The 72,089-nt window shown below is 40.0% G+C and overlaps 1 protein-coding gene across 4 annotated transcripts; it reads left to right on the top strand.

Moving 5' to 3' along the window:
- Window positions 1–30,632: 30,632 nt before the first annotated feature.
- Window positions 30,633–68,916, top strand: LEW3 (UDP-Glycosyltransferase superfamily protein). 4 transcript variants are annotated; one of them, XM_010276818.3, is made up of 10 exons: window positions 30,633–30,804; window positions 30,948–30,992; window positions 41,090–41,200; window positions 41,346–41,649; window positions 51,101–51,387; window positions 53,870–54,056; window positions 63,573–63,641; window positions 63,753–63,946; window positions 68,235–68,344; window positions 68,440–68,916. In XM_010276818.3, the coding sequence occupies exons 4-10, from the start codon at window positions 41,350–41,352 to the stop codon at window positions 68,679–68,681; spliced, it is 1,389 nt and encodes a 462-aa protein (XP_010275120.1). In that variant the 5' UTR covers window positions 30,633–30,804; window positions 30,948–30,992; window positions 41,090–41,200; window positions 41,346–41,349; the 3' UTR covers window positions 68,682–68,916. The 4 variants fall into 4 exon arrangements, with proteins under 4 accessions (XP_010275120.1, XP_010275121.1, XP_010275119.1 ...); XM_010276817.3 differs by having other exon boundaries at window positions 30,720–30,847; XM_010276819.3 differs by lacking the exon at window positions 41,090–41,200 and having other exon boundaries at window positions 30,719–30,847.
- The last annotated feature ends 3,173 nt before the right edge of the window (window positions 68,917–72,089 follow it).

The following is a 72,089-nucleotide window of genomic DNA, read 5'->3' as shown; positions in this document are numbered from 1 at the left end:
TCCCTGAATATTCATATCTAGCAGATTATGATCTATTGTGAAGTTCCTGTACTGTCGAGAAGAAAGTTTAGAATTATCAGAGAATGTGGACGGTTCAAGAGAGTCAACTGAAGCAACTTCATTAAAATCACCAATTAAAGCCAAAGGCAGAGTAATTTGCTGAAAGTAACAGTTTAGATTCTGTCAAAATTTGTTTCTAAGATGCTTTATTGGGGTTCCATAAATAAATCCAAAGATCTAGGAATAATGAGAATCTTGAACATTAAGAATTACGTAGCTGGCAAATGAGGACAAAATGGTAACTTGATAACCCTCCTTCCAAAGGACAGCTAAACCCCCTACTCTTCCTTCAGGATTGACAGTCAGGGTTGATGCAACTGACAAAGTCCTTAAGTCCCTGAACTGCCTTGGGATGCCCAACCCCGCGGCAGTTTCAACTGAGAACAATCATTGATAGGGGTGGGGCTGCTTAGGGCCAGCCTCCTCCGCCCACAAAATCAAGATGAGAAAAGATACAAGAAAAGAAAAACTTACAGAATTTTGATCCCCTGACTCCTGATTCAGATCTTTGTGTTCCACCAGGTCAATAGTAAGGATACGATCTGTGTGATTAATAGTGGTGAGGGAGTCAGGCCTATCATATGTTGGAAGATCTAGGGATTCTTGGTCAAGTTGTAGATTTGAAATTAAGTCTAGTCAAGGTTTTTTATCTCGGGACCTGAAAAAAGGACCATGAGTATCTTCAAAGAGGCAGTTTACAAACTCCTGAGTTGTCTTCGCCAAATGAAAAGTTTTTGTAGAAACTCATACAGTTGGAAGTGCCAAAGTAGAAGGAGCCAACAGGTTTGGAGAAAATTAGAAAACCAACTCATACAGTTGGTTGGTTGAGGGAGCGTTTTCTGGAGCTGGGGGAGTGTTTGGAGGAATGTCAACAAAATCAGAAAATCTTAGCCTTCTCCAGGTTCTTCTCAGAGCCAGTTCCGCCCTCAACCAGGGGCCTGTTAAGTTCATAACTCGACAACTAAAAAATTGTTCATATGATTGACTTTGAGGATTCGGAAGAGGTTGAGAGCATCTACGAAATTGGTGTTCTATTTTTCCACAAATGTAACAAGTCCAAGGAAGATCTTCATATTTATAGGTGATCCAGTTGTTAACAGTAACAAAGCAATCCGTTTTGAGAGGTCGGTCTACATAAATAGTAACCTTTGCCCTAATATAGTTTTGAACCACAGAAATGGAACGAGTGGGACCCATACGTTCAAACAAAGGATGGCCTACATCAATAGAGAGAGTCCCAAACGGAAGGTCATGAATTTGAACCCATATTTCTATTTCTTGGAGATTCCAGACATATTGAGGAAGTCCTGGTATCCAAGGCTACAAGAGGACCCACTATCCATTCAAGGTCCAAGGACCGTTTAGTCTAACCCTATCAAAATCCTCCGCATAGTGGAACTTAAGACGAAAGTGGCCTCGATGAAACAGAGCCATCAGCAGACTACTTGAATCCATGTTCCATAGTTCATAGAGACCTTGAACAACATCATCGAACTGGTCAATGAGATGAGGGAATAGATGACAGATGATAGAGAGTTGCCAGTTATTAGTTACATCGGGGGGTATCAAGGGGTGAATATTTACCACCCCAACTCCATTGTTGCCACTGCCTTGAAGCATTTGTTGAGTGTTCAAGTTTTCCATGAGGGAACGGAAGGAAATCTAAGGATACAGGAGAGGGGGAAGAAGAAACTAAAGCAAGTCCAACAAATGATAAGTAGAAGGAGAAGAGCAATCAGGAGGAAAATAGCTAAGATAAGACTATACAAGCCTAATTAACTTCAATAGGAGTTAATATGAAGTGACAGCAAAACCCTTATTTTCCAAAGTTAACGTAAAAACTCAATCCACTTAAAGAAACTAGTCGAAGTCTAACAGGATATTAGACTAAGAGTTAACAAAAAGTCAAAGTCTAACAAGATATCAGAGTAAAGATTTAACAAAATAGTAATAGTAACTATGATGATACTAGAGAAAGTATACTTTCAACTACTAGAAACAAGTGTCCTAAGTGCGCAGTAAATGTGTGACAAATCAATAGTAGATGGTAGAGGGTAAGAATACTTCCTATTTGTCTGGTATTAACCAGTTATATCAAGCGGTGAAACGTGCTAACTGTAAGTGTTGTTTTGATGGGAGGTTTTCAAACCTCCTACATTTACTTACAGAATCACATCATCCTCTTCAACATTCATAGAATCCTTTCGGTGGTTGAAGAGACCTTGAATGGCCACTCCTTTTCCTCCCTATCTTGTTGATTGTTAAAAGCGACTCTAATGACATAAATTGTTAAAACCAGCCTTATAAGTTATAACCTAATTGATGACACACATATGCACGACCCAAGCCTGTTCCACCATATATCCAAAATGAACTAGAGAGCTTCCTATGACTTAAACCAGCCCAATTGCCTATCTGATCCAAAACTCATCGCCTTACAAGACTAGAACTCTACAACAGTCAACAATACAACATCTCTCTTGTACGACCTCCATGGATAAAAGGTAGACCATACACAACATTTTCTATCTCCTTACTTCCTTGCTTTCCTCACCAACCAATCTCCTTAATTCAGCCTAGTGACCTCTTGCTCATTGATTTAACCGTCAGATAGCTCACCCCAAGGACATACCTCGGGACTATCCCCTTTTGCAGGTCTATGAAAGTAGATCAATTCGACCACTCAACTCGGTTCATCATCTTTCCTCTTTATTTATTGTCAAAATCTTGACTATAACAAATTGGCATCATTTTTGGGAGCCGAGTAGAGAAGCCATATCACCATGCTTTTGAAAACACACACCAACACCATTGAGGACTCTTGGAACCAATTCATCTCCCAATAGGTCTCCATACACACATGGAGCTGACTTGAAAATTAACCTCCTCCATCGGATCCTAAGCAACCAGCTCGAGAGGTTCGACCTAGCACAAAAAAACAAATCAAGAACCTTCAGCATCAATTCGATGACCTTATTGCCCTATTGTCCGGTAACCAAGGAACACCTTCGTATCAAAACAAGATTCCAAGCATCTGACTAGCTAGTGTTATTGCATCAGCAACTAAACCAAGCAGACACATGGCCTGGGCTGTCAAAACAAGTAGGATCGGTACCCTAACTGCCCAACCACTTAGTATAACTACAACAGCAAATGAACAGAATGACCATCCAAGAATAACCATAATACTTCAAATAGACCTCAAAGGCTCCAAGTTATAGTTGTTACACTTACACCCCCTCCAAATGCCTCTCGAACTTTGATCCTACTCAAAGTCTAAGACAAACCCTTCCTCGAGTGGCTTCACGAGCTCGAATCCAATTGAGAAGATCAGGATGGATATTACAGATCCCACCACGGTCTTGAACATGACATTGAGGACTATTAAGAACTAAATAATGAATCAAGTACCTCATTTGACGATGATACTTCAATCATCATGTTTCCTATAAATGACAAAAGAAAGATAAGACCCTAATAAGAACATGACATTGAGAACTAAATAATGAATCAAGTACTCGAGCTTGACAACAAGCCAATTGAAAACATTAGAATTGGCATCTTGGAAACAAAAAGGCCTCGACTTGGATAATGACAAACTCACTAATATTGTTTGTAAGTTTCAATTTAAGTCTTAATGAAATTTGGATTTTGTTCCAAATATCTTCTTCTATAGGCAAGACGATTAGACCCTAAGCCCCTAAGGACCTAGACTTAACCAAGCTAGACTTAATAGGGAACATTGATCGAGCACTAGAGCTACCAAATTAGACTCTATAGATTACTAGAGCCGCTCAACTAGCAGTATAAACCCACAAAGGTCATTCGATAGAGCAATGGAATGGTCACCCTTGGTCATACCAACTAAGTTGTTGCAATAACCAAACCACCACCAGGTGTGGCTCACCTAAGGACCTAACCAATTTAGGCTCAACGGAGAATGCCAGTTGAGCAGTTAAGCAAACAAACTGGACTTTGCCAACACACTAGTCACATTGATAAGCCAATACCAAATTGTAGTATAGGCTTAGCTTACCCAAAGGACTGGAATCGGTTGAGGAATTGAAAGACTCAAATAGAAAGGACCTCACATAGGTCAACTCAGTGGATCAATACAACCGCACCGATGAGTTGGGCCATCTTGGCCATCAACCTAACTTACAAAAGCCCTAGACGGGCCACTTCAACAAGTCTTCTCAGTCAGGCCAACTCGACCTTCGACCATGTAATAGTTGTAATGGCCTTAGACAAGCCACCTCAATTAAGAAATCAAGGAAACAACTAGGCATACAGTATTCAATAATCACAAGTTTAATTCAAAAGAAAAACTTGTATTAGTATTCAAAAAATGGCATTAGACTCCCAAGACCTATAGAGTAACAAAAAGAAGAAAAAATATTACATGACACGAATCACAATAAGAGAAAAATCACATCAAATTGGGGGACATATCCTCAGTGTGGTTGCCTCCATAGTAGAGAGAGATTCCACCAAGGCATCATCGACATCTAGATAATTGAGGTTGAGGTTGGGGTTATGCTTGACAACGTTTACCTTTTAAATTGAGAACTCACCCATGAAGGTGATCACCCCATTCTCATTCAGTGTGTCTGATGGTCATTCAAAGCCTTATATGCAACTATGACATGTGCCCCTTTCTCATCCAATTAGGCTTCAAGCTCAACAACCTTTCGCTCGGCCTCCCTAGATTTCTCCTCTACTGTTGAGCCCTATCTGTGGCCACCTCTACCTCAACCTTCAACCTTTTGTTCTCTACCTTCGCCTTGGACAAAATCTAGGTGAGGCAACCATAGATTGTGTCTATAGCAAAGGCACCCTACAAGAAAAGATCACTTAGGGCAACAATGGAAAAACAAACTAAACAACATGAGTAGAAGGAAAGAATACCAACCTTAACTGCCTTTATATAGGAATGGCATTGAAGAACCTCAATAGAGTAAGACATAGCCTCCTCCTGATCTATGGGAAGGCAGATCCTTTGGGCTAACGCCTTGGCCACTTGACTATTCCTCATGGAGTCAACGTGACAAGGGCAAGCCACTCTAGCACAAATAACCTCCTTTTTAGCACCCAAGAAGCCACCTTAGACGTCACTGTCTTGACCTGGTTGTTGCTTGGGATCTTAACATGTTTTTGGATGATCGCCTTAGTGACCACTAGGGAGACCACCATTAGCCATAGCCTTGCCTAGATGTGCTTCTTCTTCCTTACTTGCTCGAGCAGTCCATGATGATCAACTATATCTTTATCCAGTAAAACAAACATCAATACAAGCACGAGTTTAATTGGCTTGGGGTACATTGCTACCTAAGTTTGACCAATTCAATCCAACCTCAACCAGCTTGGCATCAGACAAGAACTCCTTAGCGTTGACCTCAACACTAACCAGTTTCTTAAAAACCTTAAGCTCTTCCCTAACTAGGTTGGGGTGCTTCAAACTGGTTGTAGGGGCCAACCATCTTATCAGCAACATCCACGCCTTCAACCTATTCTCATAGAAAAACTTCTTCTTCCAAGCATAGTTGGAAGAAGGAGCCCTTGAAAGTTGAGTGCCCTTGTTTCGTGTTGCGAAGTAATACCACCTCTTCTACTGATTATGCTTCTTCATTACAAAAAGTTCCCTGAAGATCCCTACTAGACAAACCACCCTAATAGATCTAAGCCACACATATTGCATATACAAGATACTTTACTATGTTTGGGATTAATTAATAAACAATCACTTTGTGTTCCATCAAGATTAAGCCACCTGCTCATTTATTGAGAACCACAACCTGACCTTAAGGCTATCCTCATATAGGCACAACCAGCCCATGGGAGCCTAGCAAGTCTGCTCCTTCTCAGTCAACACCCTCATCTTGAACTCCTTAGGAGGTATATGATACTCACCATGTTTCATTGCCTTAAGGCACATTTGGTGAGTTGAGCGCACTCCTCGACCTCATCCTTGGACATGCCAAGTATGTCCACCTCAATGTCCTCATCCTCAGACTCCTCAGCCTCGGGTTTGCACCCAACATACTAGCAATTGTCGTAGAATTCTCATCCCCCATCTATTTTTGAAACTTGGCCTCTTTGGCCTCAACATTGAAAGAAAACTCATCCCTAAACTAATGACTATTGACTTCAATCTCTCTACCTTCAACCATGATGTTCTCACACAAAAATAGAAAATCAAAGTTAAATATAAAGTTTATTAAACCTTAAATACCTTGGGCCCACTACACCTATAGAGGTTCCATCTATCTTCATTTGGCTACTTGTGGTTGTTTAGGGCCAGCCATCACTACCCATAAGAACAAACAACAGATACTAAGTGCCCATTTTGAGAGGGCTTTCACTTAGTGGATTCTAGCATTTCAAGATAGGCCTAAAATCAAAAGTTATGAAGCTATGTTTGGTGAAAAATACATAAAGCCAAAAATAGGTTTACATGAGTTGCAAAATCGACTTTCCAATGAAGTTATTTTTTATGGAAAAATATATGATGTTGGAAAGACATGGTATCAAAATAATTTTGACCAATCAAAACCCATCTGTGAATTTTGATAAATTCTACCTGATTGGTTAACATGTTTTTGATATTGTTTTATTGGTTATAAATACTTCGAATATCATGTCTTTCTGGTATCATAGTTGATCCCATTTTTTATATCTTCTCAAAAACAACTTATTCAATGTAGTTCATTAATCAACATTGAAGCCCTTCCAAATGGGCTCTAACTTGATTCATCAAGAACTCCTCATCAACATGGTTGTCTCGATGACTTAGTTTTTCTTCTTTGACAATGAAAAGAAACAACCAAATCAAGAAAACAAATTTGAGATTTTATCAATTTTAAATGAGTTGAGATCTTCCTACAACAAAAGACCATCCTAACATGTTCCAACATGATCTATGCCTGCACATCTCATCATAAGAATATAAAATTGGGACTTTTCTACCAAAAAAATAGAAAAGAGGTTAGATCTGGTCCCAACAGCCATCATAACTATATGTAGTGAACATCTTGCCTTGTAGGACAAGGGAGATGTTCCTGATGCATGGTTACAATGGTTGTTGGGATCCTATGTTGGGACCGGATTCAAACTAAAAAACATAAGCCTAGGACCCATCGTGCATGAGATGTGAGAACACATTTTTTGTTTGAATGTGTTTGGACAATTTTTGTTGGGAGGAGATCTAGACTCTTAAATCACTAAATTGATATGGTCCCAATAGCCTTTGCAGCCATGCATCTGGAACATCTTGCCATGAATTCTGGATGTATGGCTGTAGAGGCTAATGGGACCCTATGTCGGCACTAGATCTAAACTCATTTATTGTAAACCAAATATTGAATGAAAAACTATTATGTCAAAAAGGCATGCTATCGGAAGGGCTTTAACCAATCAAAAACCCTTTACAACCATTTGGAAATGAACCCACTCTCTCTCTTTCTCTCTCAATATTTTTAGATACAATCAAGGATGGCAACAGGGTGGGTTTAGGGAGGTTTTTGAAAATTCTAAACCTAACCCACCCAACCCATACCCTTACCAAAACCAGTAGGGGTTGGATTTTCAAAATCCAAACCTTCCCCACCCAAGAAAATGCAAAACCCTCCCATTATTTGAGGGTGGGCAGGTCAATTTGGCGGGTTGGGTCTAGAACCCTCATCTAATTTCTTATTATTTATTGTTGTATATAAGTATTGAGCAAGTAAAATAACATGGAAACCATAAAATTCACATTATTTGATTAAAACATGTAGAAAAGGCATGAACTATTCACATAGAATTCAAAATATTATTAAATTCAACACCTAATACATAAGTCCACATGCCTTCCAACAATATGTAGGTCGGGGAAGGTTGAGTTTAGCCAAATACCATACTCTACTCATACCCTTACAACCTGTAAAATCCCAAAACCCATACCTATGCCTAAAATATGTTTTTTCAAGCAAAAAATCCCACCCCATTGAGGCAGGTAGAGGTGGATACCCGCCGGACAGGGTAAAAATTGTCATCCCTAGATATGATTATATGGGTATCTGAAACAACTCTAGATCACCTACCCACGTCTACTCACAATACACTACCCCCATGAATTGGGAACATCTCCCCCTATATAATACCATTTAGGAGGATGAGATGTTCTCCATGTGTGGTTGTGATGTAATGTGGGTAGATGTGGGCAGAGTTTGTGTGGGCAGGGGATCCGGACTCATCTGAAACCAAATTAAAAATTCAGGTTTGAATCCACACAGTAAATCTGATCCATTTGCGGCCCTATAATTAGAGGTGTGCATTATTCAATTGAAATCAAAAAAATTGAAGCAAAATTTTTGGTTTTGGTTTTTTTGGTTAGATCAATTTGGTCGTTTCGACTGTTACTTAAATTGAATTTAGTTTGGGTTTTCAAATTTAAAACTTCAAGTTAATCAGAAACTCAAGTATTTGGATTTCACTATAATATTAACATATATTATATTATATTAGTATGAATTCAATAAATAAAAAGGAATTCGGTTTTAGTTAAATTCTATTTGAGTTCAGTTTTGCCAATTGGAAGTTTGGATTTTAAAATTTCAATTTCTTCGGTTTGACAACTGAATAAACCGATTGCTCACCCCATTACAACCCTTTTGTGCTTCAGACCAATGTTTTCAACTCGCCATTGGCTTGGATGGTTGAACCCTTTGAACTATCATTTGATCATCTTTTTGTGTCCAATTTCATAAAAAAAAAATGCCATTTCATGAGAAACTGTTGACTTGATCAATGACTTGTCAACTTGAGTAGTTGAACTGTCGATCCGAAGACCTGATTACCAAGCAATGATTTATATTTTGAGTTCTTATTTATTTACAATATTAGGTTTAAAATTTTTGGAAATTCTAATTGTATCCCAACCCTCTTCTTGACCCTCTTTTCTTCATCACTTATGTTTTATTTTTCATTTAGGGTTTCAATCCTTTAGAATTCAAAGGAAACGATGGATAAAGAGGAGTTTTGATTTGAGGGTTTGAGAATGAGAGATAGCTTGTCACTGTTTAAGAAGTGATTTAATGTCGATGACCTCATGTTGTTTTTTCTTCTTTCTTTTGAATTTTTTCTCTAATTATATCCTAGTTTCTATTTTCTAATAATCAATGACACAACCATACGTTATCTAATCTGACCCACATTGAACTGGACGATCAAATTGTTAGACCTAGGACCGTCGGCCATTTTACTTTTATAAATCTTGAGTTTCTGGTTTTTGAAAAAAACAGTAGAACTAGTCAAAACCTGACAAAACCATTGAAAATTGGCTAGGTTTTGACAATCCAACCAATTTCAATGACCCGCCTGGATAAATAAATCCTTGGAAAGTTAGAATATTAGTAGTGAGATTCAGACTCATGACATATTAGTTAATTAAATTAGCCTATTACTACTAACCCATCTTACTATTTGTGCTTAGATATGCATCTTTAAGGTGCCAATCAGCTGGTTGGTAAGGTCTCTTGCTGGTCGTAGCATCGTAGAGACTTGGGATTGAATCCCACTTGCACTTGGGTTGAGGGATGGGCTATCCCCATTGTATAGCCCTTCAAGAAGAAATCAAAATGTATATATATTTTATTAAACTAGTAAGTGTGCATGTGCTTAGCATGTGGAAATTCTAGATGATGATAATGATAATAATATTATGTCCAAGATTTTATATAAATTTTATGTATTTTTTTTTTTTGTTTTTTATTATTAATGGGATGCAGATTTCAAAATTCAAATTTGATTACATAAACACCTCATCCAGAAAATGTAAGATTTTTTTTGTAGTGTTTTCTCCTTTTGGTCTATCATTTTTTCTTTTGTTCATTTATTAAAAAAAAAATGTAAGATTTAAATAGAGGGAATTGAATGAGGTGAAAAATAGTATTTCAATTTACAATTTAAACCTTATAATTAAATAGGGACTAAATTCAAAAATGAGAATTTTAGTCAAAAGAAAGTTCCACAATCTTATTCATAGTCAAAAGAATTTTAGTGAAAAATAGATGTGTTCAATTTTTCTACCTTTTTTTTGTATTTTTGTGTGTAAAAATAATTCTAATATATGAGACTTACTTTTTATTTAATATGATAAATATATGAAATTATACATGTGCCTGAATTTTTTTTTTGCAAAATTTATGTATTTTTTTATTTTGTATGTTTGTATTTTATTAAATTTTATTATTTATTTATAAAATTAAAGGATAATATATTTAATCCAAAAGTTGAACTATTTATTATTAATTTTTATATTTCATTTTTGGTTAGTTCTAAATTATGTATTTCATTTTCATTAATCATTATCAACAAAAATAATTCTTGTTTATCACACTATTTTTTTATTTTGATTAATAAAAATGTTATCAATGTGTTTAATTTTTTATATATATTTTTATACTTTTCTACATGTATTTCTTTTTTAAAAATTTTATTACCTAACCTTGACTACATTGATTCATTAATTTGATTCGAGTGGTTGAATTACTTAGCCACCACTTGCATAAAAAATGGTTTTGTTTTTTACTTAGTTTTAAAATATATGGGTTTATATTGTTAAGAATAGGGTAAAATACAAAATCTCCCCTGAAGTTTTTGACAATCAAAAAATATCCCCTATAGTTTTATTTTAACAAATACCTCCCCTGAACTTTTGAGAAACTCAACAAAAACCTCCCTTCCGTCATTGTCCCAAAGAGAAAACATTAGATTGATGCACCAGTTTTTTTAAATACCCATTCTACCCTTTTATAAATCATTTTACATACAAAATTATTGAAATAACCCCATTTTAACTCAACAAAAACCCCCTTTAACGATCATCTCAGTAATTTTACAAAAAAAAAATATTAAAATATGTATTTTTGTTGAGTTAAAATGGGATTATTTCAGTTATTTTGTATGTAAAATAATTTATAAAAGAGTAGAATAGATATTTGGAAAAAATTGGTGCAACAGTCTAATGTTTTCCATCTGGGACAGTGGTGAAAGGGAGGCTTTTGTCGAGTTTATGAAAAGTTAAGGGGAGGTATTTGTTAAAATAAAACTATAATTACCCTTAAAAATATTGACATAGATCTAATTAGTAACATTTATTAGTGAAAATAACTTAAAAGTATAGGATATAATAAGAGAAAATAGGATTTAATACATTAAGTATAAGACATAGTGAGAGGGGATTAAATGAGGCAGAAAGTAATAATTGAAGTTACATTTTCAACCCTTACAATTAGAGATTGATTAAATATATAAATATAAGCATTATAGTAGCCGCTAAAGTTGACATTAAAACTATAATAAAATGACTTTTATACCATTTCTTAAACAAAGAAGTAGAAGGTAATTTTAGTTCAAAAAAATTTTTCATATTGCATCCATACTTTTATAGATATATAGATAGCACAAAATGCAATTAATTTACAAAAAATATAAGGTAAATTAAAGATAGGTACCCTTTACATTGGGGGTAGGGATACTTAAGGGCCTAAGCTTTCAAGTGCGACATTTTAGTACCTTGAACTTTTAAAAATATACATTTGCGTCCAACTCTATTAAAACTAACTTACAAAAATGCCCATATTCAGATTTTTTTACCGTTCTTTGTTGTTGAATTCAAGTTAGAGGTGTAAATTGGGTCATGCCCGATCGCGGCGCAGCACGATTTTGATCCGGCTTGGCATGATGGTTCACCAGTCATGCCAGGGCACAATACTATTATATGAGCCGTGCTAGGCTTGGGGTTTCAGGTCCATGGGTTAGGCCGACACGGCTCAGCCCAGCCTGCCCAAAGAACTAGCCGTTGAACGGTTGGTTTTTTTCCAATTTGTATTTTGGTAAGTATTTTTTTTTTCATTTTTTCAATTTGTTCCCAAAGCGGGCAAAGCCTAAAGGAAAATTAGCAAAAAAAAAGTCTAGGCCTTTATGGTCTGGTTCGACCCTCGCCCGACACGGCTCATGCCCATAGCATGACCTACAGCTCGCTCGGCCTAGGCCCATGGCCCGACACGGGCATGCACGGGCTCATGCCATGGGTTGTGCCAAGCCGATCCCCCAACTTATCACAGGGGAGGAAAGTACAACCTGGCTTGGCTTACGTGCCAACACGGCATGGCCCACTCTTTAAGTAGGCCATAGGTAGGTCGTGTTGTGTCGGCCCATCATGACCCAATTTGCACCTCTAATTCAAGTGCTTTTATTCTTTATTGAGAAGAAGTACAGAAATAGTTTGATATGAGTAAAAAGAGTAAAAATAAAAGTTTAATAAGCAAAAGAGAATCTAAAAGTGAACACTTTTGAAATTTTATCTCATTGTAACGTCAGTTTTAAGAGAGTTTGACTTATCTATCTATCTATCTATATATAAATAACCTAAAACTGTAAATTTGCTAAATGGAATATTTTTTTTATATAACCTAAATGAAATCTTATAATCTTATAATCTTTTCCTTTTCATGCTTTTAACCATTACCATTATAAATTTAATTAATTACAATGATGCCATTGAATAAAACAAAAAAAAAAACCATAACTTGTCATTTCTCCTTTTCCTCTTTCATATTTGATACTAAACATGTAATTATTTACAATGGTACTACTAAACTTCTACCTTTTTCATATTTGTTAAAAATTGTCTTTATCACTTATTTTATTCAAAATCAGACCATGTTGGGCCATGCCATGCGGGCCATGCTTCCCGTCCTTGGGATACTTTAAGGGGTCAACCTGGCACAACCCTCAGCCTAAGCCCCCGTAGGCCTATGTCATGCCGTGGATTGCGCTAGTGCGTGGGCCAAGTCTTAAGCCAGGCTCGGCCACAAACTAGTCTATTCCATGTTTTTAAAAAATTGGAAAAAAAATAATGAAAAAGTTAACATAAATTAAAAAATAGATAAAAAATTAAAAAAGATCTTAAAATTTTATTTTATATGAATTTTGATGTATAAAATTGTTTATATATGCTATAATAAAATGAAATAATATAAAATTGAAAAATAAAAATATATTGGGTAAATCTCTTAAACTACCCCTACTATTCACGAAATTGACAAACTGTACCCTTACTGTTTAGATATTGTGTTGGGGTACCCTTAAGTTTTCTAACAATTGACACGGCATTTATCCTTCACTATTCATCAAAATTTTAAAATAAAACCCAACTGACTATGTTGACCGATTCATTGCTCTTCGTGGGAGAGGATGTCGTTTTTTAGCATTACTCTCCGTAACTTGGACTACACCTCCGATGAATGGGGGATGAGGTACCTTTCATCGTTGGTGTAAAGAGGTACCTTTCTTAGTTCAATCTTCTTATTCTAAAGATTGGATGAGGTGTAGGGGCTTCAGATTGGACTCAGGGTCATCCTTTCCTGGGTGAGCTTCCATTAAAGGGAGAGAAGGAAGTTGAAGAAAAGGAAGATGTTGATGAATTTTTTTGCTAAGCTTCAGATTGGACTTGAGGTCATGCTTTGTATTTTTTTGTTGTCGGGGTTGTTCTGGGGCTTGGTGATACAATCGACGGAGCTTATGTGGAAGGTGTTGGACGAAGCCTTCCTGCCCAGATATTGCACTCGACATCTCCTTATTCCCTTACTGGAATCCAGCGGAGTTCCTCCCTTGCTGGAATCCGACAACGCTCCGATGGTGCTTTCTGGCGTTCTCCGACGTCACTACCAAACCTTGTCTCTCAAGCACACTACCAGAACTAGAATACCACCGACAACGCTCCAGTGGTGCTTTCTGGCATTCTCCGGCATCGCTACCAGATCTCGGCACTCAAGCACACTACCAGAACTAGAATACCACCGGTCGTCGCCCTCATGGCATCATTTTGGTCTCACATACACCCTGTAGTAACTTTTAAAGAGGGAAAAGCCAATTCATGCCACGGCAAGTTGTAGCGGTGGTTATGATACAGGGGAAGGGGAAGGGAGAGAGAGAGAGAGAGAGAGAGAGAGAGAGAGAGAGAGAGAGAGAAAATAGTTATGATGAGGGGTAATTTGGCATGACCTAGTAAGTAAAGGTCACGTGGATGTGATCTGCTCGAAGGGTGACAACTCAGCAAAAGGAGCCTAGCTAGCAGTTTTCAGAGCTTGCGTGTTCGGTCACCTCGGCACAAAGCCACCTCGGCATAAAGTCACCGTGACATAGAGTCACCTCAGCATAAAGGCACCTCGACACCTAATCCAGTTCGGGGCCCAAGAACCGAAGTGACACGTAATCGACTCTAGAAGCTTCCCAGCAAAATCTAAACCTCACGGGATCACATCGCGTAACGGTAGGCCTTATCCTCTCCCCGCCCGGATCAGGTGGAAACAATTAATTTCATTGACTAATATGTTACTCCCCGACTAAAGTGGAAGTGGATCTCATCCACTCAAGCCGAAGATCTCGGAACCGTTTCGTGAGAGCCACGACAGCTCAGCGATATAAGGGCAACAACTCCTCTAGGGTCCAAGTACGCGCAATTACTTACATTCAAGCTCTCTAGCACTCAAACTTTAGCTCACAACCACAACAAGAGTATAGACTTAAGCATCAGAGAGACCTCACCAGGTCATCCAACTTGGTCTCTCTAATCCTTGTTTTGCAGTTTCATCCAACTCACCAAGTGAGCACATCCAGGCAACCTTCCAGCTATGAGCTTTTAGCTCGCGCACCATCAATTGGTGTTGTTTATGGGAAACGATCGAAAGGTCATCCCAATTCTAGCTACAGTCTCAATCTTAATTTCAACCTCAATAGCATCATCCAGCCACAACGGAAAGAGCGACATGAACATCACTAGGAGCAAGAGCAACAAACAGTCACTCCCCACGGTTCCTCGGTGACAATCGGCCAATTCACCATTCCCCTGATTGTCTCCAGTGTCCCATCACTGTCTGTGTCGCACATTACCCAACAGGTGAGTGTCCCGCTCCCCCAAGTGAGTGCCACATACTCGGAGCCCCCTGTGATTCCCCCTGGGGTCGGGCACTCCCAATTCAATGACTTCGTCCAAAGCGTCCGAACAGTGCAGATTCAAATGCAGCAGATCCATCAGTTCCAGCAGTTTTAGCAGTACTACTTCTATCAACAATATCAGCAGCAATTTCCACCACTACAATCAAACCAGCCGACGAATCAACACCGAGCTCATCAGAACGTCCGTCAGTCTCCTCCCCGCGGGGAAAGAAACTCGTAGGTACCAGTTTCTCCCTCGGGACGGACCCTACCACGGGGAACAGTAGGCGACCGGCATACTCCCCCTGCTTCTCAAAGAGAAAGCTTGAGGGATAGGCCAGAACCTAGCCAGCCCAAGAGGCGCAGTCAGCGAGTTCCACATCGAGGTAACGCAGATCGCTAGCTCGGGGCCCAAGGTGCGGGCTCGAGAGGAGACCCCTCGGTTCCACGCGACAACCAGCCTCGAACACACAATGAAGAAGAAGCAGTGAGAAGAACCCCTGAACCACCTCGCCCCACCATTTGGAATAAGATCGAGGTACCTAACAATACAGAGGTCGTCAATATAAACATTGTACCACCAAAGAAGCAGCAATGGCAACGCCGCAAGACTCATCGTTCCTCAGCAAAGCCCAGCCATCCAGCAAATCAAGGTCGGGAAAGAGAGGAGGTGAGCTTGGTGGCCACAAGAACAGTGCCTACTCTCTTGCACCGGTCATCCCCCTATCACCCGAGCTCCTAGTGGCCCCAATGTCGAAGGATTTCAAGGTACCACCAATAGACAAGTAAGATGGGTCCTTTGATCCCAACAATCATGTAGATGCATTCTAGTCCCAAATGCATCTTGTTGGGGGCGATGAGACTTGTATGTGCATGGCTTTCTCCACCACATTCAGAGGAGTAGTTTGGACCTGGTATAGAAACCTCATTCCGGGTTCCATCAGAAGTTGGGCACAGTTTGCAGACATGTTTACGGCTCACTTCATCACCAGTTAGAAGTGCCCGAAGTCACAGGAGAGCCTTCTAAACGTGGTGTAGAGGGAAAGAGAGTCAATTTGAATCTACATCAAGCGCTTCATTGAGACATGCATGCAGATACCAGACGTTGACCTAGTAATATGTCTCACCGCAGTGTGAAAAGGAATCACTCACAAAGAATTCAAGTGGCACGTTATGGCCAACAAGCCGGAGAACATCACCGAGTTCCTCAAGCTAGCTGATCGGTTTATCAGTACAAAAGAAGAGATAAACCAAAAAACTGACAACCAAGGAGAGAAAAGGAAGAGAGAGGAAGAAGGAACAAGCAACAAGAAAAGAAAAAAGAGCAAATCCCCTAAGCGAAGAAGCAAGTCCTCGAGCTAGAGGAGTAAGTCCCCCTCGCGAAGTTATAGGTCAGGTCGGCGTTCTAGGACCCCGCTAGTGGAGAGAACTGACTATACTCCCCTTAATGCAAAGCGAGGAGAGATCCTAATGGCCATCAAAGACTCCTCCTTCATCAAATGGCCACCCAGGTTACGGGGAGACCCAACGACCAAGAACCTGAACGTCTATTGTCACTTTAATTGGGACCATGGTCACAACGCAGAAAACTGTAGAAACCTCCGCAATGAGATCGAATAGCTAATCCACCATGGGTATTTGAAGAAGTCTATCTTGCCTAAGAAAAAAGGACAGGGGGACCGACAGGGAGATCGGAAGAAAGATGCCCCAGAAAGCAGTAGACAGAACGAGCAACCACCTCGCCCGCTACCAAAAGAAAGGCCGATCTGTGGAGTGATTAATATGATCACTGGAGGATCTATCGTAGCGGGGTGCACTGCAGCAGCCGGGAAAACATCAGTCCAAGAACTGGAACATGAAGCAGAGAACCCACCAAAGCAACCTCGGATGAAGAACCAATCTACTTTACCGAGGATGATGCCCGTGGAATTCAGTATCCTCATGTTGACGCCCTGGCCATGAAGATGATCATCAATGACTTCGAAGTGAAGCGGATCTTGGTGGACTTAGGCAGTTCGGCCGATATCCTCTTCAAAGGAACTTTTGATAAGTTGCAACTACAGCAGAGCGATCTAAAACCGACAAATAACCCACAAGTAGGGTTCAATGGAGAGGAAGTCAGACCTATAGGTCGCCTCATAATACCAGTGGAGGTGGGCACGTGGTCGAATATTATTCGGTTCAAACACACATTCTTGGTGGTCACAACTCCATCCCCCTACAATGCGATCATAGGCTGGTCTATTATGCATTTTTTATGCGCGATAGTGTCAACTTACTATCTCACGATGAAGTTTCCGACGAACTACGGAGTAGGGGTGATACGAGGCGGTCAGCTCGAGTCCCGAAAGTGTTATGTGGCTGCCCTCAAGGGAAAGGCAAAACTGGTAGAAGGTGTTGAATTGGAGTGACCAACAGACTACATCGAGGAGCAAGTTGTCCCGATGGAAGAGACGGTCCACATACCGGTGTCTAAGACTGAACCGACCAAGACTCTCCAGATCGATGCACTAATAAACGAATCGCTCCGAACATAGCTAGTAAGTTTCTTACTTAACAATTTAGATGTTTTTGCCTGGTCCACGGCAGAAATGTCCGGAATTGACCCTAACTCATAAACTTAATGTGGACCCTTTAGTCAAGCCAGTTAGACAAAGAAAATGCAACCTCACCCTGGAGCGGTGGAGGGTAGTCGGTGAGGAGGTCGGGAAGCTCCTCGCCACAGACTTTGTTAGGGAGGTCCATTACCCAAGCTGGGTTGCCAAACCCGTGCTTGTGAAGAAAAACAATGGTGTGACTCATGTGCGTCGAATACACCGACCTGAATAGAGCTTGTCCAAAGGATTGTTTCCCCCTGCCCAGAATTGACTGCCTGGTAGACATGACCTCAGGGCATGAGTATGGACACCTACTCCGACTATAATCAAATTAGGATGGACACAGTTGACCAAGACAAAATTGCTTTTGTAACCGAACTCGGGCAATATTGTTATAAAGTTGTGCCCTTTGGTTTGAAAAACGTTGGAGCAACTTTTCAATGACTTGTAAACAAGATTTTTGAACCTTTGATTGGTAGTAAAGTAGATTGTTATGTTGATAACATGCTCATGAAGACCCAATTTTCTAGATCTTTAATCGATGATTTAAATGTTGTTTTTCAAATTCTAAGGAAATACAACATGAAGTTAAACCCGAATAAGTGTGTCTTCAGAGTCACATTGGGCAAGTTCCTCGGTTACATAGTGAACCAATGTGGCATCGAAGCAAACCCGGACAAAATCAAAGCCATCTTAGAAATGCGACCACCCCATAAAATCAATGAGGTACAACGACTAACTGGTCAGGTAGCTATCTTAAGTCGATTTATGTCTAAATTGGCAGGTTACCTTCCCTTTTTTAAAGCAATTAAAAAGGATGAGACTTTCGAGTGGACTAAAGAGTGTCAGCTCTCGTTTGATGAGCTAAAAAGGTACTTAAGTACTACCCCGGTTTTAACCCAACCTGAGGAAGGAGATGTGTTGAAGCTGTACCTCTCCACGGGTGACGAGGTGGTCAGCTCGGTACTAATCAGAGAGGTAGATCGGGTTCAATGACCCATCTACTATGTAAGTAAAGTGTTGTAGGATGTAGAAACCAGATACCCCGATATCGAGAAGCTGGCATACACGCTAGTGGTAGCAGCGCAGAAATTACACCCATACTTCCAAGTTCATACATCGTCGTCCTTACTGATAGACCTCTGAGGCACATCCTACTTAAGCCCGAGGTGTCAGGAAGATTGACGAAGTGGTTCATCAAGCTTAGTGAGTATGACATCCGGTTCGAGCCACGACCAGTAATCAAAGCCCAAGTCTTGGCAGATTTTGTAGAAGAATACACGTTCAACACATCGGCCCTTGAACTAACTGAGCCCATTAACACGACGAAGGCATCGACCAGTGTGGCACCGATCTCGATCATATCAGTACCGACCAAGGACGAGGAGACCTGGATCCTCCATGTTAACGGCTCGTCCAACCAACGAGGAAGCGGTGTGGGACTAATACTGTACGGCCCAAGCGAGGTGAAGTTGGAGTATGCTCTCCGGTTTGGATTCAAGGCATCGAACAATGAGGCGGAGTATGAAGCACTAATTATCGGGCTGAACTTGGCGAAGGAAATGGGAACAAAACACCATATTGTCCGCAACGATTCTCAACTGGTGGTTAACCAAGTCAATGGTGATTATGAAGCTCACGACTCGACTATGGCAGCTTACCTGACCAAGGTCAGAGAGATCCTACCAAGCTTCAGCACTTGTTTCATCAAGCCAATTTCGAGGTCCGAGAATGCTAAGGCCAATGCCTTATCACGACTAGCAAGTACAAGCGACAACACTATGCAAACTATATACATAGAGGACCTGCCTCGTCCTAACATTCTCGGTAGAAGAGGTCACGCCCGTGTTGCAAGCGGAACCGAGTTGGATTGATCCGCTTGTTGATTATCTGCTCCACAGGACCCTACCTACAGAACGCAATGCAGCCCGGAGGGTAGAGCGTCAATCAGCCTGGTACGTCCTCATAGACGGACGGTTGTACAGGAGATCCTTCACGCTCCCCTACCTACGTTGCCTACGACCCTCAGAAGCCGAGCTCATACTTTGCAATATCCATGAAGGTTTATATGGAGGACACTTGGGGGGCAAGGCCCTCACCCAAAAGGCATTAAGATAAGGCTACTATTGGCCCAAAATGAAGGCAGATGCACTCGAGCTCGTCAAGAAATGTGACAGATGTCAGAGGCACGCCAACATCCCCCATCAGCCTGTTGCCAATTTGAAGTATCTTACTAGCCCGTAGCCCTTCGCATAGTGGGGAATCGACATCCTTAGTCCTTTTCTGTCGGCAACCGGGCAGAGGAAGTTCTTGATCATGGTAGTGGACTAGTTCACGAAGTGGGTGGAAGCCAAACCGTTGGTAAGCATTACAGCTATGCAAAATTTCTTTTGAAAAAGCATCGTGTGCCATTTCAGACTGCCCAAAGTTTTGATTTCGGATAACGAGAAGCAATTTGAAGACATCAAATTCCAAAACTAGTGCACCGAGATGGGGATTCAGCAAAACTTCACTTCGGTAGCACATCCACAAGCAAACGGACAGGTCGAAGTGACAAATAGGGTTATCCTCTACAGACTGAAAGATTGCCTCGCACGAGCTAAAGGCTTGTGGGTGGACGAACTGCCGAGTGTCCTTTGGACCTATTGGACTACCATCAAGACCGCGATCGGTGAGACACCCTTCAACCTCACATATGAGATGGAAGCTATGATTCCAACCGAGATTGAAGTACCGGCATTGCGGCTCGTAACCTATGACGAAGTGACAAATGACAACGAGCTCAGAACTAATTTGGACCTCGTCGAGGAAGTACGCAAACTGGACCACGTTCGAACTGCAGCTTACCAGCAACGAGTAGCTCGGTATTATAATGCACGAGTCAGGAAGCGACTATTCCGTGTCGGCAACCTGGTCCTTCGCAAGGTAATGGTACCTAATCCCGACGTGGGTAAGCACAGTCTAAAGTGGGAAGGTCCTTATCGGGTGAGACGGGTGTTCGGAGAAGGAACCTACGAGCTCGAGACTATGGAAGAAAAGCATGTACCTCACGCTTGGAATATCAACAACCTAAGGAGATACTACCTGTAAACCTTGACACAAGCAAAAAACAACTGAATCCATAAGACCACCGAGCTGATCCTATGGATGACAAATTGGAGAAAGGACCTTAAGTCACTCCTAGAAGTCTAAGGGCTATAGTGCCAAGCTGACAAAAGTCCTCAACACAATATAAGACACGGTTGCCTATTCGGCATAGGTTGTTTAAGACCCAGTCGCCTCTTCTGAACAAGCTCATTAAAACCCAGTCACTTTGGCATGGGTAAGGCAAAGTAGCCCGGGTGCAGACAAGTTGGGCATGTACACCCTACAGTGTCTGCCCACCCTAGCGTACAATAACGATTGTTCCTATTCGAGTTCGGGAGTAATCTATACTTAGAAAAATTTTGCTCCTATATGGTCTAGTTCACGAGCTCGGGAGTGATCTACACTTAGACAAATTTTGTACACAGAAAGTTTTGCAAAATGTTTGTATTCCATTGATAAAATACTTCGACTACATAGTAAAAAAAGGAAGAAAGAAAGAAGAAAGATTACAACTGTTTAGCCGAGCTCGGAGGCTCAGGACATCAAGTATTTACAAAGGGGGGTCCAAGAAAAGAGGCATCAGTCAGTTTAGGGTTCCTCATCCCCAACAGAGGCTTCAGCAAGCGGATCTATCTGAAGGTATGAGAGATCCATCGTATGGACGCCCAAATCTTGCGGAATAAGGGGGCGAATTTCAAAAATTTTTCTCTCCCTTCAACTGGGAATCGCATTCCCTATTTAGAAAATCATATTTTCAAGGATCAATCTTAAACCATCAACTGAACCAGATCTGAACCAAAAGGAGTAGGAGATGATTATACCTGATACAGAGAAATAATATCTCCCAACAAAGGTGTTCACGCCCAAGGAAGGATCCAAAGACTGCTCCCACTGAAGATGGCGCAGTGTAGGACAGAGCAGAATCAGCAGTGTTCTTCTCCAAAAACTCTATCCTTCGCAAGAAACAGCAGGATGGCATGTGAGCATAGCTCCCTATCAGTTCTTTCTCAAAGAACTGATGTCAAGATCCAATCTTGACTTCTCCCACAACTGGAGATCGAACTGGCAAACAGGGCGGGCAGAATAAGGAGGCGGCAAGGAAGAATTCTACAGGGTTGCTTAATTCTTTCTTCTGTGTTTTTCAGCACTAAAAGGATGTGAATATCTCATATTCATCTAAAGGCTGCCGCCCCCTCCTTTCTTTTGTAAAACTAAGAGATCAGCTCCTAATCCAATTAGGAGCTGCTTATCCAAATCATATTTGGACCTGACCTCTCTTTAGGTGATAAGGATAAACCCTTATCTTATCTGCAGATTAGATTAGCTTTCTCCTAATCTTATTAGGAAGTTTGTAGATCTGAATCACATTCAGATCTGGACTCTCTGAATGGATAGGGTCAAGACCCTATCCTATCTGCTAATCCATCTCAGAATTCGCCCCATAAATAACTAATTATATAACTCAGTTCGAAATGGGCTTTAGGCCCATTAAGCTTATGTGCTCACTTAACCTTCCTAACTGCTGCCTAGTTGGGCTTCCTTGTATGGTGTGGGACCCAAGCATTGATCTACACATCATCCACATGGGTTCGGCCTAGCCTTTGTTACAAGGCCTGGCCGAATACACTATTATGGATAGTGCACCCCCTAAAACCCATCAAATGGGCTCTATGGGCCCAACACTTACCCTAAGTGGTCCCTGGGCCAAGCCACCTTGTAACACCCAAGGACTATGGGCAGATGCAAGATTAGCCCATCAGGTATTACCCTCAATGGTCTTACACATAACCTCTTAGCCCATAATGATCAAACACTGCCCGACAAGAGAGGACCTCTCCCTCGGCTGCAAGGAACAGTGTTGCACTCTCTACTTATATGGATCCTGGGAATTAAAACCTTCTTGCAAAATATATTTTGCAAAACAAATATATTTCTCATATAAAATATATTTCTCATATAAAACAAATATATTTTGCAAAACAAATCTCAACGATTGAAATCGGCTGCCGACAGTCTTGGTTTCCATCAGTGAGAGTGCATCTTCGATCATTACCTTTGTCCGACAAAGGGGCTGATCCTGTCATTATGATCACCCACTCAGATGAATTCTCAGACTATCCCAACATACCCAGGTTTTGACCCCCGCTAAGGATCTCACTGATTGGTACATCAAAGATAGCCCAATCCGACACCCAATGCAGTATCATAATCAAGTCTTGGGGTCGGGTGTAACATTCCAGTTTTGCCCATTAATCTCCAAGGTCCAGGGCAATACTGGAAATCTGGTCCAGTTCAAAGATTCAATTTATCCTACACTGTATGTGCCTAGGTCTCACCCTGGTAGCTGAGATAGGCCACCCCAACCAACTTGGTGGCACAACAGTGTCAGCCTTATCAGGATAGGTCTCCCCAGACCGACCCACTGGCTGTGAACATTCTAAACTAACACGAGTCTCATTAAGTGTCCAATTTAAGGGTATCACACAGAAACATACCAAGGGAACATGAATCAAATATGCACTTTTATTCATTTACAATAAACTCATAAAGTACATCATTCTGATTGAAGCTAAGGGCATATAAAACTAACACTATCTCCATGCGGTCCTCGGCGGCATCAGCCTCCTCTCCCTCTCCCGCCATTTCGTCGTTGAGAAAGTCATCGTCGCTCTCCGTCTTGGAGTTTGGATCCTTGGTGGCTTCAACGACCATCTCCTTGGTGATCTTGGACATGGTGATGGCATTGAGATCGAAGTGGGGAAATTCAGGCTGGGTCAACCACCTATTGAGCTTAAACCCCTTGCGGTAACCCGCTGTCCTAGCCTCATCTAACCTCTCTTGAAGCTCCGTCGAAGACTTGTACTCCTCAACCGCCTTAACCTTGGCCACCTCCATAACCCGAAGCAGGATTTCGGTCTGCTCCTTTACAAGAGCCTCGAGGTTCTCATTCTCCCTCTTCAATGCCATCTCGCGCTCCTCGAGCAGCTTCTTCTCCACCTTGAGCTCCTTCTCCTCTGCCATCAACAGAGTCAATAGCTCCTTCTTGGCTCATGCATCATTTTTCAGGTGACTGATCTCACTGCGAGCTAAGTTGAGCTCGGAGTGGGCAGTTCAGGAGGACTCCTCGGCTTCGAGAGCTTGCTTTAAGTTCACCTCGGACTGATAGGCCAAGGCATGGATCGAGTAGTTCACCTACCAAAAGAAGAAAACAAGTATAAGTATAAAGAAAAAAAATCTAAGTATAAAACAACTGAAGAATAGAATACCTACCACCATGTAGTGTGTGGCCGCTCTAGCCCCAAGCTGAGCAACTGGTAAGTCAATCCAACGAGTTACCTCCTCGACGAATACTGCGTCCTTGCTCTTGAGTAGGCCAAACTTTGGAGTCAGCCCAACAGGCTAGGGCTCTAAAGACGTGGTCTCCTTGGGCACGTGGGGTGGAGTGGCCTTGCCTAGGTCCTCCTTAACCAAGTCAATCACAGGAGGCTGTTCGGCGATGGGTAGGTGTTCGGGAGCAGAGGCGGCAACCTTAGAAGTGGTGATCTTGGTATGGAGGTGAGCCTTCTTGGAGGCCCTCTTCTTCTTCTTTCCCTTCTACATGCTCCCGAAGAGCTCGTTGGCGGGGATATCGTCCATGGCAACTGCAATAAGTGATGAACTAAGCTAGATACAACATTGAAGTAAACAAACAGGAAAAAGGTACAACAGTTAGCAACCTACCTGGAGGGGACTGACTTGCATGAGCTTCTCCTTGATCACGAAGTTTTTGAACTTCAGGCCGAACTTCGCCCAAGATCGGTCCTCCTCCCTTGTCTTCGGGTCTAGTCTGATGCCAGGGTCCTAGATGGCTGCCCTTCAATGAGTCGGGAAAAGCCACCCCTCGGTGTTATGGACCACGAAGTAGCATCTCTTCCAAGCCGGAACCTTGTTAGGGAGCTTGTGCAACAACTTATACCCGAGGTGAGGAGGCATATAGTAACTTCGCCTGTGCTCAAGTAGAACACAAGACAAGTTCTTTTTTATGGAAAGGATTGAAGAGAAGATGTCGAGGTCTGGAGGTCAGTTGTTATCGTGGAAAATGGCAATGGTACCTACGATGTTATGGAAGGAGTTCGGATGCAACTGGTCTATGGCAATGTCAAAGAACTTAATGACTTTGATTATGAAAGGGTGGAGTTGAAGACGCAGCCTGGCTACGACTTGCTCCGCGAAGATCATGATCTCATCATGATTGTGCTACCAAGGAAAGTTGCCTAAGGGAATACTGTATACAAGGTCGTTGGGAAGTCTGTATTGTTCTACCAGAGATAGGAGCCTGTCCGTTGTCATGGTATACAGACCGAAGTTGTCCGAAATGCGACCTCAGTGTGAGGTGGTGGCCGACTTGCCAGAGGCCTCTTGCTCTCACCGAGGTGAGTCCGCCTATGACGGATTGGAGTCCACATCCTGTGTCGAAGTGCCCACCTCGGTAGGACGAGGCTCCGAGGTTTGTGCCGAGGTCCCCACCTTGGCCCTAGAAAACTTGCCACTCCCATCTAAAAGGTTATCTAAGCTAAGACTAGACATACTAACAGAAAGGACAACAGAATCGAAATCAAAGGAAGGCGAACTCACCAAAGGAAGACCAAAGTGAGCAAGACGACCTCAGACCTAGGAATAGCTAACACCGAGTTGAGATACTTGAATGTGACCTCAAGGACTTTGGATTCACGGTTTTGTGGTGAAGAAAATGGGCCCTTTGGCCCCTATTTATAACTAATATATCCAAGAATCAGCAGCCGAGTTCTGCACGATCCAATGACTCCTAGGAAAACCGGTTGCACGCTTCCCAAGGTTGAAATCAGTTTAGCATGCGTTTTGATGTCCGTAGAGACTATAATCGGCTTGACATCCGTGCGTACCTGATACCGATTTGGGTCACTTCCTAGTTGAGTCAAACTGTTGAACAGGTTCGACCAACGGTTCACTCTCCATATCACCTAGACTTCGTGCCAAATCCACTTGGGCTCGTCATGAACTCCCCGCGCCGGGTCAAGACCCCTGGCACGAGGAGTGGGGGGCAATTGATGAGGAGTTATTTTGCATGACCTAGTAAGTAAAAGTCACGTGGACATGATCTGCCCGAAGGGTGACAACTCAGTAAAAGAAGCCTAGTCAGCAGTTTTTAGAGCTCGGGTGTTCGATCACCTCGGCATAAAGTCACCTCGGCATAGAGTCACCTCGGCACCTAATCCAGTTCGGGGCCCAAGAACCAAAGTGACACGTAATCAACTCTAGAAGCTTCCCAGTGGATTCTGAACCTCACGGGATCACATTGCGTAATGGCAGGCCTTATTCTCTCCCTGCCCGGATCGGGCAGAAATGATAGACTTCATTGACTGATACGTTACTCCCCGACTAAAGCAAAAACGGATCTCATCCACTCAAGCCGAAGATCCTAGAACCGTTTCGTGAGACCCACGACAATCAACTATATAAGGGCAATAACCCCTCTGGGGCCTAAGTACGCGCGATTACTTACATTCAAGCTCCCTAGCACTCAAACTTTAGCTTGCAACCACAACAAGAGTATTGACTTAAGCATCGGAGCGACCTCACCGGGTCATCCACCCTGGTCTCTTTGATCCTTGTTTTGCAGTTTCATCCAGCTCGCCATGTGAGCACGCCCAAACAACCTTCCAGTTAGGAGCTTCTAGATCGTGCACCATCAAGTTACAAGGAGGGGAGAGTAAGTGAGAGATCGAAGAGGAGAGGGGATTGCCGCCATTGGTTCGTTGTTATGCAAAGCAGAGAAGATGAATAGAGATTTCTTGGGAGCACAAAAATACATGGTAATCCGCTCTCCTCCCTCAATTTGCTGCGTGCTATCAAATAAGAGAAAATGAGCATTGAGGAAGCCGCAACCATGTCTTCTGTTGCAAATGAGGATTTCCCAACACATTCTTCGTGTTCTGAACATGAACGCCAATGTGAAACAGAAGATCATTTTCACTTTGACTTCGATCAAGGGTATTGGTCATCGTTTTGCCAATGTCACAAGATACGTGATTTACTATGTAGCAACAAGGAACTCTTCTTGGGCTCAAAGATTCTAAGCAAAGCTAGCTTGGGCGCGTCTTTGAGGAGAGACAACTTAAAGGAGCCATGGTCCAAGGGACTTTGCAGGAAGGAAAACATGTGAACTCGGGTAAACCTTCAATAGGTTTTTGATGATGGATGGTCCCATGAGTTCGAACCTCCTCGCCCCACCCACAAGGCAGATGGCAATTCTCGATTGCTTCATGCCCTTCTTCGGCAACGAACGATTCATTAGTCTCTTTGTCTCTTTCCCTATTTCAAAGTTCTTCTCCTCACTTCCCTAATTTCAAAGAGAATTATAGCCGTATTAAGATTTCTCTTAAGGGAACAGGATTGCCTAAATAGGAACAATCTAAAACTTCAGTCTGGTGAGACGTGGGTAAATCCTTTGGGACTTTAGATGTGTTTTAGGGACCATCTTCGAGTAGCGAAAAAACAAATTAATAAATTATTTTTGGTTAATGGTATTTGATTTGAGCAAGGAGTCAGCCCGTGTTACCTTAGTAACAGAAGTGATTTGGGTGACAAGCGGAGAATAAGAGACATCAAGGTAGTCATGGTGTTCTGTCATCCGAGAGGTGGCCATGGTGTTCTGGTCATTGTCTCACTACAATTGCCATTGGTGACGGTGTTCCAACAGCGGCGGTGAACAATAAGGGTATTTTAGGAATTTTAAAATAATTAACATTCACGTGATGTCACATGTGAATGAACGGAGTGTAACAAAAAATTAACGGAAAGGGAGGTGTTAGACAATTGTCAGAAAACTTAAGGGTATCGCAAGACAATATCTAAACAGTAAGGGTATAGTTTGTCAATTTCATTAACATTAGGGGTAGTTTAAGAGATTTACCCAAATATATATTATATAATTATTGCATATAATATATGGCCCGAGCTTGTGCGGGCCCGTGCTGTGTCGCGGGCCAAATCTTAGGCCAGGTCGGACCACGAACCAGGCCGGACCACGAACCAGGCTAAGTCATGTTTTTTAAAATTTTTGAAAAAAATAATGAAAATTTTAACATAAATTAAAATAAATAGACAAAAAATAAAAAAAAGGATCTTAAAATTTTATATTTTGATGTGTACAATTGTTTATATATGAAATAATAAAATCATATATATTAATATATTATATAATTATTGTATATAATATACAACTCAAGCTTGCACGGGCTCGTGCCGTGCCACGTGGCGGGCTGGTCTGCTGGCCAAGTCTTAGGCCAGGGTGGGCCACAAACCGGGCTAAGCCATGTTTTTTAAAAAAATGAAAAAAAAAATAATGAAAAACTTAACATAAATTAGAAATAGATTTTAAAAATTTATTTTAGCCCAACCCTTTACAGGCCCGTGTTGTGCTGCGAGCCAAGTCTTAGGCCAAGCCGAGCCATGAATCGGGCTAAGCTTGTTCATGGGCTCAGTAGCCCGATAGTTCATCCCAACCCATTAACAACACTTAATTAATTAATTAAATAACTTGAGATAGCCTTTACCAATCTTGTGTTGATAATACATAAAATTTTATTTATTTATTTACTTATTTTACTAAATTATTTAATTAGTTAATAATTTAATAATCTAACAAATTATTGTTGCTAGCAAAGTAAGACAAAAAATTGTGCATATATTTACTCTCTCACTTGATTGCGTATTATCTCATTTATTTTATTAAATTTGTTTATTTATTAAATTAAAATAATTATTATTTAACTATTTACAATTTTTCCACTATATGAAACAAAAATACAATGATAAAAGTAATATCTCCCTCTTTCGCTCTGTTGCTTGATTGTCCTGATTATTTATATATTTATTATTTTATTTTATTAAATTAAATATATTATTATCCATAAATTTTTATTTATATTCAATAGATTTTCTTTGAATAAACCACTTACCATCATGTTTTGCCCCTACAATGCAACACAAGGAATTGGGAGACCGGATCTACTCCTCAGATATGGTGCCTCACACACACATCCTAGCATGCATTGGGAACATCTCCCGTACTTGTTATTTTTCACGGGAGATGTTCCCGATGCATGGTGGATGTGCATGAGGCGCCCAAGTGTGAGGAGCAGATCCCGTTCGGGGAATTGGGATCTATTCCTTACATAGGGCACCTCACATGCATTAGAAACATATCCCTTGAATAATAACGTATAAGTGTGGAAGATGTTCTCAATGCATGGTGAGATGTGCCTATGAGGTGGGTGTGAGGCACCCTGTGTACAAAGCAGATCCAAGCCCCTCTGCTAGTATTTCTAAGGGTAAATTTCTTAGACTACCCGTATGATTTAGCTAATTGACTAAGTGTACCCTTAGGCTATGTTTGATTTGAAGGAAAATGTAGGGAAAGGAAGGGAATGTATGGAAACCTTTACAAACCTTGTATTAGTTTCTCTGTCTTTCCCTTCATTTCCCTACCTTTTCCTTCAAACCAAACGTAGCATACTAATGTTACCCCTACTGTTTCTAACAATTGACTAATACTTCCCTTACCGTTAGCGTTCCTTAATAAAAAGATAAAAAGACTATTTTACCCTTTATTCTTATTCAAAATTTCAAAATAAAACAGAGAAAAGGAGAAAGAGATGGTGGTTCATCAAAGCCCTAACCTTTCAAACCCAAAAGCTCCAGTATCTGTGGTGCATAAAAAAGGATTACTATTTGATGGCTTAAAACATAAGAGCATAATTTCATATTAGATTACAAATATGCTATCGTTGCGTGTTACCCAAGACCCAACTTTGGAGTTTGGTGGAAAAGATGAGACAAGGAGAATTTGGGAAAGAGATCGACTGTTAATTGAGTGTGCCAGTAAGAAACACTGCAATAGGATTTGTTGATGAGCTTAGTTTCAGGAAGGATGGACACCATGAGGAGGTAGGTGGAAGATTTGGGTGTGGCAATAGAAGAGGACACTAAACTCTTTTTGAATATGTTAACAGATTTAGTGATGAGAAAAGAAGCTAACCCAATTTCAATAGGTCAAAATTATGTTTTCAGAGTTGGAGAATGGAAGTTCATAAAAGTAATAGATCTTTCTGCAACCAACCAACGCAAGCTAGTAGTATCAATAACTACAAAATGTGACATTAGCATGCATATGGTTTTCTTCATCGGGTGAAACCAGATACCACTAGGTGAGAGTAAACAAAATCAGGATTGATTGTACAACTTTCTCTCTCTCTGGAGCTGGGTTGAGCTGAGCTGAATAGAAGAATAACTCATTTTCTTATGCTGAATTTTCAAGACTCCAACCAAATCTCTCCCGTTTTCCAATTATACTCCATTCTTCCGATTGCCACTTGCCCGAAGTTTCATAGCAGAGTCTATCTTCGGCTAACTTTCCGGCAATGCTGATCTCTCGTCCTCTTTTTTCTTCTTTTGGTTCTTCACTCAGCTGTTCTAGTCACTTCTTAGAGATCTAGTACTAATGACTTTCTGGTTAATCTCACGAAGCAAGAGGGTTCGGAGTTGGGTTTTATTTTGAAAATTCTTTTCAAACCCAGCTAGTGCTGGTGCCGGAGACGTTGTTCTGAACCAGCTAACCAGCCGTTATGTGGATGCTCGTTCCAAACCTCTAGAGACGTTGGCTGTCCATTTCCAACTGTGAGTATTAGATGTCTGTGCCAGAGATGCTAGTGCCGGTGCGTTAGAGGGGACAATGAGATATTCCGTCGAAGCTGATGCCGGTGGTGAAAGTTATAATAAGGGTAAATTTGATATTTTTGAAAGTTAAAGCAGTCACGTGATATACATTTGAATGGTTTATGACGAAACATTAGGGTATTAATAAACAGTAAGGGCAGCTTTAGTCAATTTTTAAACAATACAGATACGTTTAGTCAATTAGCAAAAGCATTAGGATAGTTTAAGAAATTTACCCTATTTCTAATAGTTGATACTAAAATGTATGTGAGAATCCTGAATCGTGATTCTCGCTATTCTCTTGTTCGCATTCATTCCATCTTCCTCGACATTTCGCCCAAGGGTAATACAACTTCTCCGACGCCGTGTAGTTGATATCTCCACAGGCGCGCTTTTTCTCTCTTTCATTTTTCTTTTCGTTCTCTCATCTAGCCATGTCGGTATATCCAAACACCATTCTCATGTTTTGTTTGATTTTTTCTCCAGAAAATCCAGAGACCTTGTACCGTTCAATCGTCTTACCGTTTACAGGTACGAACCAAGTTTGTGTTTTTTCACCATTCTTAATATTTGAATCGAGTTCTTTAATTAGGAAGTCGTTTTAGCATTTTAAAGTCGTTTATAGTTCTTTACAAATATGCTTTATAAAACATCTTTTCATGAAGTACTTGTCTCTGAAGTTTTAGCTCAACAAGCATAAACACTAAAGTGGGTTTTGATTATAGTTGACTAGGTGCTGAAAGCAGAAAACCCATAAAAACTTCATCACATACCATTGATGCCTTGAATTTAGCAAGGGTTTTAAATTTAGAATCTTTTCCTTCACCCTCCCCCTTCTGTCTTTGAGCAGTTATCAAACACAAACTTAGGCTCAGTTTGGAAGGAGTACAAATACAAGTAAAATAATACAAAATACAAGGTTTTGCACTCTACATAATTGCATTTGTACTCTTTCCAAACTGAGCCTTAGCATTAATTGCAAAACCTTTTCCTTGATTCCATGCCCATAGTTCCTTCTCCTTTTAATTTGGAGTTTACATTGTTCTAGATAAAAACATCAATTGCAGGGAATAGAAAAAAAATAATGAAGCATTCTAAATACAAAAGAAATAAAACATGCGTATGTATTGTTAACAGATCTACCCTTTTGTGTCTTTCATATAATACTGTGTTATGGCCCATTTATAAATCAATCTAAAAAACCTTCAGTAAGATATTTTCCTTAGGCTGTGAGAATATACTTCAGCCATCCAAAATTGTCCATGCTTTTGCTATTCAATGAATAATTAAGATTTGACATTTTACAATCCATGTCATTAAGTAAGCCTCCAATGAGAGATCCCAAGTTTAATTCATAGGTGGCGCCATGTGCATATATTGCCTCAAGGACACAAAATTCTAACCTTGTGCCAATATACAACAAGACCACTATACAAAATATACATGCTAGACAAAATATACAACATAAAGAAAATCTGAGTTAATCAACTCTCAAAGATACTAAACATATTTCCAATCTTCGCTTCATGGGTTTCTGAGGGCTGCCAACCTCCTCTCAAGCTCATCTACATCCGAACTGTAGACAAAAGAACTTAATAGTTGCAAAAGTTAGAAAACTGCTTCTAGAAGTGGAAAAATTGGGGTTAGCTATTCACTAGAATTTTGTCCTAGTAATAGGAAGCAAGTATATAAATTGGCTCTAAATCAAAGTCAGAGCAAAGGAGTTTACTAGATCTAATCCCTCTATTAGATAAAACTGCTGCATTTAGCGTGTCATACACCCACTTAGGTTTAGAACCAAGATTCAATCTAGATAATTTACTACATTTACCCCAAAGTGCAAGAGCTCACGCATTGAATATAAAAGATAAGAGTTTATAAGTTGATTCCTTCTACCACTGGAATATGTTGTAATAATAAGTCAAGTAGCACAAATATTAAATGCTTTTAAAGCAACAGTACTTAAAAACAACAGAAAAGTGGAGCTTCTATTGCCACTCTTCTTATTACTTGGCACTCTTCCCACAATTATTTTCAATGTCTTCAGGCTAAATAACACCAGAGGTCATGTTGACATTCTGTTTTGTGCATCTTTACACAAAACATGAGAGGTTAATGGTTCAGGTCGATGTGAGACATGAAGAAAATTTGAATGAGAGGTTAAGGGTCTTGAATGCTTGTTTTGTTGGTAGGCTTGCTGGAGTAGAGTTGGAGAAGGAGATAATTGAAGTCTGGGTGAAGCTTGAATGGGGTGAGGAAGGAGTTGTGGGTGTTAGAAATTTGGTTGGGGGTTTGCTTTTGCTTATAGAAAAAAACAGCATTTTGAAAAGAAAGAACTGTTTAAAAAGTTGCAGAAAATCAAAAGGAAGTAGCAGAAATTAGGTTTCAAGAAGAGAGAAGGAGAAGAAGAAGATGGCGGCAACTAGGGTTTAGAGAGAGAGATTTTCGAACACAACCTTCTCTCTTACACCCCTAATTCCATTTCATTAAGTTAAACTTTAGTAATTTATAGAGAGGCCCCTAGTTGGGGAGAAAATTAAAACATAAGAAAAAATAAAGCCCAGATTAAGGCCCATTACAACAAAGAACATAAAAGATAAAAAAAGGATAAACAGCCTATGGGCCATTCGGCCCATCTTCTCTACACTCCCCCTCAAGTTGAGCATAAATGTCAATCATGCCAAGCTTGCCAGTATCATGCTGAAGTTTAGCCTTGGGAATGCCCTTGGTGAGGAAATCAGCTAACTGTCCTTTAGAAATGATGAAAGGTAGACACACCTCTCCAGAAGCCACTCTTTCCCGAATGAAGTGTTTGTCAACTTCAATATGTTTAGTTCTGTCATGTTGCACTGGATTGTAAGCAACGTTGATGGCAGCCTGATTATCACAGTATAATATCATTGGTTTATCATGCTCAATACCTAGTTCCTCTATCAAGGATTTAAGCCACAGTAGTTTAGAAACTCCATGAGCCATGGCTCTGTATTCAACTTTGGATGAAGATCGAGCAACAACTGATTGTTTTTTGCTTCTCCAAGAGACAATATTACCTGCCACCAAGCTACAATACCAAGAGGTAGATCTTCTGTCATCAATGTTTCCGGCCCAATCAACACCTGTGTAGGCTTCAAGTTTCATATGGCCATGCTTAGTAAATAGAATCCCCTTTCTAGGGGAACTCTTCTAATAACATAGAATCTACTCTGCTGCTGCCATGTGAGTATCCTTGGGAGCATGCATGAACTGATTAATTCAACTGGTAGCATATGCAATGTCTGGCCGAGTCATGCATAGATAGAGAAGCTTTCCAAGTAGCCTTTGGAAGACTTCCTTATCTTTCAACAATATTCCATCTGAATCGGAGAGTTTAGGACTCATATCAATAGGAGTGGCAACTGGTCTAGCACCCATCTTCCCTGTTCAGAGAGCAAATCAAGTACATACTTTCTTTGAGAGATAAGGATCCCATCTTTGGATCTAACAACTTCTATGACAAGAAAGTATCTCAATTCCCCTAGATTTTTGATCTTAAACTCTGTATGAAGGAAAAATTTGAGATCATTAATCCCTGATACATCATTACCAGTCACAAGAATATCATCAACATACACAATCAGGTAAATGGCCAAGGATCCTCTCCTCTTCACAAAGAGGGTATGATCAGATTGTGCCTGTACATAGCCAAAGCTAACAAGGCAGCCATAAACCTTTCAAACCATGCTCTAGGGGACTATTTAAGTCTATAAAAAGATTTCTTCAACCTACAGACCTTCCCTTTCATATCTGTTTCATACATCCCTGGAGGAAGAGACATATAGACCTCCTCATGTAACTCTCCATTCAGAAATGCATTCTTTACATCTAGCTGATAAAGTGGCTAGTCTGAGTGTGCAGCCAGAAATGGCAAAACTCTCACACAAGTCATCTTGGCAATAGGAGCAAAGGTCTCTAGATAATCAATCCCATATGTTTGTGTATAACCTTTTGCAACCAGTCTAGCCTTGTACCTTTCAATTGTGCCATAAACATGATATTTGATGGTAAAAACCCACTTACAGCCTACTGGATCATTCCCATCAGGTAAATCAACCACTTCCCAACTATCATTCTTGTGCAGGGCATCAATTTTTGTTCTCATAGCATCCTTCCATTTTGGAATAGTAAGAGCTTCTGACACAGAATTGGGAATTGGATTAAAAGCAACAGAAGAAAGGTAGCCAAAATATGAAGAAGAGAGCAAACTATAAGAAAGGTGTTTGGAAATGCAATGTGCAATACACTTCCTTTTTCCTTTCCTAATAGCAATAGGGATATCAAGGTCTGGAAATGATGACTCCAAAGGGGTTGTATTAGTACCTGTTGTCTCTTTTGTGACTGGAAGTGTAGGAGGCTCATGTGCTGTAGGGGAAACAATCTGCTCACTTCTGGTTCTTTGCCGTTGGTACAACCTGGAATTAAAAAGAGGACAATGAGGTAAAGGAGGAGGGATAGGAATACTAGAATGAGAATGAAATGACTGATCCTCCCTTGACTCATTTGAAGGAGGAAGAGTTTCAACAGAAGACTCAACTAGGACAGGAAGGGGGAGAGCAAACAACTGTGACAAATTCTCCCCTTTTGGACAATGCCTCTCCTGAGAAGAATCATAAAAGGAAGAGAACTCATCAAAGGTGACATCCATTGAGACATACTGAGTGCCAGTCTTGGGATCAAAACAACAATAATCCTTTTGTGTGGGGGAATAACCAAGGAAGGTACATTTGTGGGCTTTTGGTTCAAATTTATGTCTTTGGACACTTGGGATATGTACATAACAAGTGCAGCCAAAGACACGGAGAGGAATAAGAAAAAGATCCTTGCCCGGATGAAGGAGACTGAAGGGAGACTTAAACCCCAAAACAATGGATGACATACGGTTGATTAGGTAGGTTGCAGTGGGAACAACATCACCCCAAAATTTTGTAGGAACATGTGAGGCAAATAAGATACTTCTTGCAACTTCAACAATATGCCGATTTTTTCTTTCAACAACTCCATTATGTTATGGGATCCTAACATAGGAGCTTTGGTGAATAACCCCCAAATTAGTGAGATAGTAGGTTAGGTTTTTCTCAAAATATTTTTTTGCATTGTCGTATCTGAAAATTTTAATTCTGGTATCAAACTGGGTTAGAACAGATTCATGGAATTGCCTTACAAGTCTAGGAACTTCATTATGAGACTTCATAAAAAATATCCAAGTGAATCGAGAAAAGTCATCAATGAACAAGATAAAATATTTGTAGCCGCCCATAGAAGTTAAGTGGTAAGGCCCCTACACATCAGAGTGCACAATATGAAATGGAGAAGATCTTTTATTACTCAAAGGATAACTGCTTCTACAATGTTTTGACAATTCACACGACTCACAATGAAGACTGGACAGACTAATTCCCTTAAACAGTTCTGGGAATAAATGACAGTGCAGAAAAAGAAAGATGACCCAAACGAAAATGACATAACATGACTCAACTGATGGACTTTGTAGATGTAGACCCAAAAGTAGCTTTTCTAGGTTGTCCATGGCTCTATCAAGGAGTGTCTAGCAGATATATTCCATTCGCCTCATGGCCACTCCCAATCACTTTCTGAGACTCTAGATCCTGAAAAACATAGTAGGGAGGAAAGAAGGTTACACAGCAGTTCAATGACTTAGTTAGGTTACTTACAAATAACAAATTTGTATTTAGCTTGGGTACATGAAGAGCAGAAGGAAGTACTAAGGAATCTGTAGCATTTATGGTTCCCTTTCTGGAGATAGGGGCAAGAGAGCCATCGGTTAGGGTGATTTTGTCACGGCTAGGAAGTAAATCATAAGAAACAAACAAAGTGGAAAGGCTGGTCATATGATCAGAAGCACCACAATCAATAATCCAAGGGATCCTACGATTAACTGAAATAGCTGCATGATTGGTAGAAGCCCGTATACCTGAATGAGCAAATGTAGAAGAAGTTGAATTTCCTGGAGGGTTGGAAGAAGGGGCCACACCCTCTAGGTGATCAATCATCCTTCCAAACTTCCCATACTCTGCCTTCATAGCTGCTAATTGCTCACTAGCAGTCATTTCTTCAGTTAGGTATCTGTCACTATTTGGACCAGTAGCAATATTGGCACTCCCTGCCTTCATATTATTAGACTTCTTTTGAAACCGAAGAGGAAGAAGCTGAGGATGCAATTTCCAACACTTGTCTTTAGTGTGTTTTGGCTTCTTACAATACTCACAAATAATTTCTTTCTTCCCTGAGCTACTTGGAGTCCTTGCAACTCCCTTGGGTTTCACTCCCATTTTAGCAAAGTGATCATTTAGACCAGCCCCTTGAACCTGGACAAGTCTCCTGCTTTCTTCACTACTTACCAAGGCATAGGCTTGAGACAGTGAAACACTATCTTTGGATAAAATATTTTTCTTTGTGATGTCATACTTTGGATTCAACCTTTTCAAAACTCAAACACCCTGTTTCCCTCAACAAGTTTCTTGTAGGTCTCAGCATCATTAGTGGTGTCCCAGGCTACAGCTTCTTTCAAATCAATTTCTTGCCATAAAGACTTAAGTATTGAGAAATAAACAGCTAAAGGTTTCTCCCCCTGTTTCAAATTCTTCACATCAATCCTCAGCTTGTAAGCCCTGGCCACATTTAATTTATGGGAATAGGTTTCAACAACACTATTCCAAATTTCCTTTGCTGAATTCATCCACAAATAGTGTTGACTAATTTGCGGTTGCATTGAGTTCACAAGCCATCCAATAATAGTATAATTTTCTTGCTTCCATTTTTCATATGATGGATCATCTTCCGAAGGAGCCTTTTTGCTCTCGGAGATAAAACCCCATTTGCCTCTATTGCAGATATGAATTTTTAATGATTGTGACCAAGCTAGATAATTAGTTCCATCTAGCTTGACTGTGGTCACAGCCAGTAGAGAGTTTATAGAGGCTCCCGGAACTTGTTCGGATTTAGCAATATGCTTGTTTTCAACTTCTGAAGGGTTCATCTTCTTAAAATACTTCAAAAATAACTTCTAACAATTTCGAATAACAACAAATGAAGACAGAAAAAAAACTGTGTTGTGAGCCAACCTCTATGCAGCCATACCAGCTACCTGCATCACACCCGGAAGCCGGGAGAAACAGAGGAATCTCAACCGCTCCTTGTAGACTTCACAGAACACCAATCCACTTGAATCGATCTTCAAGATGAAGGATGAGAAGACTTTAGTCACTGAGCGCCCAGGTCAAACTCCCTGTGGGGCTCACAATCAGATTTCTCCAGAAAATTAGGGTTTCGGGCAACACACTTGAATCCATCATGACGACGACAAAACCAGTCCCCTTCTCTCCAAAAACCACTAACAAGTGGGCTGAAATAGGTTTCTCCAACTATTCATACAATTGAGTTCTCCATACACATTGTGTTATGGGAAAAAAGAGGTGAAAAAAAAGGAAAAAGTCGAGCCTGCTCTGATACCAAGAAGAAAAACAGCCTTTTGAAAAGAAAGTACTGTTTAAAAAGTTGCAGAAAATCAAAAGGAAGTAGCAGAAATCATGTTAAGAAGAAGGTGGCGGCAACTAGGGTTCAGAGAGAGAGATTTTCGAACATAACCTTATCTCTTACACCCCTAATTCCATTTCATTAAGTTAAACTTTTGTAATTTACAGAGAGGCCCCTAATCGGGCAGAAAATTAAAAAACATAACATAAGAAAGAATAAAGCCCAGATCAAGGCCCATTACAACAAAGAACATAAAAGATAAAAAAAGGATAAACAGCCTATGGGCCATTCGGCCCATCTTCTCTACATTTATATTTCAGAGCAGGGTGATACAGCGTGGGTGTTGGACTTAGAGAGGGAGTGTGACTTAAGGTTAGGTTGGTGGTTCCCAGTGGCAAGGGTGATTCTTAATGGAAGGAGAAAAAGAGTGGTTTGGATTGGTCTGGTGGGAATTCCTTTGCATGCTTGGGGTCCAACAACCTTCAAAAAGATTGGAGATAGGTGTGGAAGGTTCCTGAGCTTTGATGACAAAAATAATAGTTGGGAAAAGATTGATTTTGCAAGCATTCGAGTGGAAGTTGAAGACTTGGCCAAGATACCAATTAATGTGGAGTTGTATTTTGCAGGGGAAACTTATGACTCATGCTTGTTTTTAGAAGGGGAGAACTAGACATTTGGAGGGTGGCAAAGAATTGTCACTTTTGTGTGCTGCTCAGAGATTATGAAGGAGAAGAAAGAGGCTAGGAGGGATGAGGTCCTTCCTCTTAGTGCAGTTTCTGTTGGGAAGGTGAAGGGTCATTTGGAGGTTGAGGACGATGGATTGGAAAGATTGGGGGTAAAAACATAATTTTGGTAGGAGGGGGGTGAAATTGTCTTTTTTAATGATAGTTGATAAGATGGGAGAAGTTGAAGAGATTGGGGGGGGGGTTGAGAGAGGGAGGTGAACAATTATTCCCAATCTGTCTACAGGTGTGACAATCAAGCGGATGAGTTACATGGCTTTAAACGAAGAGGTCTTGGGGTGAAGTCTAGTCAAGGTAAGATGGTTCAAAGGCTGGTGATTATCTTGGTGAGTTTTTTATGCTCGTTCTCTTGATTCTTGTTAGCTAGTGGTGAGATACATTGGCCTTCTGGAGGTTAGCTAAAGGTGGTTGGAACTGGAGTTTTGTCACAAGAGCCAGATGTTCAATTGTTTGGGCCTTGTCTAACACCTGCTGTTGTTGAGCCAGTTCAGAAGATTAGGACGAAGTTGTTGGGTTGAGTGTTGGTTGTTTACAAGGGGCAGAGGTGAGGGAGCTGGATGGGTTCAGAGATGGGATGGTTTCAGTTGCGGAGGTGGTGGAGAGAGAGAATAAGGGTAAAGTAGATTGGTAGAAGGAGATGAGGTGGAGGGGGATGTTGGGGGGTAGAGAGTAGTTATTACTGGTTTTTTGGAGTTTGACTGTGTCGAGCCTGCTCTGGACAAGGAATTTGAGATGATCGAGTTTGTTGCTTCGTCGTCTGATTTGAACAAATCTAGAGCTTCAATCAAAACCCATACTGTGCATGCTACTATTTTTTTTGTCTGAAAGATGGATTCATTGGGGCAGGTCCAACCAAGAAATTTAAAAAAATTGTAGAAAAGAAAGGGGGTTAAATCTAGTGGTTTGAGAATTGAGACTCGATGTTCCTGGTGGGGATAGTCAGGATTTGCAGGATCCTGAAAGAAAGTTGGATCTTTTGGTGTCTCCTCCTGGGGAGAGTCAATAATAGTGGAGGTTTGGAGGAAAAGAGGAAGGAAGCTAAGAAGGTGGATGGAGAGGTGGTGTCAAAAGGGGAGGAGGTGTGGATTTAAAGATGCTTGTTGATAGGGAGGTGGAGGTCTTTGGGTTTGTTCTTCTTGGGAGGTTAGGCTTTTTGCTAGAAGAGCTTTTGAGGAGTTTGAAAAGAGGAGGAAGGATGGGATTCTTGAGAAATCCATAATAGGGGAAGGGGGAGAAATTTGGAATGTGGAAGGAGGGGTGGAAGAATTTTTCGATGCTAAGGATCATAGACGGACTAAACAGCAAGCTAGTATCAGATGGACATTCAACTTGAGTTTGTCTAAAATTGTATATTCTGGCTTCGGATATTTTCATGTGAAGGCCTTAATTTTAAGAAAAATAAGTTTTGGGAGACTTTATCTAATTGAAATTGGAGAGTTCTGCTCTGTTTTATATCTCCCTTGCATCAATTATTTGTACCATTGCCGGATTTCTCAAATTCTCAGTTTTGTTTCATTCTAAACACCCCATTGCTTTTTGTTTGAAGTTTTTAGCTTCTCATTTTTGTGTAATTATTACTGGTATGTTCATTAATATATATATATATATATATATATATATATATATATATTTACTTATTTCAATTGAGTAACCATATTTTGAGTAGATTTTACAATACTATTTTCTATTCTTGATCTTTATTATATCATTTTCTATACTCCATTTTTATTGTATGGCACCAAACGGTTTCTCAATGAACTGAAATATTAAATAGGAGATGTTAAATGAGGAATGGAGTATAAATCTTATATTATCTATTGCTAGATAATTGAACAAATGTAATTGGCACTTCCAATATATTGGATCATCCTCATCATCAATTATATGGGATCGGCTGCATTGACCCTGTTCTGCCTTCCCATTCTGTTCAGTGCCATATCAATTGATAGCACTTAAATTATTGCTCACTAGTTCTACCCAATTTATTTCCTCTGTATTTTTCATTTATCCTAACCAAAGTAGAAATGCAAAGACAAAGGGAACAGAATGATTGCATTTGAAAGAGTGGGACATGATAGCAGTATTGATCTAAAGTTTCTAAAATGGGTAAGCCATGTTGACAATGGTTAATCATAATATGTTTCAAATATTCTTTTCCATAGCGCACATGAGTTTTGAAACAAGGCATACTTAAAAAATCCTGTTTGCCATGTCACTTTGGAGTTTTGCTCATTTAATTCTCTATTTTATTCTTTTCTGTTATGGTTTTCTGGAATTTTTATCCATTCTAGGATTTCTTTGTGATCGCTTTATGCTTTGGTTGTTAATTTCTATGCATTTTGATTTGTTGTCAAGGTTGAACCTGAAGAATGTGATGTATATTCCTGTTTGCTGTTAACTACTGTCATTTGTTGGCTGAATATGTTTTTGGTTGATTGTGTCATAACCTGGCAATCTGCAATCAAGGTACATCTGTTGTCCCTTCCATATCAAATTGTCTTATTTATAGTTTCAATCAACATGGTAATTTAACTGTGGATTGTTTGAATCTCCATCCTTGTTAAGTCATGCTCCTTTGCAATGTAACTTCAATAAAATTTTGAAAATGCAGGTTCATGGAGATTAGGGTTCTCTCATGGGTGCTGATTTCTACTTCTTTGGCTTTGCTTTTGAGATTTGTCTTGGTAGTGGCCAATGGAAGAAGGAACAGAAAAAAAGCTGTTGGTTTCTTCCATCCTTACACCAATGATGGTGGAGGGGGAGAGAGGGTGCTATGGTGTGCTGTGAAGGCTATTCAAGAGGGAAACCCTAATCTTAACTGTGTCATCTATACTGGTGATCATGATGCTTCTCCTGAAAGCTTGAAGGCTAGGGCGGTTGATCGATTTGGAGTCAAGCTTCTTTACTCACCCCAGGTAACATCAGTTTGGTTTGGTTTGACTTATGCTTAGTTTTTAATGGGATGAAGTTGTAATAATTTAGTTCGTTTAGTTGATTTAGGGATGTAATTGGGGTTTGATTAGAATCGAGAACCTAATTGACTGTTTGGTTTACGCATTCTAACAAAATGAACCAAACTGAATTCAATTCGGTTTGGTCCAGTTTTTTTAGTTTGTTTGGTTTGGGCCCATTAACAAGCCTGTTAAGTTAATAAATAATATTATATGTATTAATAAATATTATATTATATATATACATATATATATATATACATATACATATATATATATATATATACTTATTTGGTTTTTGGTTCGGTTTGGTTGATTTTTTTTGCCAAACTGAACCAAAAAACTGAAACCAAAATTTTGTTAAAATTAAAACCGAACAAAAAACTATATAAACTGAACCGAATCTGTTTATTCCGTTTGGTTTTTGATTTGATTGATGAACATCCCTAGCCCTTACCAATATTGGTCCTGGCTATTGTTTATAAAATATGTTGGTCCTAGCTATCTGTGGTCTTGGGAGGGCTAGGGATGTATCGCATATGGATGAATCACTGTTTAGAAAACCGGACTAGACCAGCTGGTTGGATTGGCTCAACCGTGATTAGGGCCCTTGGCCAATTCATTCATACCCTGAAAACCGTTATTTAGAAAAATCAACTGACTGGCCGGTTTAATTGGGAAACCGGTGAACCTGTCCTGGTTTTATGAAACTGCCTGGGTTACAACCTGACTACAAACTCCAAAATGGTAATGAAAAGACTTGAACCCAAACCTCTTATTTATGTGTAGTATCTTGTTACCATTAATCAATGCCTTTATTTGTGCTTCTTTAATGTATATATTGCTTTAATACACACGTGCTTTAAAGAAAATGTGAGTTAAGAGACTTGAACCCTGATCATTTATTTTATTTAAAAACTTAAAAGGGTACATTACAAAGCCCCCTTGTACTATGGGGTTAGTGGTAATTACCCCCCTGAGCCTTCATTTGCGACAAAGACCCCCCTGAACTTTCACTTTGCGACAAATACCCCCTTTGTTAGAGTTCTGTCAGCTAACTTCAAAAAAGATTCTCATTCAGTTGTTTAAAAATTTTTAAATTCCCAAACTACCGTTTTCTTATTTATTTGAATGATTTATGATTTGATTATTTTTCTAAATATAATATTTGTCTTCTTGGTTGCTCAAATAGATCCTTGCAGATTTCTAGCTGGATTCAATATTCAGATGAAATGGTAGAGGTTTCTTTTTGATAGATATAAGTTTACGGTTTTGTTTGGTTTTTCTTGGTTTATTGGAGGAATGAGTGGATAATTTTTATATTTTAGGATGAAGAGAGACATTCATATCAGTGAAATGAAACAAGAATTTAAAGAAACTTGTTTTTCTATGTCAGTGAAATGATTCTTGTTATTTTAGCTGGTTTCTTTTGGAGAAAATGGAAGTATTTTTGGGTTAATTAGGGTTTACTAGAAAAGGGTGAGGAAAAGAAAATAATGAATGCTAAGTGGATATTTTGGTAATTTAATGCATTCCATCATTTGACTTAATGACCAAGGGGTATTTGTCACAAATGAAAGTTCAAGAGGGTAATTGTCAGTTTGTCACTGACCCCATAGTATAGGGGGATGTTTGTAATTTACCAACTTAAAAACTAGCCATCAATCCACCACATGCAAGTGTAATAATGTTTATAAAATATATTATATGTAGTATTTATATTTTTTTTTTCGATATCTTGTGAAGGGCTACACAACAGGGGTAGCCCATCCCCCAACCCAGGTGCAGGCGGGATTCGATCCCAAGTTTCTGGTACAACCAGCATGAGACCATACCAACCAGCTGGTTGGCACCTTGCATTATATGTAGTATTTATATGACCTACAATATGACCTATAATATATATATATATATATATATATATATATATATATATATGCCACATCATCACGGTTTGACCTCTAGTTTGACCAGGGTTGAACCTTTGACCCATGAACCTCTCCCTTTTCCGATTTTATGCCTGGTCCAGTTCTCTGAACATTGGACCTAATTGTATGCATTTTCTTCCACCCAGTGATTTAAAAGGCATGCCTAGGTGCACAGGTGAGACGCATTTTGGGTATGCGCCTTGCCTAGGTCCTAGGCACACTCATTTTAAAAGGCGTATGCTTGATGCGCCTTGTGCCTCAGCCTAGGTGTGCGCCTTTTTAAAATTTTGCATTTTTTGCTTCTTTTTTTTATCCAACGGCTAGACTGGGGGCTCCGTCCCTGGACCCCCTGACCACACCTCTCGAGGCAAGCCCAAACAAGTCTATGTTAGGGTCTGAAATTCTTATTTATCACATAAAAAATAACAATTTTATAACTTTCATTGCCTTTTAGGAAGATCTATATAAATATATTAAGCTAAAATGTGTATGTAAGAAGGCTTGAGGATGAGGGAAATGGAATCTAATAGTATTCTTTGCCTTTTTTCATAGAAATTATAAGAATGCCACTCTTTACCAACTCTCTCTGTTTTGCTTTTTTTTTTCTTTCAAATTACAAGAATGCCACTCTCTCTCCCACCAACTCTCTCTCTCTCTCTCTTTTACAAATTACAAGAATGTCATCTTTCTCTCTCCCCCTTATAAATTACAAGAATGCCACTCTCTCTTCAACTGAGGGAGACCTCAGCTCGGCATCTCGGTTGCTAGGGGACCTGCAATCAAAGGTAGTCGAGTTCGAGCCAATCCGAGCTTGAACTTCTAAGCTCAAGCTCAAGTCTCTAATTTGAATCAAGCTCGAGCTAAACGACACCTCGACCACTGAGGGAGACCTCGGCTCGGCACCTCGGTCACTGAGGGAGATCTCGGCTCAACGCCTCGACAACTGAGGGAGGCCTCAGCTCGACACCTTGTCAACTAAGGGAGACCTTAGCTTGACACCTCGCCTTCTAGGGAAACCTCAGCTCAACACTTCAGCAGCTAAGGGAGACCTCTACTCGGCACCTCGGCTGCTTGAGAGACCTGTAATCAAAGGTAGCCGAGCTCAAATTTCTGAGCTTTTGACTCGAGTCGAGCTCGAGCTCGAGCTCAAGTCTCTAATTCGAATCGAGCTTGAGCCTGATAGTTTATGAGCGAGCCCCTGCAACGCAGGGCGTCCTCCGCTTGTATTTTATTGCAATGAATGAATGAACAACATTAGCAAATAGGGGGTTTGCTACTTGAAGGCGACTCATAGAATCAAGAATGCAATATGTTTTACATCACATTAGTTACTTGAAGCAATGCAATTAAGGAAAAAAAGAGATTGTGGGTTTTACATGCTTGAAAATGCTTTATATGTTTGCTTTTATTTTTAAATTTTCATTTGATTATGCTTTACATGTTATGTTTATGTATTTTAATTTTAGATAATAGGTTTTTCAAAACATTTATTTTAAAATTTAAGTTTATATTTTTTATTAACATTATGTTTAATATTTTTATTGCATTTTTTTTTAAATTTTTGACACTTTTTTTTTTGAATTTTCTGACATTTTTTAACTTTTTTTTTTTGTAATTTTGCGCCTTTCTTAAAAAGGCACGCACCTTGCCTTGCGCCTTGCGCCTCAGGCGCAAATTTGCCCTTGCGCTTTTTTTGCGCTTTGTGCTTTTAAAACACTGCTTCCACCAAGCGGTCATTCTCAGTTTTGAACCCACCAATTGTCCAGCTTAAATCTACAAATATAATTAAGCTAGATACTGGAAATAGGCCAACTAGCAACAACCAATTGCAAATCTCTCTTGGTTGACTGGATGAAAGTCCTACTGTTGCACTACTGCAAAGCGGCATTTTGGTATTATTCCACCTTGATTGCCCTACTTCTATCTAATTATTTATCTATTTTTTGATAAATAACTGAAGCTTTTTCAAATATGCCTGTCTCACCATCAGTAAGGAATTCCATGGGATCACTTCCCAAGTTCTCATTGAGTCAAACTAACAATGATTTGACAATCTTCCTCCACCTCCACATCCTTCATACCACTCAAGCCCATCAATTTTAGCCCTTGAATCAAAGGATGCAGTTCATCTGTAAGAGAGTTAACAAAGCCAATTGGGTCAGAATAACTCGGTAAAATATTGCCATTGTGTTCCCTAAAAACTCCTCCAACACCTTATGCTTGGATTTCCAAAGCAGCACCCATTGAAGTTGAGGTTAAGTTTACCAACTGCTGGGACAGTCTAGTCAACCATTCTTTTTTGTCTGCTGATTTGGAATCCAGCGACAATCTGCCACCTCCTCAAGATGTCATTTAGAGAAATGCCTCTAAACTCTTCACATATTAAAGCCCTATGAGCAACTCTTCACATTTATGGGGTGAAGCCCCTAAATGCTTTTAATTACCATATGCTACAACACCTCCTTTTTCTTGGGGAAATTTCCAAATCATTTTCCCAATGAAGCCATATTTTTCTCCTTCACCTTCTCTATTCCTAGTCCACTTGCCTCCTTCAATTTGCATACCTTCTTCCAACTCATATGATGGTCTTTTTTGTCATTCCCAGGATGCCATAAAAAATTCCTGATTATTTTCTCAATTCTCAACACTACTTGTATGGGAGCTTTGAAAATGGATAAAAATAGATTGGGAGATTAGATGAATTAGACTTGATTAAAGTGACCCTCTTGCCCTTTGAGATACATTCTTTTTCCAAGTGGCCAGACTACATTTGGCCAAATTGATTCTCATCCTTGAGATCCTCTCCACAATTTCCAAAGTTGTAAGCGTTCTTACATTTTGTGTTCCCTTAAAGTCACCCAAAATCAATGTGTCATCTACAAATCACAGGTGAGACTGTGAGAGATCACTTGATTTAACCTACTCACTCTAAACCCTCTAAAAAGATCTCTCTCATCCACTCTCCTCAATAATTTGTCGAAGATGGGTTAGAATGGCTTTTTAAGGGTTGGGTGTGGCTGGATGGGTTAGAATTGCCGAGATTATTGGAAGATCTTAAGAATTGGGTCTAGAGGAGTTTTGAATTGGAGGAGATCAAGGAAGCAACTTTTTCTATGGATAGATCAAAAGCTCTTGGGCCGGCGGTTGGTTTCACAATGGCATTTTACCAAGATTGTTGGGGGACCCATTTATAGTTTGTAGATGATACTATCTTGTTTTGTGAAGGGGGAGATAGTAGGTGGACAAGAAATTTGAAATTGGTGGTTCATTTATTTGAGAGAATGTCAAACTTAAAGGTGAATCTTGATAAAAGTTGCATTGCAACGATCAGAGGTGTTTCAATGGCCTTCCATTTATTTATGGCTTCCTTTGGGTGACAATCAAAGATCTGTTAGTTCCTAGAACCCAGTGGTGAAAAGATTTACTAAAAGGTTGGTCTCTTGGAAGAAAAGCTATTTGTCTTTTTTTTGTGTGGGGGGGTCACATTTATTAGGTCTACTTTAGCCAATTTGCTTGTGCACTACCCGGTAGTGTTTAAATTCTAGGAGTGAGTGGAAAATTGGAAAAATTAATTAGGGACTTTTTGTGGGAGCCCGGTGAGGAGAAGGATCATAGGGTTCGGTGGGAGGTGGTGAGCAGGAGTAAGAAATTTGGGGGTCTTGGTGTTGGGAATATACAGAAAAGGAACATGGCTCTTTTAAATGGTTGTGGTGATTGCCTGCTGAAAAGGACAAATTGTGGGCAAAGGTGATTATAGCATTTCATAGGCTTGCAGCTTAACGGATGGGATGTTGGACTGTGGAATAGAGCAGCAAGAGCTTCATCATGGAACAGAGCATCCATGATATTCTTCTAGTTTTCCTTACCTTTTAGATACAATTGATGCTCGGATAACCGTGTCAAATTCTGGGAACATGTGTGGTTGGGTAACCTCCCTTTGAAGGAACAATTTCCTAATCTTTTTTAGCATGTCCATCATTAAGGATGAGCCCTTGTCTTCCTTTTTGTTACCTTCTAGCTCAAGTTCAGGCTATGCCTGGAATCCAGGGTTTAGAAGGGATCAAAGGGAGGCTGAATTTAGTAGTGTTTTAGTTTTACTTCATTATTTGGATGGGGTATTCTTGAACCGTTTAGAGTCGGATTGCAGGATCTGGTATATTGATTCTTCTAGATCCTTTTCCTGTGCTTTCCGGTTAAGGAGGTTTGGAATAAGCCTATTCCTCCTAGGGTAAGTGGTTTCTGTTGGAAAGTCTTCTTAGAAAGAATTAATACTTGTGGTCTTCTTCAAAGAAAGAGAGAAAATTGGTGCCTTTCCCCAAATTGGTGCATCCTTTGTAAGGCTGATGGTGAGACTTGCTAACATATTAATTTCCTACCCTTTTTCTTTCTATTTGGGAATGGTTTTTTTCTTTGTTTGGGTGCAGGTGGAACCCCCTTCCAAATGTTCAAGGCTTGTTTGATTCTTCTATTGTCAATTGGAGGAAGAGAAGGGGGAGAGCTCTTTGGAGGTGTACAGGAGCAGCAGTATGTTGGACAATATGGGAAGAAAGGAATCGGAGAAAAGGAGCATAGAAGCAATCATTGAAGCCATTACCATCAGAATGATCCATTGGGTTAAGTCCTTGAGAAGTTTTGATGATATTTCTCCACAAATGACCTGCTCATAAAGTGGAAGGAGGTGGCTGATTCTTCTCTTAAAAAGCTGTTATCAGGCCGGTTTGGGTCCCATCTCCTGGTGGGCTTATTAAGCTGAACTTTGATGGTAGTAGTGAGGGGAATCTGGGCCCTTCAGGTACTGGAAGGTGGTTTTTGGAATGAGGAGGGAGGAATTGTTGTCCTTTACTCGGGGCCAATAGATGTGGGAGACCCCTTGAGGACAGAAATCTTGGCTGTGATGGATGGGATCCAAAAAGCCAAGGAGCTGAATATGAGATTGATCGTAGGAAGAGATTCAAAGTTGGTAGTTAACTGGCTGCAAAAAGATGAGACTGGCTGGTGGAAATTTGTCAATGAAAGGAGGAAGTTTAAGTATTTAACGCAAGATGACAAGATATAGAGATAAAGTTGCAGTGGGTTAAAAGGAGTGCAAATGCCTTTGCCGATGATTTGGCAAAGCAAGGGGTGAGAAACTGAGAATAGATCAACTCTTCTGGGCTGTTTTGTACTTGCTGTATTCGTTTGTCATCTTGGAGAGAGCCAAGAGAGTTTATCTCTCTCCGAGATGCTCACTTGTATCTTTTTCATTAATTAATGAAAATTTCTGGTTATTGATAAAAAAAAATTTCTGAAGATCTCCACCACTAAAGTAAGCAGCATTGGTGATAAAGGGTCTCCCTATTGCAAGCTTCTAGTTGCATTAAAGAAATCTTTTCAGGAACCATTAATAAGAATAGAGAAGTGAGTGGTTATTAAATATCCCTATTGCAGTTGCGGTTTCCTCTTCTAGAAAGACAAGTGTTGCAAGGGAAAGGTCACCTCCAGATAGAGGGTAGTGGAAGTTGAATTCTGATGGGAGTAGTAAAGGTAACCCGAGGCCTTCTGGTATTGGAGGTGCAATAAGGAACAAGAGTGGAAATATCCTATGTATGTACTCAGGTCCCAAAGAAAGATTCAGTAAGGGCTGAGATAATGGCAGCAACTTTTGGAGTAAATAAAGCCAAGGAGATGGGAGCTCAAAGTCTGATTATTGAAGGTGACTCCAAGGTGGTTAGCAGTTGGCTTGTGGAGGAAGTAAAGGCTGCATGGTGCTTCAGAAATGAAATTAGAAAACTTAAATGGTTCTCAGAAGATTTGCAGGTTGAAATTCATGGGTACAGAGGTCAGCTAATATCCTGGCAGATGGATTGACAAAGTAGGGAGTTAATAGACAACAAATGTTTTGGGCTATGATGTAATTGTACGAGGGGTGGTTAGCTGAGGCTACAATTGCCCAAATCACATCCTTTTCCATCACCCATTGAAGGTATCTCAAATTCACTTGCATTTAATTATTCATCAGACATTCTGCAGTGCAGTGCACTAAGGAATTCCTGACCAAGCCAAACTCAAAGAATTGGAACATGAGCTCACATCCTCTGCTTATTAGCCCTCAGTCCATAATGATGAAGAGTTGCAAGTTGCAACTGTCTATAAAAGGGGTCTTGATAGTACTCTTAACATGCCAATAAATTGAAAAGATTGCAAAACAATGCCACTGTCCTTATCATCAAGTGTGCAATTTGACAAAGCCATTATTTCTGACACTATGCCTCAGCATGTAACTCAGTGTGCAATTTGACAAAGCCACAACAGTCATCAGGAGGATTGCAGCCTATTTTGAACTCTATATTGCACAAAATGGAAGGAAAAACTATTTCCAGTCATTTGGTTGCAACTGAGTTATCTCTATTCCAAACATGCAACCCAGAATAATGTAGGGAAGGTCCTCAAGAGCTTCATAATTTGGCTTTGCCACTTGTATTTTATGGCTCAAATGAACCAAAAATGCAACCTGTGCAATATCTGTCATAGTTTTCAAGGCGCCCAGGTAAACCTAGGTGACAGGGGAGCGCTTAGTCGCCTGGTCACCTAGGCGCATCTAAGAAAAAAAAGGGGATGAACCCCTGTTTTTGCTGTTGAAATAGAAATAACAGAAGGGTAGAGCCCCTATCTTTCTTCCAGAAAAAGAAACAGACCCCAGTTTTTTGTTCCAGAAGAAGAAGAAGAGGAGAGGAGGAGGAGGTGGAAAGAAGAAGGGGCAGTGGAAAGAAGAGGAGGAGAGAGGAGGAAAGAAGAAGGGGCGGAGCCCCTGTTTTTGTTCCAAAAAAAGAAAAAGAGGGGGCGGAGCCCCTGTTTTTGTTCCAAAAAAAGAAAAAGAAGGGGTGGAGCCCCTTATTTTTATTCCAGAAGAAGTATACCTTGTACATTTTGTGATCGACTTCCCATTCTTCTTCAAAGACATACAACTTGGAACCTTGATGAGGATATCCCTTGAACTCGTCTTTGAATATTGTTTATCTCGAACTCATCTTCGAATATTTTATCTATCATAAACCTTAAGAAGATAAGAAATTAATAAACAACTTATTATATTATGAAAGAAATAAAAATAATGATTCTTGCATCATGCTTATGTTTATATTATAGACTTAAAATATAAAAAATATTGAATGTGCAAAACTTACAACAGGTTATATGTGTGTGTATATATTATATACCCAAAAAGTGCCTACATGCCTAGGTGATGCCTTGACAACTATGATATCTGTATCAGTTACTTAAGCTTAAGAAGTTCAAAGTGAAAACTATGGTGCATAGGAATTTGTGGCATATTCAATATTCAAATTTGTTTTGATGAACTTTTCATGTTTGGTATGTCTCATTAATTCAACCTTCAAATGTAAGGTGCTATGTTTCACATAATACAAATTAATTTTCTGCCTCTAGACAACATTAATATGTACTTATTATAATGTACTAACCATTTCTCTGGCATGGCTTCTGTTAAGGTGGTGCATTTATACAGAAGGAAGTGGATTGAGGAAGGTACCTTTACCCGCTTTACCATGATTGGGCAGAGTTTTGGTTCAGTTTATCTCTCATGGGAAGCATTATGCAAATTTACCCCTTTATTTTACTTTGATACTAGTGGGTATGCTTTTACCTATCCACTTGCTCGGATGTTTGGGTGTAAAGTTATATGTTATACCCATTATCCAACAATCAGTTCAGATATGGTTTCTCGGGTTCGGGAACGGAATTCTATGTATAACAATGATGCTTTAATTGCACAAAGGTACATATCCTTGACCATCATAGCCTTATGGGACATCTTTTGCATGATCTATTTTCTGTATGTGGTTTAGGGAAGAATTTTTAAGTCAGGTTGTGAAAAGTGAAAGCACTTGCAGAGCTGTTCTCTGTGCTTCTAGTTACATGCCACAAGGTTTCAGGATATGCCATATAGTTGGCACACTTGGAGATCATCTAGGCAAGGGGATTGATCTATGGGCTTTGGTTTCAACTAACAAGAACTAGTTGGATGGCTAGGATCCTATAATCTGGTCAGTTGCTTTTCTGAAAAAACCCTGAGTAGTGCAGATTGACAATCTTGGTCATGTCTGTTCCTGCATAGGTGCCAAGAGTACCATAATGCCATTTGCAGAATATTTTTATGGCCCCAACAAAACCTACCTGTAGACATTAAAATTTTCATGGGCTCCTAAATGGGCCCTACCCCCATAAACTCAAATTTGCTCATGAGCCTCAGTATGGGTCATTCAATTTGGACCATACCCCATACTCTCAAATATGTGCATGGGCCTAACATTTGGGCTTTCCTATTACAAATCCATTAGCATGGTGGAAGGGTCCATGTGAGACCCACTTTGAAGTCAAACTAAAATTTAAATTTGAATTACAAATATTATTGATTTATGGAGATAATCCAACTAAAGCCCATCTCATGTCCTACAGATGGAAATTTAGTCAATAATTAAAGAGAGAAATTGATTAGAAATCATTCTCTCCATAAGTGGCAAATTGCCAATTTCCTTCTTTATGAAAGGTAACTAGAGCCAATCAAATCTCTAGTTAATCAAGGGTTTGTGGTAGAGAGTGAAATTAAGAATTTTAAATCCCTAACAAGGACTTGTTTGGGCTTGCCTCTAGGGGCTTGGTCAGGGGTTTGAGGCAGAGCCCCTGGCCCAACCACTACACCTACAAAACACCAAAAAGTGCAAAACATAAAAAAGGCACACGCACCTGGGCTGAGGCGCAAGGCACACTAGACACATGCCTAGGCAAGGTGCATACCTTGAAATGTGCCTTGCCTGCGGGCCTTTTAAATCACTGTCATAATGTACCACATGTGAGAATATCATTTCCATTCACATGTTCACCCATGACACATGGCAATGGGACCCACCAATTTTCAAATAAAAAAATGATAGCGATGATTATTTGTTAATTAGAAAATAAAAAATAAATAAAATGAAAGCATTCAACTTAAAAAATGGTCAACTCTTTTTTATCCACTCTCAATCTATTTAGTTCCAATAATGAAGTTGTATATGATGGAAAACGTTCATTCAAAAATTTATAAATTATTTTAAATTGAAAATAGACTAGAATATGTGTAAACCAGTGTTTTAAAAGCGCAAGGGCCAATTTGCACCTGAGGCACAAGGCACACGCCTTTTTTAAGCAAGGTGCAAAATTACAAAAAAAAAGCTAAAAAATAAAAAAAGTCAGAAATTTCAAAAAAAAGCCAAAAATTAAAAAATGCAAAAAATTCAAAAGAATAATAAACATAATGTTAATAAAAAGTATAAACTTAAAGTTTAAAAAACCTATTATCTAAAATTAAAATACATAAACATAACACGTAAAGCGTATTCAAATGAAAATTTAAAAATAAAAGCAAATATATAAAGCATTTTCAAGCATGTAAGACCTACAATCTCTTTTTTTTCTTAATTGCATTGCTTCAAGTAGCTAATGTGATGTAAAACATATTGCATTCTTGATTCTATGAGTCGCCTTTGTACCACACCCCTTGAGGCAAGCCCGAACAAGTCTATGTTAGGGTCTGAAATTCTTATTTCTCACATAAAAAATAATGATTTTATAACTTTCCCTGCCTTTTAAGAAGATATTTTATTGCAATGAATGAATGAACAACATTAGCAAATAGGGGGTTCTTAGGCGCACCTTTTAAATCACTGATGTAAACTAAGTAAAATGGTTGTAAACATAAAATAAAATTTCAAAAACATGGGCTTCTTATTAATACAAATGTGTGATAAAGAAATAAATATTATAAATTGACTTTGAAAGAAAAGGATTGTACTCCAATGTACTTATGATATATACATAAAAATTAAAAAATCATATGCGTTTTTAACTTTTTATATATACATAAATACATACATACATATGTATGTATGTATGTATGTATATATAATATAGTATAATATATATTTTGAGGCTTATGCCTTGCCTCTGCCTTTCACCTTTTTAAAGCCTTGCGTGCATCATATATAGTTTTTCACTTTTATATCTATTTGCATGTGCATAATATTTCTTTCCTATGTAGCATCTCACAATTCCTTCTTTTGTGGCAGTGTTTGGTTGTCTCTGTGCAAGGTTATCTAATATGCATTCTTTAGCTGGATGTATTGCTTGCATCATATATAGTTTTTCACTTTTATATCTATTTGCATGTGCATAATATTTCTTTCCTATGTAGCATCTCACAATTCCTTCTTTTGTGGCAGTTTTTGGTTGTCTCTGTGCAAGGTTATCTACTATGCATTCTTTAGCTGGATGTATGGGATTGTGGGCTCCTGTGCAGATGTTGCCATGGTTAATTCTTCATGGACACAATCTCATATAGAGAAGCTCTGGAAAATTCCTACACGTACTACTAGAGTTTATCCCCCTTGTGATACTTCAAGCCTTCAGGTCTGCCTTTCTTATCCACCCACAATTATTGTTTACTATGTTTTTGTATGATTTAAAAATAAGTGCATCATTCAATAATTTCTTCTATATATGAGGATTGGGCTAGGCTGGCCGTATTCTACCTTGGTACAAGGAGGGAGGGAGGGAGAGAGGGAGGATGTTTCCCAAATAATTAGTGCAGGTTGGAGGAAGTAGAATGCTGTTGACTGATAAATGTCAATGTGTCTGAAAGGAAATTATTTTTAGGAAAGCTATAATATTAGCCATGTTATATGGAGCAATCAGAACTCTGTAACTTACACAAGGGCCAGTGTCAAACATGGAAATGAATGTATCTGAGATAGGACTTGAACCCATGACAAGATTTGATAGGGCACAGCAGCAGGACAGGATTCATATAGTCAAGTAGTCAATCCCATTCTCACATTGTTTTCTTTCTCTTGTTTTCTCTCATGTTTGCATCATATGTAAGGCCGATGTTAGAATGCCAATTACATATTTCTCTCTTGATCTTTCTCAATGGGTATGTGGAACTACTTTCTCCCTTTATTTGGTTCTCAATGGATGCTCCCTTTATTTGGAGGCTCCTGACTTTGTTTTTCTCTCTCCTCTTACTAGAATAGGGAATTTTTCTATGAGAAGCATATACGGGTAGCGATTATTTGGAGTATTTGGATTGAAAGGAACTCGGATCCTTTTTTTGGTAATGTGAACAACCTTAAAAATAAAGAGAAAATAGAAGAAATTTGGAGAATAATAGTGTAAGAAGAGAGGGGAAAGGAGAGAACTAGGGTTGTGGCAGAGAGAGGAGAAGAGAATAACAACCTCTAACTGCCATGCCAATTTTTTATTAATAAATAAGTTGACTGCTATGACTCTTATGCCCCTACTTAAGTTGTTGTACACATAAGCAATAAAAAGAAAGGGTAAAAAGATCTCTATGCCCTGTGGCCTAAACCTGTTAATAAACAAAATAAAAATAAGTTTCTAACAAGTAACAAAATAAAAGGATTGCTTTTAAAAGTAGAAATCTCAAAAATATATAAAATATTCCATCTCAAGATCCTTTCCTTTTTTATTCATAAAATTTTTCTTGTTGCTGATCAAGTAAAAAAACTCCATCTCAAGTGGTAAGGATGGAAATTGATGAGGGGTAATTTGGTCCTCCAATTGACATCACGATACATGGCACCCCTAGACACCTAGATGACACCTCAACACTGAGTAAGCAGACCACCTCGGCAGAGTGGCTAGCATCGTCCAAGGCCGACCCATAGTACCTTGGCCTGGCCGACCTAATGTACCACGGTGTAAGGAGCGACCTCCTCTGAGGACCAGCTGAGCTGACTTGGAAACAGGTAGCGACCTGTAAGACGTGCTCGCCGACTTACTCTTTGAGCTCATTATCAAGACCGAATTCTCTTAGAGTAACAACGCTCTACTATTAAGCCCACCTACCCACATTGTTTGCCTCAAACTCAATTGAACGGATCTTAGCCCTTTGTGCGGATCAGACAATTGATAGAGATATTCTCTCCGAGCATAGCGGGAGCGGCTCTCCAGGAATCTTGGACCCGTTACTAGGGGCCTCCAACCCCCCACACCTATATAAAGGTATCATTTTTCTAAGAGGAGGTACATGCGATTCAGCTCTCGCACACTCTGATATCCTAAGCATTCTAATTTCTTCTAAAATTCCTAATTCGCTGACTTAAGCATTGGAGTACCCACCCCGGGTACTCTAAAACTATTTCCTTGCAGGTCTTTTTAGAGAACTGCACAATTCGCCAATCAACTTAGCTCGGCATTCGAGCTACCTCCTAGCTTGGCTTCCGAGTCACTTTCCAATAGGAAATCCTCCAGCTCGACATCCGAGTCATCAGCCAACAGGGAGCTTCCAGATTGTGCACCATCAGAAATGTATATAAAATAAAAACAAGAGAGAGTAAGCACATCCATTGAGGCTGACCAAAAGAACAATCAACAATGCGGAAACAAAACCTAATTTGACTTTTATATCCCAATACAATGAGCTCCTTACTACCCATTTCATGCCAAATCTTTGGTTGGAGTTGGCTAACCTTGTATTCATCCTATTTTCCAAATTTCTTGCCTCTAATGGTGTGTATTATGTTCATGGGCCAACTGACTGTGAGGCCCTCCATCCTATTAAGATTGTAATATCTTCCTCAATGCTAGGTTTGGTGTGCTTTCAGAATCATGGATCTCTTGGGATTTTGGCTTTAGAAGAGGGTTGAGGGAAAATGAGTATGAGTCTCTAGTGCTGTTGATTTCAACACTTGAGAGGGTCTACTTGGACCAATCTATAGCTGATTGTAGAGTGTGGTCCCCAACTTCTGATGGTTTATTTTCCTGTGCATCTTTCTTTGGTTTGCTCACTCATATTAACCCTATGGGGGTGAACTTCCCAGTGAGAGAACTTTGGACTAAACCGATCCCTCCAAAAGTACAAGCTTTCTGTTGGGAAGTGTTCCTAGGGAAGGTAAACACTTGTGATGTGCTACAGAAAAGGAGGCCAACCAATTGCCTCTCTCCTCATGTGTGTGTCCTTTGTTTGGGATGTGGTGAAACTCTAACCCACTTACTATTATCTTGCTCTTTTGCTTTTGGTATTTGGAACGTTGTTTGTTCTCTCTTTGGATGCAGATGGGCTCCCCCACAGGATGTGGTAAGTCTATTCAGCCCCTCTTTCCTGTGTCAACGGAAGAAAAGGGGAAAATGTATATGGAAGGCAGTGAGAGCAGCTACAATATGGACTATTTGGGAGGAAAGAAACCTAAGAATCTTTTCAGGAAAAAAGCAAAACAATGGAGGAAATTATTGAAGCCATAAAAATCAGAACTGCACATTGGGTGAAGACCATGGAGATATTTGGAAACCACTCCATGAATGAGATACTAAGGAATTGGGCTGAAATAGCACAAACAGATGTACCCAAAGTTCTTGTAAGCATGGAATGGAAGCCACCAGCACGGAACAAACTAAAGCTGAATTTTGATGGGAGTTCTCTTGACAACCCTGGAAGGGCAGGCATAGGGGTGTGTGTTTAGAAATTATCTAGGTGTGGTGGTGGCATTCTACTCTGGACCAATAGGTTATGGTGACTCAATACAGGCTGAATCTCTAGCCCTACTTAAAGGTCTAAAGATGGCTGAGCAGATAGGAACAACAGACTTAGAAATTGAAGGAGACTCTCTATTGGTCATCTCTTGGGCCAAAAACATCACATCAGCACCTTGGAAGCTCAAGTTTATTTTCAGAGAAATTGACACACTTGCAAGGAAGTTCAACTCTCAGTTTGGTTGGGTTAAAAGGGATGCAAATGGGATGGCGGATACCCTAGCAAAACAAGGGGTAAATAGATCTTCATTGTATTGGGCAGAATTGTAACTGATTGCTAGAGATTGCAATTTCCTATGCAATCTTTATCTATTGTATCTTAATCTCTCTGTTATTAATGAAAGATTTTTACTGATAAAAAAAAAAAATCTTCCTCAACTTCAAATGCCTTTAAAGTTGAAACCCAGTGAGAACCCAATCTTCAATGCCAAAAAGAGTGATGCAATCTCTGCATTTATTGACATTGCATTTCCGATAGGGCTAGAATATGGTGCAATTACTTGAGCTTTATTCAGGAAGGAATATTAAGAATTCTAATCCATTAACATTGGCTGTCCTTGGTGATTGTGGGAGGCAATAGTTTGCTATCTTTTGATGACAACATATAGGCTGTGTTTGGTTTGAAGGAAAAAGTAGGGAAACCTTTACAAACCTTGTATAGGTTTCCCTACCTTTCCCTTCCTTTCTCTACCTTTTCCTTCAAACCAAATATAGCAAGTGTTACTCTTCTAAATTTCTCCCTAGTTGATATTCAATGGTCCATCCTTGTTGTGAGTTGGTGACTATTACCAATAATGACATTACATCCATCTTTTTGTGTTGGAAAATCCTTGCAATTTTTTCCTATTGGTTCCCTAGTATAGATGCTTTAGTACATCTCCATATTGTTTATCACATCCCATGTTAACTCCGTGAAGTTAGGGGGGATTGTTAATTGTTTTCAATAACAAGAAGCAAGAAACTGTGCTAATAGACCTGCCGATGACCAAGTAGTTGAGATGGCCAGTTGGAATCTATCCAAATAGGAGGTGCGGATCAAATCTGCTGAACTACAAGCTTTCTGTGATATGGCCTGTGGGCCTCGTTGTTATGGGCCCGAGCGTAGGATCGCGTCACGGGTCGCTCCACCGCAGGAACCTCAGATCTTTCCTTGCCCTTGGCCTTGCGTACAAGCCCTCTTTTGACTATCTCGTGGGTGATTTGTTGAAGAGACCACCCGAACTCTCCTAATGGGTGATTTGTCCAAGAGATCACCCGAACTCTCCTCACTCTCTTTCTCGACTGCGAAAACTGAATCCTTTATTTCAATTCGTAGCTCCTTAAATAGGAGATTACAGAAGGAAATTCCTAATTAAACTCAAACTCCAACTTGAACTCAAACTCCTAATTACCTACTCCTAATGGTAACTCTTACTTAAGATAAGATAAAGATAAGGGATAAGATAAGGATAAGGTAAGCTGGCGGCAAGTTGGCTTGACGTGTCCAGATAAGGGTGGGCCCACCCTTACGAGTTGTCATGTGGACCCCGCTCTGCTGCTGCTGCCAGGTGCGTGCGCGCAGCTCATGGTGTCGTTGCCGCGCGGTGCATGCACGCAGTGCTGCTGCCGCGCAGTGCGTGCACGTGGTTCATGGTGCCGCTGCTGTGCGGTGCCGAGTGTGTGCGTGGTGTGTGCTGCCGTGCAGTGCGTGCGGTGCGCGCTACTGCTTGGCGGTGCGTGCTGCGCACCATGATGCCGCTGTTGTGCGGTGTCGGGCGTGTGCGCAGTGCGTGCTGCCGTGCGGTGCGCGCTGCTGCTTGGCGGTGCGTGCGGTGCGCACTGCTGCCTGGCGGTGCGTGCTGTTGTGCGGCGTTGCCAGGCGGTGCCTGCTGCTGTGCGGCCTGCTGTGCGTGCTGCTGCCTATGACTGTGCCGTAGTGCACTGCCGGATGGTGTGAGCATAACATCACACCCCTCCCGGACTACGAGCTTGTCCTCAAGCTCGAATTGGGTGTCGAAGACACCCTCAAAGGAATCCTGGATGGCTTTGCCGTCCTGGATCGGGTTCCCATGGAGGCAGAAAAGTCTCTTGCACCTGTGCCCTGCTGAGTAGAGTTCATCGCAATTAAAACATTGCCCCCTTGCCCTGCGTTCTGCCATCTCCGCCTTGGACAAGTGCTTAATAGGGGGTGTACTTCCGCTACTCCCCACATTGGATGTTGATCTGGAATTGGTGCTCGTCTGTGGCTTCCGTTCTGGGTTGACTGCTGGATATGGAGCCATTCCGAGTGGTTCCATGTTGGCTGCCAGCGAAGACCCTCCTCCAGTAGGCTTCGGGTTTGTCCAAGCCGCTGCTGGGCATCCCATGCTGAACGGCCCTCGGCGGATTTGTAGTTTGCGCTCGAAGGCCCGGGCCAAATTCATTGCCGTGACCAGGTTAGGCGACATGTGCATCTCCACATCAACTCTCAGGGGTTCGGTTAGACCCGCTGTGAACATATCCACCTGCTGGTCTGGGCGTACTGACGAGGCCCTGGCGAGAAGGGTCTGGAACTGCCGCTGATATTCCACGACGGTCCCGGTCTGCTTGAGGTTAAAGAGCTCCCCCAAGGGGTTGCTCGTTAATGGGGGCCCGAATCGGAGGAGGCAATACGACTTGAACTGGCCCCAACTAAGGCCTGGTTCATCCTGCTCCACTCGGTAGAACCAGAGCTGTGCTTCATCGGTCAAGTGGAATGTTGCTAGGCTGACCTTGTCCTTCTCTTCCGTGCGCTGATTGCAGAAGAATTGCTCACAGCGGTACAGCCATCCAAGTGGGTCACCGCTGCCACTATAACTCCAGATGACTGTATTTGGGTATGATTGCAGCTGTCGGTGTGTTGTTCTGTCGCTCACCGGAGCCCTCTGCCCGATCTGTGCAACGGCTGTGGTTAGTGGCTGCCCCTTCAGGGCTCCCTTCCTTGGTGGAGAAGTATAACTCCAGTAGACGCCAAAGTTCCCTGATGTCCTCTTTGACTTCTCTTACCTCCGCGTGCTGTTCCACGAGACGGTGTTCCAGCTCGTGAACCTTGGACGATAGCTGCTCGACGTCGCCCATGACGCTTGGCTCTGATACCAAATTGTTATGGGCTCGAGCGTAGGATCGCGTCACGGGTCGCTCCACTGCAGGAACCTCAGATCTTTCCTTGCCCTTGGCCTTGCGTACAGGCCCTATTTTGACTATCTCGTGGGTGATTTGTCCAAGAGACCACCCGAACTCTCCTAATGGGTGATTTGTCCAAGAGATCACCCGAACTCTCCTCACTCTCTTTCTTGACTGCGAAAACTGAATCCTTTATTTCAATTCGTAGCTCCTTAAATAGGAGATTACAGAAGGAAATTCCTAATTAAACTCAAACTCCAACTTGAACTCAAACTCCTAATTACCTACTCCTAATGGTAACTCTTACTTAAGATAAGATAAAGATAAGATAAAGATAAGGGATAAGATAAGGATAAGGTAAGCTGGCAGCGAGTTGGCTTGACGTGTCCAGATAAGGGTGGGCCCACCCTTATGAGCTGTCATGTGGGCCTCGCTCTGCTGCTACTGCCGGGTGCGTGCGTGCGTGCGGCTCATGGTGTTGCTGCCACGCAGTGTGTGTGCGCGGCTCATGGTGCCGCTGCTGTGCGGTGCCGGGTGTGTGCGCGGTGCGTGCTGCCGTGTAGTGCGTGCGGTGCGCGCTACTGCCTGGCGGTGCGTGTTGCGCGCCATGATGCCGCTGCCGTGCAGTGTCGGGCATGTGCGCGGTGCGTGCTGCCGTGCGGTGCGTGCGGTGCGCGCTGCTGCCTGGCGGTGCGTGCTGCTGTGCGGCGCTGCCAGGCGGTGCCTGCTGCTGTGCGGCCTGTTGTGCGTGCTGCTGCCTATGATTGTGTCGCAGTGCGCTGCCGGATGGTGTGACCATAACACTCGTGTGCACCCAGCTCTGTCCCCATCCCTGATTCCCCTGTAATGTGTACTATGTAATAGGTAATACCCCAAAAAAAATGCTTGTAGACCTTGTTCTTATTATTAGGTGCTAGGGGTGGCAAATGGGTGGGTTGGGTTGGGTTGGGTAAGGGTTGAATATCAATCCACCCATATTGACCCACCAACCCACTATGACCCATGATCAATCCTAGTTAAAGGGTCATAACCCACCCTAACCCTAACCCACCCTGACCCACCCATATTGACCCACATGACCCATCATATTGACATTTAACCACCCTCACCCATACTAGCCCACCTATCCTCACTTATAAATACAAAAATGGGTAGGGATGGCCCCGTACACACAAAATAATAAATTTTGAGGGAATAATCTCTCTCAAGATTGTCACGTGACAAAAACGAGTTAGGTCAACCCGTATACCTGAAAATGCAAAAATTGTAGATAAATGTAGAAATATGAAGAAAATTTATAGAAAATGCAAAAAAATACTAAAAAATTATAGAAAATTTGAAAATTTTGCAAAAAATCAGAAAATGTGCAAAACAATACCAGAAAATTGTAAAATTGCATAAAAGTACCAAAAAATGCAGAAAATAACAGAAAAATTGCAAAAGTTTTATAGAAGTACTTCTACAAAAGTACTTCTATAAAAGTGCTTTCGCAAAAGTACTTTCATAAAAACACTTATAAAAGCTCTTTTGTGTAAAAGTACTATTATAAAAGCGCTTTTGTGTAAAAGTACTTCTATAAAAGCACTTTTACAAAAGTGCTTTTATGCTTTCATAAATGTGCTTTCGTGTAAAAGTGCTTGTGTAAAAGTACTTTCATAAAAGTGTTTTCATAAAAGTACTTTTATAAAAGTACTTTTATGCTTTCATAAAAGTGTTTTCGTAGAAGTAATTTAATAAAAGTTATTTTGTGTAAAAGTACTTTTGTAAAAGTGCTTTCATAAAAGTGTTTTCGTAAAAGCACTTTCTTAAAGTGCTTTTGTAAAAGTATTTTTATAAAAGTATTTTTGTAAAAGTACTTTTATAAAAGTACTTTCGTGTAAAAGTACTTATGTAAAAGTGCTTTCATAAAATTTATTTTCATAAAATTTCTTTGTAAAATTGCTTTTGTAAAAGTTTTTTTGTATAAAATTGCATGTGAACACGAAAGGTAATAAAATCTATTTTATTTCGCTTTCATTAACATAATGTAATTTGGCATAGTGGTTTGGAAGTGTAATGAAATGTTTGCATGCTAGGAGATTTGTATTCGAATCACTATAGCTTCCTTTTTCTTGAGATTTGGCGAGTATAGATAGAATTGACTTTGACCCAACCCATCTTGACCTGTGCGACCCAACCCATCCTGACCCTAATGGGTACCCTTGACCCAACCCACCCTAACCCTTTTCCACTGACCCTAATGGGTTGCTCGACCCATATTGACCCATCAATAGATTGGGTGGGTTCCAAGATTGCCAGCCCTATTAGGTGTTTAGGTTGGAAACTAGAAATTCAAATGTTTTTCAGTTTATGCTATAATCACAGGCTGCAACAGTTACTAGTTTCATCTTTGGTAGATAACCTCTGATATACAAATGGAAACTCCTGCAGGGAAAAATTAAATTTTGGATGGTTGTTAAAGTGGCAACTTGGGTCTTTCAGGGTGGGAGGAGCTTCTAGAAGAGACTCAGGGCAGGCAATAGTGGTCTATTTGGGTCTCATAGGGGAAGGAAACTCTCTAAAAGTTGAAATTCTCTCTCTTACAAGATCCGAAAATTGTTTTCTCTTTGTGACTAAATTATCAGCTGCTCAAAAGATGCCTGTTAAGTTGTCATTGATATGGGAGTCATGATAGCTAATCTGTTATTCCTTCCAAGGTTCAAAGTAGCGACACATATCGGCCCGTATTGGCTGATATGTATCGTTTCGGGAGCTCCTTGATATGCCCCTACAGAGGGTGTATTGGGGTTCTGACCGGTTCAGGGGGTGGAGGAGCCTTAAACCGGCCCCCCTGAACCGGTTTTGGAAAAAAATAAAAAAATTAGTATCAATATCACCCGATACGCCCCTACCAGTGTATCGATATTTTGAACCTTGATTCCTTCTACATATTTGAACAGTAAGAGCATTGGCTACTAGGATGAACAGTTCAGTTCCTAGATTAAACAATGCACTTATGGATTCAATAGGTTGGGGGCTTAATTTGGTCTCATTCTATCGTTTTTTTTAGTATTTGGTTGGTCTCTGTATGTGTGTCAATAAGATATTTACTCTTTTACTCTATTTTATATGGTTTTGGATTACTGTTACAGTGTTACTAGGTCTGCGTCGGTCTTTTGGCCCATTTAGATCTTAAATACCATCTTCTAAGTATTATGGTTTCTTTTTGTCTTATGGTGGAGCCCCTGTTATTTTCTTATGGGTTTTGTTCCACAGGTACTTCCATTGGAAAGGTCAGTCGAAGTCCCAATACTTATATCTGTTGCCCAGTTTCGCCCAGAGAAGGTGCTAATTTATCACCTCATTATGAGTATCTGGTGTTGCGGTGGCTCATTCTTAGTGTTTTTTTTTTGTTAATATTACTAATCCTCTCAAACTTGGTTTTTGGTTTCTCAGAATCAACTCCTTCAACTTGAGGCATTCTCTATTGCCATCAGGAAAATGGATGCAGACTTGCCCAGACCAAGGCTCCAATTTGTGGGTAGTTGCCGGAATAAGGGGGATGAGGAAAGATTGCAAAAACTTAGAGACAAAGCTGTTGAATTGCAGGTGGTGAATGATGTGGAATTTCACAAGAACTTGATGTACAGGTGTTTCATAGATACCTATCTGTTTTGTTTTCTTTTTCTCAGTTATTTAGAGCTATTTTCTGTATGCATTCATAAAATTGTATAAACTGTATATTATGTATGGTTATCCAAAGGACTTCTATTGAATGGTGTGCACTACATTTTACAATTCTAAGTGGCCATGGACTTCCTAACTTGAAGAATCCAATATGTTTGGCTGCCTATTGGGTGGATCATGGACTAAAGGTCATGTCAATTGGAATTGTCCAATCAATAGCATTTATTTGGACTACAGAGATCTATTTGTGATTCACAAAAGTTTCATTCATCATTGGTTTGATCTGTTGGGATGCAGCAAGTCCCAGAAGTGGCTACTGACAGTATGGTTCAAAATCTGGATTAATGAAATAATGATAAAGAACTGTCTGGTCACATGTCCAATTAGCATCTTTCCTGAGTAGGAACTTTGTTGATGCATGATAGTGTTGCTATTTATTTATGGTTAAAGTCATTTAATTGGCTTGGCAAGGCATGCCTAGTGATTGAGTGGTCTAAAATCTGGATTGGTGAGTTGATGGAACATTTATTAGTTTTCCTGTTGTTTGCATGACAAAGCATTGTTTTTTTCTAGGACAAGAAAAACATGCCCTGTGTTATGTCTGTCTTTGTGCAATTGTGTAATTGATGTTGCTTCTGCATTTTGTTTCAGCTTTGTATACATGCAATATTTTAAGGGAAAAGGTGCGGGATTCATTACATGGGATAAAAAATTGAACCCGAAGGCTATACAGTGAGATGCTGTACATAGCATATGAGCAAGGATTTGCTGAACATGATGGCTGTTCAGCAGGCTGTGGAACCAATGGTAATGTTCCAGACCAATAATAAAATTCATGGGACCGTCATCTTTCACAGTGGGGCCCATGAATTTATTGCTGGTGTGGAACATTTTCGTTGCTCTTCTGCTGCAAACAAAAAAAACAAAAAGTACACTCTTTAGTTCACAAAATAGTCACTGGTAAACCTAGTAAGAAAAGATATATCTGTATATTGATTTAAAATAGATGGCCACGGATATACAAGTCCATCAGATCTTATAACATCAAGCTCCTGAGATGCTTTGCTGTTGAAGAGTAGAGAGTTTCTTTCTATCCAAATAGACTAGGTTAATAGCAGTTGGTAGCATTCTCTATATTGCCTTGCCTTTGCTTGTTAAGCCCCCAATCATCCAAGTTTCCATAACTTCAGAGTTTTGGGAAGGCCCAACACACATTTATAAATATTAGGAAGAAAGAACTGATTTTCCTACTAAATGAGCAAATGAATAAACAGGTATTGAGTAGATTCCTGACTATACTTGCACAGCTTACACCTAGGAGGGGGTAGTGCAATTCCTCTTTTTAGATTATTTTCCTTGGCAAGGCACCTGTTGAGACTTGAGAACAACAGTTTACAACATAAATGCAACTCTGGAAGGGCTCAAGGGATGGCTGGATTCCACCTGAACTTTGTGAGGAAGGAAATGGACCCTGATCTAGGTAATTTCTTAGCACAAGACCTGAGTGAGAATATCCACACTTTTGTCCATTTCCGACTCTTTGATCCATCTCACATGTGGATGGCTTGTGACTATATGTAGCACCAGTAAAGCCAACATTTCTTTGAAGGATTGGAGCCCAAATAATCTCATTGTTAAAATCCTATAGCAATTATCCATTGTGAGTCTGCAACCCCCTATGTTCTAAAAGCAAGAGACACAAGAAAAGCAGAAGGGCCTTCTAGAGCCTGATTCACTAGAAAAAATGTAAACCCAATTTTTTAGCCATGTTTATAAGGGGGTTAGTTTTATGATTTTGGTTGCAGTTATTATTTTCTATGGTTGGAGATAAGGGATTAGTTGTGTTGTTGCTTCTTTAGTGGAAATTTTGCCATCTAATATCCTATCCACAACAACTAGGGTTTTGGGTATTCAAGATGTCTTTTTTTTTTGTCTCCTTGAAAAGTTGGTAGACCATTACTAGTGCATTAGCATGAATAAAAGGTAATTTAGAAGTTAATGGACTACTACAAAGGTGTGAAACATAGAATGTATAAACAGTAACAAAAAGACAAACTCTTAAAAGGTGTATGCCTGGGCCGAGGTGCAAGGTGCACCAGGTGTGTGTGCCTTTTGAAAGGGACTACACTTAGGTTGAATAGAGGCACATCCGCACATGCCATAAAATGCATCTTTCCTGTGTACCTTTTAACTTACTTCCGTTACACCAATCTTCTAACCATAAAGAAATTTTAGATCCTTTTCCCACTTTGTATGAGATAGTAGATATAGAGTTTCATAATTTTTTCATTTCATTTCCACACTAATCACCCTACATGGTACTTAACAGACCCTGGATCCCAGCCCCGTTCTTGAGGCCGAAATTTCTCTTGTTTGGTAACCCTCCATCAACTCTACTGATCAGTACTTTTCCTCCAAAACGATTTAGATAGGAGGGCTGTGTTCATCCTTAGGAATGCACAGGGAATCCCAAGCATCTAGAAAAATCTTTTTTTTTTTCTCCTACCATCCATTCAAGAAAGAAATCCTTTGGCTTTCTCTAACTGAGCTGCGCTTTGACAAGGATGGGAAACAAGGAGAAAGAGTATGATGGGTAAGTTGGATATACTTTTAATGAAGGTTGTATGATAGTGAGGACTGTACCACTTACTGATTTCTTGTCCCTTTGCTGCAGCTCTGTGGGATTTTGTTTGGTTGTAGATGGAACTTGCCATCAGAAGTAAAATTGTTGTTTGTTGCCAACAAAAAGAGGGAGAAAACACAGGAGATGCTTCTGAGCAGCTACACTGTGGACTATTTAGGAAATGAATGCTAGAATCTTTCAAGACAAGGAGAGAACCCTTTTAGCAGTGAAGGGCTGTATATTAACTAGGGCTATACACTGGCTTTGAACCCTCAAATCCTTTATTTCCTTTGATGACATTTGGAGGAACTGGGCTGTAATAGCTTACACTTCTAAGGCAGATAGAACTGTAGCAGTTTGGACACCTCCTCTGGAAGGTTTTACTAAACTGAATTTTGATGGGAGCAGTCAAGGCAATTGGGGACTGTCAGGCATTGGAGGGGTCTTGAGAAATGAGGAGAGCAATATCATATCATTGTTTTCAAGCCTGGTGGAAATAGGTGATTCTACAAGGGCTGAGTTGTTGTCTGTGGTACAAGGAATTCAGATTGCCAACCAACTTGGGGTGGAGAAACTACTAATTGAAGGGACTCTAAGGTGATTGTGGGCTGGTTTTTGAATCCAGATTCAGTTATTTGGAGTTATAGAGATCTCATAAAAAAGTCAAAAGGTTATGAAGACATATGACAATTAGAGTCCAATGGGTGGGTAGGTCGGCAAATGCTTTCGCTGACTCTCTTGCTAAACAAAGGGCCTCTAGGGAAGTGCTATTTTGGGCAGCTTTGTAATATTTTTTCTTGCTTTTCCTGTAATGGTTAGGAGAGGTTGCACCTCATGCCCCTCCAAGGGATGCTTGTAATAGTTTATTTTCTTTGATTTATGAAGTTATCTTTCAATTATCAAAAAAGAAAAAAAAAGGTTGTGTGACCATGTCTTTTGCCTTTAATGTCAGACCCTTCACTAGTATTCTTATGAGAGAATGATGAGAACGTGGAAACAGTCCACCAGTGAGTGCAATATTTGAAGAGCGGAGGAAATGTGGAATATGTGCAGGATGGATCTATGGAGCTAATAATGAGTTGAATTCAGGACAACTCCTAGGTCAAAAGCAAACCTACATAAATGTTATTTTCAGATTTATTAATAGCCAAGTACTGAAATGCCTCCATCCAATTTGATAGATTGGATTTACTACAAGTTTTCAATGCTTTCATTTAGATGTGAGATGCCTGCAATTTAGTACCATTTTGATCTTGACCCCTTAATTAGGTTTAAATCAGTTTTGAGTCAGTTTGATTCTTTCAGCCCTTGTAGAGTTGTAGGCCATGTTGTTCTATGTTGTTTAAGTTGTTAGGTTCTTATATTATTTTGAAGTTTTATGCTGCTCAAATGATGATTGTGGGATGTCCATATGGAGTTCCAGTATTGATATTTTTTCTTATTAGTATTATTTTATTCATGTTTAGTTGTATGAATAAAATAATAACGTTAAGTTGATGCATTGTTATTTTGTTTTGACCATAGTGATTCTGAGTCATAACCGTTCTTCCAATATGGATTCTAAACCATGTTATTTTTTTATATAATCTTTCTGTGGTGAACTTGTACTGAATTCCTACCATGAGCAGGGACTTGGTAAAACTTTTAGGAGGTGCTATTGCAGGGATTCATTCCATGATAGATGAACACTTTGGTATAAGTGTTGTAGAGTACATGGCTGCAGGTGCAGTCCCAATTGGTGGGTATTGATGAATTATCACTCAATATGAGGTTCCCTTTCATTTCTTAGTAAACATAGCCACTTGTTACTGATATCATGTTTATTTTCTTTAGCTCATAATTCAGCAGGTCCAAGAATGGACATTGTTTTAAAAGAGGATGGACAGAAAACGGGATTTCTTGCCTGCAGTGTGGAAGAGTTTGCCGATGCCATCTTGAAGCTTTTAAGGATGCCAGAGGCAGAAAGACTTGTGATGGCTGCTGCTGCAAGGAAACGTGCAGATAGATTTTCAGAGAAAAGGTTTTATGAAGATTTCAAGACTGCAATTTGTCCAATTCTTTGTCATGCCAAATAAGGAAAAGAAAAGGAAATGTTGCAAGGTTTTATTGAAAGGTCATTTGGAATGGTATAATTTCCAACATATATGTGTGTTTTTTTTTCTTTGCCATAAACCCTGGAAGGTTAGAACAAAAAAAAAATAATAATAAAATAAAATAAAAAACTAAAAGTTTTGCCATGTCTGGCCAGGATAATTATATGAAGTTTTCCCTTGATGGGATAAAATTAATAGAATCACAGTTTTTCACATCATTCATTTGTATTGTGCAATGATCCTAAGACTTGCTCTTGCTTCTTGCTACCTTTCAAGATAAGTGGATAACATGGCGGTGTGAGATACTATGTTGGGATATCAAGTTATTAACTTCAATATTTGACATAATATTGGCTTCTTACTGGTTAATTCCTTGTTTAAGATAACAAATGAAGTAGGCAAAGTAGAAGTTGTAAACTTACATCCTGAATTCCTGATGAAGATAAAACTCTAAGCATGATATATAGACATGTGAATAGATCATAATTTCAGTGGCTGGAAAGGTTTTGCTGTCCTATTAGTATTAGTTAGGTGATCTCTTTAATAAATTTGATTTAATGTATGTAGGGATTTGTATTGGTTATGTTGATATAAGGATACCAATTTATTATTGTTGTTTTTTTCATCTCTTCAAATAAAAAGGCTCTATATCTTCTAAGAAAAAAAGGTCATCCTGTATCTATCCTGCTTCTCTTTTTAATATATATATATATATATTAAATGTTACCTTGTATTTCAAGATCTAGAAGCTATTCTAGAATGAGTTTTATAGGGTATATCTAAATAAAGCCACATTAACCATTGTTTGCCCCAGCTTCTGGGGTCTTGGGAGGGGTGTACTGCATATAGGCCTAACCATTGCCATTTTTTTTTGCACAAAGTGTGCTCATACTTGAACCCAGGTTCTCATGCTTGTCAGCGTGAGATTTTTCCATTACACCAAGCAATTACCTTTATGGAGTATATCACGCCCTCCTGTTTTTTGTGTTTTGCTGGACCTTTTATTGTACATTCTATCTTTACTTTCTCTTAATATACTTTTCCCTTTCTCAAAAAAAAAAAGGCTTTATTGGGGTTTCTATATATTAAAGTCATAGGCCTGGAATCCAGTCTAGCCTGGGCCGGCCCCCCATGTTCACCTTATTAGTTATTATAAACCATTCCCAAGTGAGAAATTGAAGAGTATGGAAATGGAAAAAAAAAAGTGTATTATCAGTCAAGTCTTGTGCTAAGAAATTGGCCAGATCATGGTCCATTTCCTTCCAAAGTTGGTGCAGACTCCAGCCATCTCTTCCAGAATTGCATTTATGTTGTGGTCCTCGTGGATTCTGTTCTCAACAAATTCTTTTCTAAGGAAAATATTCTTGAAAATCTTAATATCCCCGACTGGTGGGAGCTTTGCAAGAATAGCTGGGAATCTACTGAGCCCGCCTTTGTTCACTGTCCATTTGGTGGAAAAATCTGGTATTTCTTCCTGATAGCCCTGAATGTGCAGCGAGTCTTTCCTAGTTCTCCGAAGTTATGGAAAGTTGGATGCTTAGGGGTTTAACCAGTAATCAAGGTAATATGGAGAATGCTACTAACTACGATTATTTGCTCCGTCTCGATGGAAAGAAACTTCAAAGGTAAAGCATCCCAAGAGGATGAAATTAGAAGATCTGCTGGATTATTCTATTCTTAGCTATTTATTTGAATCAAGTCAAGGATGCATCATTTTTTTATTATGTTTACCAGTAACTGTTTTCTGAGCTAATGAGCATTCTTCTGTTTTTTGAGTTTGTGCAACAAAAAGAGTATCTGCATATGTTTATACAATCGTAGTGTCTCACTTTACAGCCTTTGGGCTCGTTTTTTTAAACCTTATAATGAATTCCTTACCTTACTCTTAAAAAATATTTGCTTATACATATACTGCCTGCATATAAAGCTGAAACAAAATGCAGAAGCATGCTCCTCAAGGTTCATATACACAATTAGGAAAAACGATGTTTTGAAGGCAGGGGCGTATCAGTACTTTTTTTTTTTTAATTTTTTTCAAATCCGATTCAGGGGGCCAGTTTAAGGTTTCTTCTCCCCTTAAACCGGTTTAAGGTTTCTTGATTCGAATACGATCTGATCCGTTTCCATCCCTAATTTCCCTCTCCATTGTGGTTGGTTGCATCCAATTCCATTATCAACGTATTCAACCCCAAAGAAACTGCAATGATTAGGTCCGAGAGAACGGCAAGGCATTGCTCTTCTACCGCCAGGGAGCACTTTGGCCTAATCATGCCTCATAGGGAGGATTCTCTTCCAAGGCTCGATTTAAAAAGAGTATAAATACAAATATGTATGATGCAAATACACACAAAATGTAAGGTTTTGCACTCAACAAATACAAATATGTACAGTTCCAAAACTTGCTGAGCCTAATGGTTCTTAAAGACAATGCCAAGCCCGGCATACCTCTCTTCTTGGGGCCCAAGATGTGTTCAAGTTTAGCTTGATCTAATGAGACCAAATCAGCCCCCCACAATGTCCCACAGTACATCCCCGCCGTGTATTGGAAACGTCTCTCGATGATAATCCTAGAAATGATAATGTCATCATCAGGAGATATTTCCAGTACACGGCGGGGATGTGCTGTGGGACTTTGTGGGGAGCTGATTTGAACTCGATCTAATCTCTAGGCGATTAGCATAACGTGCTAAGCAGTGGCAATCACATTTACTAAGACACCTCCTATACTTCATTGTATTAACTAAAACACCCCTCTACTTTGGTTTAGTTAATCAAACCTCCATCAAGAACTATTTTGTATATTTGTTTGAGAAGAGTTACATGACCTCTTAAAATGCTTTTATTTTTTTTATTCTGAAAATACTCCTGAAATAAGTCTCATCATCCCCCTAAATTAGTACACGGCCTGCATTATGAAGAAGTCAAGGATCCTTTCCTATGTATACATGAATATGATTATGGTGAAGATGGAAAAGCCATGGTCATAACACGCTCTCTTTTATCTTTATAATAATTAATAACGATGATTTCATTACCTTTTGGTAAACTCACCCGAGAATATTGCGTTAGAGCAAAAAAGGGGTGGTGCGGGAGATGCAGAGATGGAGGAAAGTGTTTATCTCAAATCAATGTGGAGTCAGGCACCAAAAGTGGTATTTTTGAAAGTCCGCATATGATACAGCCCCTGTTCATTTTTGGTAAGTTATTTATCCGGGTAAATGCAATTATCTGGGCAAATTTTTCCTGATAAACATTTACCCGGGTAAGTGCATATCTATGTTCTTTTATTTCCTAAATAAATAAGGTAATAACCATTTTAACCATAAAAATCCATTATTAAAAGGGACAATTTTGTCCCATTCAAGTGCTAGCAATTTAGGGGGAAAGGTA

This window comes from Nelumbo nucifera, chromosome 1 (genome assembly GCF_055504915.1).
Source record: "Nelumbo nucifera cultivar China Antique chromosome 1, China Antique-T2T, whole genome shotgun sequence".
Taxonomy (NCBI): Eukaryota; Viridiplantae; Streptophyta; class Magnoliopsida; order Proteales; family Nelumbonaceae; genus Nelumbo; species Nelumbo nucifera.
The sequence above is the reverse complement of the archived record's forward strand: the minus strand, read 5'-3'. Positions and strand labels throughout refer to the sequence as shown.

Bases quoted from the DNA above. Each gene is read 5' to 3' on its own strand.
- LEW3 (XM_010276818.3), top strand. From the start codon at position 41,350: ATGGAGATTAGGGTTCTCTCATGGGTGCTGATTTCTACTTCTTTGGCT. The intron at 54,057-63,572 runs GTCTGCCTTTCT...TTTGTTCCACAG, and splicing joins GTGATACTTCAAGCCTTCAG to GTACTTCCATTGGAAAGGTC. The intron at 68,345-68,439 runs GTGGGTATTGAT...TATTTTCTTTAG, and splicing joins TGCAGGTGCAGTCCCAATTG to CTCATAATTCAGCAGGTCCA.